We start from the raw sequence: 72,089 nt of genomic DNA, 5'->3' as shown, positions 1-72,089 counted from the left end.
GAATCAACAAACTAGGTAAGCAAGCAAGAACAACAGCGAAAAATGGCAGATGTAGCGATAATAACTGACATGATCCATGATAACATGATATTTTTAGTGATATTTGTAAATTGTCTTTCTAAGTGTTTCATTAGCATGTTGCTAATGTACTGTTAAATGTGGTTAAAGTTACCATCGTTTCTTACTGTATTCACGGAGACAAGAGCCGTCTCTATTTTCATTTTTAAACACTTGCAGTCTGTATAATTCATAAACACAACTTCATTCTTTATAAATCTCTCCAACAGTGTGTAATGTTAGCTTTAGCCACAGAGCATAGCCTCAAATTCATTCAGAATCAATGTAAACATCAAAATAAACACCATACTTACGCGATTAGACATGCTGCATGACGAACACTTTGTAAAGATCCATTTTGAGGGTTATATTAGCTGTGTGAACTTTGTTTATGCTGTTAAAGGCAAGCGCGAGCTCTTGGGGCGTGGAGCACGAGATTTAAAGGGCCACACACCCTGAATCGGCTCATTTCTAATTATGCCCCAAAATAGGCAGTTAAAAAAAAATGAATTAAAAAAAATCTATGGGGTATTTTGAGCTGAAACTTCACAGACACATTCAGGGGACACCTTAGACTTATATTACATCTTTAAAAAAAAAGTTCTAGGGCACCTTTAAGTACATTATAACATGTGGAACAGGACTGTAAAATAAAATGCTAACGAAAATGGAATAGGTTGAAATTATTAGTGAAGAGGTCAAAAGATGTTGGAGTCATAGGGAGAACTTAGTTTGATTTACTTGATCCTGTTAGATCTTCTCTCCTATTGCTTCTTGCCTACACACACACACAAACAAAATATAATTTATTTCCTGTTATGAATTTTCAGCATCATTACTCCAGTCTTCAGTGTCAAATGATCCTTCAGAAATCATATGATAATTTGCTGCTCAAGAAACATTTCTTATTATCATTGTTGAAAACAACATAACTTAATGTTTTTGAGTAAGGCGTGATATTTGTTTTTCAAGATTCTTTGATGAATTTTCAAAAGAACATTTATTTGAATAGAATTCTTTTGTAACTGTCATTTTAAACATGAAGAGGTGTTAGAATCAGATTTTAAACAGTTCTTTTTCCCACAGTTATTCTATAAGTGTCCGTCTTAGTGGTCAGCATTCCTGAGCGGGGCCCCAGGCACTGCACTCACATTCCTCCTGACCACACTTGGTTAAATCCTGCTGCTTCCCTTCAGCTCTGTGGAGAGCAATCCCAGAAGCCAACAGCTGACCGCAACAGAGTCTTTAAAATGTGTCCGGGTTATAATCAAACTAGTGCTTGGGGGGTCAAAGGGCAAATCCAAGTCTTAAAAATGACGCTGCAGAGGTGGGCGAAAACTTTCACATTCACACTATAGAGGAAGCAAAAGAGTATTATTTCACAGTTCCCCAAAATGAGTATAGGCTACTGTAAATTTCCTTTTGAGTTTAAATGATTTGAAAAGTTTGACTGAGCATTGATTAGGAGGCCTCAAAAACTTTTGACTTAACGCCTGACCACCCAGAATGCCCTAGCAACCACATAGCAACAAGCTAAAAACCACTCAGAACACTATATAGCAATGGCATAGCAATCACGCACAATTCTGATAATATCATGGGTGGAAACAACAAGTGTGCTTTATTTAATCTCCAAACTGTTTCCAGTATCAGCGTCACTTTCAGTTTTACTGGCCAGGAAATTCTGTTCTTATTTATAGTGCTTATGTAACTGCACATCATGTAAAATAATAAAGTATAATGTTACAAAAGATTTCTATTTCAAATTAATTCTTTTGAACTTTCTATTCATCAGAGGTTCCTTAAGAAAAAAATGTATCACTGTTTCCACAAAAATATGAAGCAGCACAACTGTTTTCAACATTGATAATATTAATAAATATTTTTTGAGCAGCAAATCAGCATATCAGAATAATTTCTGAAGGATCATGTGAGACTGAAGACTGGAGTAATGATGCTGAAAATTCAGCTTTGACATCACAGGAATAAATGACATTTAAAATGAATTACAATAGAAAACAGTTATTTTAAATGGTAATAATATTTCACAATATCACTGTTTTTACAGTATTTAATCAAATAAATGCAGCCTTGGTGAGCAGAAGAGACTTACCGACCTCAAACGTTTGGAAGTGTAAATAAACAGAAATAGAATAAATAAAAACACTGAGAGGAAAGAAATATGCCCTTGTTTCAACATTAGTGGTCCATGACATGGGTTTTTCAATATCTGATGATATAATGATATATAACACAATTTAATGATAACAAATGAGAAGATTTCTCAATTATGAAATACCTTTTACAATATTTACTAAACAGTGAACTACTTCACAAGTACATTGACTACTTCTGTTAATTGGTTAAGTGGGCATATATACCAGCTGATACAGATAACATCAAAACAACCAAAACCGTCTAACAAATCGGCCTTAGTCAGCATCGCCTGCCATCACAGAAGGCTTTGCGTGTGGTCTGAGGGTGGCAGCACCTTCTTTACTCAAGACTGTCAGAAATTTCAAATGTGTGATTCTCACAACAAAATCTTTCTCATCGACTTTTTCTCATCATGCCTGTTTCTGTGTAATTATAATGCCCTTTGGTTGTGTGTGCTGCTTCTTCACCACTGCTAATTAGCCAGCATAAATGATATCATGTGATACGATCACTATGTGAAACGCAGCACTCAAATTTCCCTTGTTCTTATAAGAAATGATTATTGAAAGGTTCTTCTTGGAACCCAAAATGGTTTCTCTATGGAATTTCTGTGAAACCCCCCTTTTGGAACTTTTATTTTTAGTAAGTCACAGTGTTTTAAAAATATAAACAGTGTTAAAGATGCACAAGGTCTGTGATGTCAAAATGGCAGGACGTGACGGGGAAATTCAAGAGTGCTCAGCTCATTTCCAGCAAAGCAGCTGTGTCAGATCCTGACGCTGCACACGCACTTGAGCATCCACTGTATAACTACGTGTTCCTCCACGCTGGCACTGTGCCCACCGAAAACACCCCTTAACCCCACGACTTCTGACCTTATGACCTCTCTACCACTCGCCTACAACCACAGCTGCTTCCCACAGATTGGATGAGATTGTATATTTGTGTAAATTGCAGATTTGTATGTTTCTTTTTTTTCCCCAGCCCTTCATGATTTGAATTACTCAGGATGCAGGGTGCACAAAACTGCAGAGAACAATGAAAAATAAAATCTTTCCTTATATTCAGAAGCAATTTCTAACTTACTGTAACACTATGACTTTATTTTATAATCATACATGCCTCCGTGCTAGCTTTGTAGTTTAATCGATTGTACAATTGGTTTGTCATGCTTAATATGTGTTCATAATCATTAAATACTATAAAATACTGTAAACAAAAAATAAACACATTAACAAGTGTACATTATTTCATGTATTTATTCTTTTTAATAAAGTTTTTTTAGTTTGTTATAAACTCTCACGCTCACAGGCGACCGTTATGAATTGAATACGCTACTGATGATTAACGACAGTCCTCTCCGCATTGGATTTTGGGAAATAGTGCTTCAGCGAGTGTACATCGAATTGTGAGAGAGAATTGTGGGTAAAAAGCAGTGAACGAATGTAGGGAATTAAGCGGAATTAAGTCACTCACTCAGAATTCGGACACCACTACAAAATGGCCGACACCCGATATAGTGGACTATATAGTGGATAGGGAGCGGTTTCGGACACAGCTTATATATATATATATATATATATATATATATATATATATATATATATATATGTATGCTCCTCTCCAGTGTTTTTTTTATATAGATAACTGAGGAACTGTGAACATTGGAAAACATTCCTGAGGTAAATGTGATGTTATATGACATATTGTTCATAAGCTGTTTTATTGACGTCTTTCCGCTGTTGAAACACAGATAAAGTGATTACATGAGACATTATACATTCTGGTAAGTTGTACTGTATCTTTCAACATACCTTTTGATGTTCATGCATGTTTTTCAAGATATAACTTGTATTAGTGTGGAAGAAAAGACTGCTGCTTGAATTAAAAGGCTCTACAGCGATATGTCACGTCACATTTAAGAGCTTCAAAATGCCATTTATTGTTTTAATGTCGTGATAATATGAACAGAATTTGATAGAGGAGACTTTATTTCTTATCAGAAGTAACAAAGCACAAAACTATTTGCGATTATTGGATAGGAGTCTATCGATATCGGTGGAGAAATTTAGTATCTACCCGATACCCGATACCGATAGCCGATTATTCAGAGTGATATCTGCTGATACCGATAACAATACCGATAGTTTGGGGGTTCTGCCCTTTATACCTTCTTTTAAATTAACAATAATTTCATTATAATTAATCATTATATTTTGAAAGAAATGCAAATAAAAACTTTATTCTCTCAGTTATAAACAAACACATTACTCAAATTAATATTAACACACATTTAATTAAATTCTGAAGATTAAATTAATATTTCTTAACTTTCAGAATTTTATTAATTCATATAATTACTCTTAATATTGAATATCAAACTGGTTTGTTAGCATTTTCTTTACACAAAGCCCAAATGCAATGCATTTTCCCTGCCCTCTTTTGATTGACAGAATATTCAATGTGAAAATTTGCTTTTAATGGTCAATTCTGATTATCGGCCACTATATATCAGTATATCACATACACACACACATATATATATATATATATATATATATATATATATATATATATATATATATATATATATATATATATATATAGCAAACACAAAATCAAGTCGCATCTCCTGCAGATACTTCAATTTAAAGTGAAAGTTCTTTGATTATTTGCAGACAGCTTCAGTCATGTTTTATTTTGCCTTGGGGCGGAGCCAGGACTGAATTAAAAAACAACTTGGTGCATGAAACCCCTACTTATACCAGCAGGAAACATCTATCTTTTTTCTCATCTGTAAGTGTGGGAACATAAAAAAAGGCTATGGTTGGTTTGTATTCAACTTTTCTTCAGGGACAATGTGATGATATGAGTATTTGATTACAAGCCATGATAAGATCCGGTGGAAGACGAAGGGTTTGGTTGAATGTGTTCAGATATTGAAAACCCAGCTATGGATATCTCTCTATGTTGTGACATGCCTGAGATTATTAATGATAGCCGCGTCCATGATTGTTGACAGGAGAGCTGTCCAGACAAGATTTTAGAGCATAATGCAACACAATAATATGACCTACATTATTATCCTAAAAGATAATATACCTGGATTAACAACGTTAAAGTCCCTGTAAAGTCATTTTAAAGTATGTGTTTTGAGTTTGTCACACCACAGAAAAATGTGTTATTAACCATCCTGCCAAATTTGAATGATTAAAAAAATCTGCAAGTAAATGAAATAAGTTATCAAAATCTCGAAAAAATAGGCAGCGCTCTCTGCTCTCAAACGCTGGGGGCGTGTCCGCTGTCGGCGCTGAAACCACACCCACTCGCGAGAGCTGCCGTCTCAACTTACTTGTCTAAACTTACTTGAGCCAAACATACTGATGCATATAAACAAAAGAATCACGTTAGAGGGTTGCACATTTTAGTAGAGTTACTGTGGACTACACTAATTGGGCACGTACTGCCGGACTGTTGTCGAGTCGACAAATGACGGTGCCGCGAGACGGGAGGATGAAGGCCGGGACGGGAGAGACTCTGTCCGGCCCCATATATCATTGGTTATCGTCGGGACGGTAAGAAGGCCGAGGCGGGAGGGGGGCCGAGGTCTGTTCAGTCACATTCACCAAAAACACAGCGGATTATCTGTGAATCCCAGCTGTCTGATGAAAGTTTTTAAATAAGGAGACCGAGCATATTGTATATTTTAACAACCATGTAATATGCATTTGCGTGACGAAGGCATTACTAGCTAAATGTGCAAAGGGGTGTATGACTGTAATGACACTCGAGAATGAGCGATTGAACCGCTGTAGAGTTAGAGGAGGTGCCACGCTCGGTGCGTCATCGACAGTTATATAGTGTTAGGGGAGGGGCTATGGTCGGGGGTCCAAGTGCGTCATCAGACCCCCGTTATAGCTCCGCCCAAAAAATCCTGAGCAGAGACTTGGTGAAAAACTGTTTAACGCTTCACAATTAAGCATTACACAATTCACAGACTTTGTAATGTGTTTCAGCAATACATTTGTAACATTTATAAAGTGTTTAGAAAGAATTCTCAGAATTGACTTTACAGGGACTTTAAGATGTTTCCCTCAATCTAATACTGACTGTAGGATTTCTCATTACCAATATTTGGCATTATTTACACTATACATTAATATTTGCTTCCTCTAAGTTAAGTAACAGGTAAGAATTGTTGGCTGTTGTTTCTTTTCTTTCTTTTTTTTCCAGAAATACTCACTACAATCAAAGATAACCAGACAGCTGCCTTCCACCTCAGATCAAAGGAAGTAAACTCAAGTCAAGAACAATCCATGTGACCGCCGGTATCCTGTGGCAGTACTGTCACACAGCAGTAGGGGAATTCACAGATAAAGACCAGATATGATGAATAAAGACTGGGAGACTGAGTTTAAAAAAAATGAATTGAAGAAAACTGTACTAAAGAATAGTTTGCAGTTTCATCCACAGAAGTCAGCTTCAATACTCACAAGGAGTTTGTAGGCCGCTCTGCATACATTCACATTTCCACAACAATATACTCTCTAACACTGTCCACTAACTACGTCATTACCTCAGGTTAAATGATTCTGATTGGCTAAAAACAGATAATGTCCACACATGGAGTGATAGAAATAAGCATGTCTCCATAGATTATACAGATGACGACAAAGCCCTGTTTTAGGCACGGAGTGACCTCAGAGGTCATAGAGCTGCTCTTTTATGCACCAATTTGTTGATGATGAAAAACCATCATCCAGAGTGCAAGTTGTTGGTTGTTAATTTCACCAATGCTGATCTGTAACAGGATATTAGCATACAGATACACAGCTACTTCAAGGCTGAAGTTGGTTGAGCAGGACATTTCCCCAAAACATACTGATAACATGTTCTCAACACTCAGAGTAAGAGGTACAGACACTCTAGTGTTTGAAGATGAAAAGTAAAATAAATGCTTTAACATACGTTGATGAAGTCATTCAAATTATTAAAAGGATAAATGTGGATTAATAACTTGATTATAAATCACTCAAAAGATATTATATACATATATTGAAGCGGCAGTGGATTCCAGAAGCCATCTCCCTTCACAGCTCATATCCAAAAACAAGAATTTCATCAGTCTGCAAACTCATCTTTTCCTCAGCACAATGCATTCTGGATTCTTTCTTTGTCAATTGAGGATAAGGAGCAATTTAGATAAGAGTATCTCAGGATCTGTGGAAACAAGCAAAGGCCTTTGAAAGTAGTAGTAGTAGTAGTAGTAGTTCAGGGGTATTCAATATTTACAATGTTATTTCGACTTAACAAAAGGATGAGGAAGTTCACAGTAAAATTCACAATGCTTTAAAGTGAGACTTTAAAGGTTTTCCATAAGATGAAAGTGAAAGGGGATTATTTGCTGTCAAGGTTAAAAAACGAAAACAAATAGAGTATTGTATCTCTTCTGAAGCTATAAAAGCAAGTGAACAGACCAAAATTTCATGTCATTTTTGAACATTTTTTTTATATAAAAACTTGGCCATGTAATCATATGGCTCCAGGGGGTTAATAAAGGCCTGAGGTGAAGTGATGCATTTTTGTAAGAAAAATACCCATATTTATAACTTTATAAGAATCACTGGCACACACACAAGTCGATTCCGGCAGAAGAGTAAACTTTGACTCCACGTATGGCGTATTGATGAACACGGAACACAAATTAGAAGTCTAAAACGAGAATTTTTAAAGAGAAATGTTGGAGGATCTTGAGTTTGTTGCCCAGCCCTATTTGTTTGAACTGCGAGAGGCATCTACTCTCAACTAAACTTACACTACTCTTACATCCTACGTCATAAGCCGGAACTCAACTCTCTCGTGAACGTGTGGACGGACATTACCGAAAGCTAGTGATTATAATCTATAAAGTTATAAATATGGATATTTTTCGAACAAAAATGCATCGCTTCGCTTCAAAAGGCCTTTATTAACCCCCTGAAGCCGTATACGGATTACTTTTATGATGGATTGATGCGCTTTTGGGCTTCAAAATCTCTGTTACTATTCACTCCCATTATAAAGCTTTGTGTTTGACTGAAAGAAGTCATAAGAAGCCATATACACCTGTAAAAAAATATTTTCATGATTTGTTATCACAAAATTTTTTCTTTTCTCAAATCAGATAATAAATGTGGTTCAGATAACAAAATATTTTGAGTTTCTGTTGATTAAACCAATCGCCTTCATTGTATTAACTCAAATTTTTAATTTCAATGAACTCAAAATTTTAAGGCAACCAGGAAACTTACTTTTTAAGTTAAACCAACAATTCTTTTTCTACAGTGTAGGATGGCTTGAGGGTTTTTTATTGGATAATTTTCCTTTTTGGGTGAACTAACCCTTTAAAGTTCATTCTTATTTTACAAAAAAAAAAAAAAAAAAAAAAACTACTTTTACAGCACTTTTTCTTGGTCACTAAAAATTGTATGTAAAAGAGCTCCATAAAAGGGAAAAATATTGAAATGCTGATAATAATTTTCCAATAGTGTGTTAGTGAAAATCTGTAGTAAAACATGAGGATATATACAGAATTTGAAAAGTAAAAAAGAAATGGCACAGTAGAAACAGTCTCTCTTGTTACGCCATTCAAGATCTCCTTCAGATTGTGGTTCTGGAAATAAACAAAGCAAGTACAGGAATGTATGTGATGTGGAGCGTCTGTTGTGTGTGTGTGTAATGGAATAAGCCATATTGGTAAGTAAAAATTTCCCTCGATAAAATAGCGACACAGACATCAAAGCAATAATATTTCTATACATATTTTCAAAAGAGCTTCCTGTTGTTCATCCAGGCTTCCATATGTTTCAGAGTCATCTCAAATATAAAGGAAACAGCAGGGATTGGTTTCTTAGAGACCATTAGACATCATGTAATGACAGGCCTCATTCTCCAACCCCCAAAACCAACAGAACAGACGCAAGGCCAAGAAAAAGGAGGAGAGCGCAAGAGGCCGAGAAAAGGGAGAACAAAAGAGGGGTGAGAGGGATGGGAAGGGTGGAGAGGTTTGGGAAATTGCCCCATTAAAGACAGATGAATCTCTGGTGGATCCCGGGGTCTACTAAATTACTGGCTACGTAGAGGTTAATGCCAGAATAACGCTGAGAAGAAATGAACTGATGTGTGGTTCTCACTGTAATTTCAACTTTTAGTGTTTAGTACAGCGAAAGCACCGACACCTTTCTCTAACACATCTGCAGTTCACAATGCATTCTGTATTTATAAATATCTCCATGTGTAGGCACATTAAAGAGCGTGCAAATTTACCAGCACTTCAAACGATGTCACAAAAGCGGCTGTAAAACATTACACATAGAATGCAAATCTATTCTATTATACTCGTATTGCCTACACTGAATGTGGGCTTACATGCATGACTGTTTCCAAAGCTGATTTCAATGATATGCAAATCCTTTTCTCTGGAGATTTTATCTCAGTACTGTGAGAAAAGGTTGGTTTTTGGCTTTGCTCATTTGAATGAAATCGAGTGCCATGTTTCAAATTTTTGAAAAACACCATGAATGATGCCAAAATGTGAGGAACATGAATGTTCGTAGAGCAGTGCATTCAAAAAAACATTTTTTTTAATGAACTAAAGAAAATGTGTGTGTTGCATGCCTGTGCAAAATCCAACATCATGATACTAGAGTGTTACGAGTGGTTGCTAGGGCATTGCTACACAGTTGCTAAGGTATTTTGAGTTTTCTAGAGTGTCTTTTCAGTTAATAGGCTTTGGGTGGTTGCTAGGGCATTGCTATGGGGCTATCTCAATGATTTTTAGCGTGTTGCTGTGAAGTTGATATAGTGTTTTGTGTGGTTGTTAGGGTGTTGCTATGCTGCTAAGGTGTTGTAAGTGATTTCTAGCGTGTTGCTATGCAGCTGATATAGTGTTTATGGTGGTTGTTAGGGTGTTGCTATGGAGCTGTTAATGTGTTCTAAGTGATTTCTAGCATGTTGCTATGCAGTTGATAATGTTTTGGGTGGTTGTTAGGGTGTTGCTATGCAGCTGCTAATGTGTTCTGAGTGCTTTCTAGCATGTTTCTATGCAATCAATATAGTGTTTAGCCTAAAACACAACATCACCTGCATAACAACATGCTAGAAATCACTGATAACACCTTAGCAACTGCATACCAATGCCCTAGCAACCATCTAAATTTTAACCTAAACACTATGTTGACTGCAAAGCTACATGCAAATGTGTTATGAGTGATTTCTAGCAACACCCTACCAACCACCTAAAAGCTTATGCTATGCAGTTGATATAGTGTTTTGGGTGGTTGCTAAGGCATTGCTATGATGTGCTACATGATTTCTAGCATGTTTGCCTAAAATCTTTTGGTCTTAGCAAACATCACAATTATTCAATATCCAAGCAAAACTGACTACTTTTAGTAGAAATTCCCTGGAACTACAGGACATTGAATAAGTCTTGAGGAAATAGCCTTGTATGTGCAAAAGCCTAGACAAGAGGTCAAAACATAATCAGCAAAAGATAAAAAAGGAAATACAACAAATCTGAGAAATAACAGGATGTTCTTGATTACAGACTCGATAACAGCGGTGTATGGAGATCCTCACTGTTAGCGCTATCAGCTCAGACACTGACAGCATCTGACCCCCTGTTTCCCAAATGCAGATTAGCACATTTTTAATACTGTCCAGTATTAAGGAGTAGTTTTCTACATCTTAGTGGTAGTATTTCACGTTACATTAAAACATAAAACAATGCTTATGCTTTTCATATCCAGAAGGGTCAGTGTTGCTACAGATAACATTATCAAAGTTCCTGAGAATAGTAACTTTACTACTATCTAAAATAGTTAGCCACAGAAAGGGTGCTGAAAGTCACAGATACTCCACCCTGAAAACCACAGTTTCAAGATGCATAGTTCAAGTGACTAGCAGAAGCATAATGCTGCAAACACAAATGTGAGAACTGTGCTCAGTAACAGGTTGCATTTAGTGGAACACAAGCGCATTGACACCTACAGAAGCTGTTAAACAACAGTGCACTTATTTCTGTCATTATTTCTCAGGAAATCTAAAAGGGGTAAAGAAAAGCTTTGGCCACACTCTTGGTGATAACTGCTATATAGCTACTGATGCTGTCTATTTAGATCATTCAAATCTTTTCATTCTTTTTAATACTAAAATCTGATGGGTCAATCACTGGTCGTTATTTTTACATTTAATATTTTCATTGATTTCATATATAGCTGTGCTTGTTTCATGTCTCTTGAATCAATATGTGGTCTTGTTCTGACAAAATAAAATAATGTAAAATCAAATCATGTCCATTTATTAGTTTATTTGGAAAGTAGCAGTATATAAGCAGAATAATGTAGTAGTTTGGTCATCATCACACACAAAGAATACCATGATCATTTAGCAGCCTATAAGCATAAGGCGCCTCATTATAAATGATTGCTTTTTATGAACAGGGCAAAATCACCATGGACAAAAACTGGTGTAGCTTTTGCAAAATGTATCTTTAACGAAATGAGGATTACCTGGATGGTCAGATGACACCATATGTGTTGGATGATGGACAATATGGTTTGTCAGTTCCTCAGCGTGAACTGCAGGTGAGAAAGAATTGCTTACAGCAGCTAACTTTCACATACGTGACAGATTTCACATCTAAGTTCACCTGTTACACCTGTGAATTGTGTTTCCACCTGGAGCTCATTGGTCACTGCCACAACTATTTGTATACAGACTATTAGTTGGTACGTCCATTGGCAACTAACCTGATGGAAGATGTTTGCACAATTTCACTTTATAACACCTGAGCTGAGAGAAGAAAGATCTTATTGTTTCTGATTTTTTTTAATGAGGTACCATCTGAAAAATGGCCAATCTTCACAGCCAAACTTCCATCTGAGAAAAAAAAGTGAGAAAAGACACCATAAGGTGAGAGATCAGTGTGTCTGTTTTTTTTTTTTTTAGGCAATTGACAGATTTGGTCAACAGATGCCACAAAGAAAAAAAAAAAAAATGGAAACAACAAACTCAGTGACCCTATTTCTCTCTGTTTCCTCAGGAAATCCTACAGGGTCACTTCTGTCTGCTCACTTTAAACATGTCTGACTGCCATTTAAATCCCCAAGGACAAAGCAGAGATGCTGGGAAAAGACTTGGGTATAATATAGAAAAATTGCATTTGCTTACATACTACAGCGAGGCATATACTGTATTGCACAGATTGGACTAGTATTAGTCAGTGAGTCCATTACTATTACTGCTCACTGAAGGTTTATCTTTGTCATAGTGATTATAACTGTGAGGAACAAATTGAGGATAAGGATGATCAACTGGTTTTGCTTCAGGACAACTACAATGGACATCAAGTGGCAACCCAAAACATAAAATTTGTTTATCGTACAACAGTAAAGAAAAATGTCTTTGGTCAAGCATTAAAATGTATCATGATTTTGAAGATTGTCACATGACCTACTCCAGTGTCTGGCTGGATGCGTGACATTTGACATCAACAACAAAAGATATGAAATATTATTATTATTATTGTATTTTCTCCTCCATTTTAAAGCCCGTTTATTTTTATTGTACTAACTATGCATGCTTATACTGTTCAATTATTTTTTTTTATTGTTTTTACTGTGCTGTCTGCAACCCCTTGAGAATAGACCTGTCACCCACCAGTTGAGAACCACTGATATGGAGATAGAGAGGGTTTGAGTGATGTGGTTCATATGAAAAAATAGGTCATCTATTTAGAGTCCCAGAAGAAGTTTGGAGGAAGATGAGAGAGAAAGACCAAAGTCTTGGGTTCACATTTTGGTATAAGGGCCCCCATCATCACTATTCACATGTGTATGTAAGCAAAGGCCAGCTGGTCAATTAACTTAACACAGTCCAGATCAGCTTAAAAACCACTGTTAGAAAGAAAAAGTTAGAAAGAAATTATAAACATGGCATGTGGCCAGAGGAAGTCTAATGCCAAGACAGCATTCAGAGACATTTTGATGGAAACTATACTGTATGTTTAAACTAAATTTCTGTATAGGCATATCTTCAAATCTAGGCAAAAAAAGCAACTGAATGTTTTCGCAACTACAGTCCATGATATTTAGTAGTGTTTTATTGGCTTTTTAATTTTTTTTTTTTTTTTTAACCAAGCACAATTCAAAAACACACATTTGTGTAATTGGACTTTTGACTCAAGAACTCAAAATAAAAGAGACATCATTTTCTAGCCCCAGTCTGTTATTCTACTGTATACCATGTCCAACTGGTTCTGTTGCTTACTCCTTTCATAGAATCGGTGATAAATAGGATCTATTGTGGGGTATGGAATTTATTCAAAGGAAATGTTAGCCTCTCAGCTAATGGAATTTGTTTATATTCCATCTTAAAGCATGTTTGACATAAAGACATTATGTGAATGACTTCAGCATTCCAGTCCTGTCTGCCAGCTGAGTACATTTCCTAATTCGCCTCTGTATGAATGTAAACACCCTGACAGCAGTCACAGAAAAGCACATCTGCTCCTAATGAATGATGAAATAATATCTTTATATATTCCTTTTGTCTTTACTGGGGACAATGAAACTGTAAGTAAAGTATATGTTATGAATCAAGCATGTTAATTTAGGGTGTAATTAAATTTGGTTATATATTATTTTGCATTTGGCAATGTATGCTAAGCTACTAGCATGTGTTAGCCCACTGTGGTTTCAAATACACACCGGCTAAAGCTTAGCTGACAGGGTGCGTTCTCAGAACTTTAGCTAATGTTCTGGCAAGGTTCTCTCAAAGTTATGAACAAACGATCTTCCAGTCAAGTTAATAGAACGAGCTATCTGGTCTGGTCTAGTTATCTGGTCGTTAGCTAAAGTTATTGTTCAGAGAACATTCAAAAGCATATTAAATAGCATATTATTTTATAATAACAGAATATTTTTGTTTGCTCGGAGACCACATTGTAACGTTTCCTTCCCATGACAAGTAAAGGATAAGCACTGTGTTATTTTTAAGTTACGCAATGCCACCACAATAAATCACTGCAACCAGCATAATCTTTGGATTTAGCAGATTAATCCTTGGGCTTGTCTTAAAAAGTTTGCATTGTATCACTTTTTAACATATAAAAACGTTTTTGAGATTTAGCTGGATCTAGTATAGGGCAGTATTCCAGTTTTAAAGCCAAAGAACTCCCGAAAAGGAGTTCAGAAAGAGTACACCTTTTGAGCATTTTACAAAAATTCCCCACATTATCCTCGCCTCAGAGTTTTGCCAAATAGTAACCCAGCCGAGTTATTTTTTTCTTTGTTAATGAACAGCTTCCCCAGACAACAAGCTTTAATGATTTCCAGAGGCACACTTGAGTCAGCCAATAACAACAATGCCACCAAAGGAAGAGCAATTCACTTCGTGTTGCTGCAGTGCCGTTGTGACCGGATACCGGTCCAGAGTCCACATGAGATTTCTTACACAGAGTTCATGTGTTCGTATAAGGGTAAAGGCTTGTTGTGCAGATCAGTGGGACACAAGCTGTGTATAAATACCACCCAAAATTAAAGGTGGAATTGGGTAATGGAAGGTGAGGTAAGGTTGGAATACATGAACACGGATCTTCCAAACTTTCATTTGGAATGGCAACTGTAATTAAAGGTGCCCAAGAATGTTTTTTCACAAGATGTAATATAAGTCTAAGGTGTCCCCTGAATGTGTCTGTGAAGTTTCAGCTCAAAATACCCCATAGATTTTTTTTAATTAATTTTTTTAACTGCCTATTTTGGGGCATCATTAACTATACACTGATTTTTTCAGTCGCCGCCCCTTTAAATCGCGTGCTCCCTGCCACACGAGCTCTCGACTATATTACAGTGCATTTACAAAGTTCACACAGCTAATAACCCTCAAATGGATCTTTACAAGATGTTCGTCATGCATACTGTGTGCATACATCGAATCATGTGAGTAAAGTGTTTATTTTGATGTTTACATTTGATTCTCTATGAGTTTGAGGCTGTGATCCGTGGCTAACGGCTAATGCTACACTGTTGGAGAGATTTATAAAGAATGAAGTTGTGTTTATGAATTATACAGACTGCAAGTGTTTAAAAATGAAAATAACGACGGCTCTTGTCTCCGTGAATACAGTAAGAAACGATGGTAACTTTAACCACATTTAACAGTACATTAGCAACATGCTAACGAAACATTTAGAAAGACAATTTACAAATATCACTAAAAATATCATGCTATCATGGATCATGTCAGTTATTATTGCTCCATCTGTCATTTTTCGCTGTTGTTCTTGCTTGCTTACCTTGTCTGTGCACAGATCCAGACTTTAATACTGCCTTTCCTTGTCTAATGCTCAAACATGGGCTGGCATATATGCAAATATTAAGGGCGTACATATTAATGATCCCGACTGTTACGTAACAGTCGGTGTTATGTTGAGATCCGCGTGTTTTCCGGAAGTCTTTTAAACAAATGAGATTTACATAAGAAAGAGGAAGCAATGGGGTTTGAGACTCACTGTATGTCTTTTCCATGTACTGAACTCTTGTTATTCAACTATGCCAAGATAAATTCAATTTTTCATTGGAGGGCACCTTTAAAGAAGAGTCTGTACTGCGTATTTAGGCCTTTGACTGCTTAGTTTTTAAAATATTTGTAAGGCTTAACTCAAAAATGTTATATTTTAGGACCCATCAGATGCGGAATGCGTTGGAAAAAAGTGTTTCAATCTGCGTTAATGTTTAGGAATATCAAGCCACAGTTTCTTTCATGAAACCCTATAAACCGTCCTTAAATGCTTTGAAGAGGTTCAGAGCAAATAATGAAACTCTCTTGTGTAATAACTTAAAGCTCATCTTGTAATACCATCCTTGCTTAGAGTAAAATGCATCTTTATTAACCATCTAGACACCTCAAAATGAGAAAGGAGCGACTAATTTAAGGATCATGCACTAGTCCATTCTTTAACCATTTAGCATTCCTGTGGACATTGTTAGTTTCTAGTGATGTAACGGAGTCAAATAATGGATGTTTATAGTAGTTTATATTGACTAATTCATGCAGTCATCCTAGAATTACCAGCACTGAGTGTTCTGAACCAACCACAACTTACCAACCACCTCATTTCTGCTCCACTCAAGAATATTTACAACCACTTTGAAGAGGTTTCCATCTTTTAACTGCCATCTTTCTAAAACAAAGCAGGATATTTAGATGAGAATAGTCTAAACATTGTATTTCATCTCCATCTATGGCCCTTAATGTTGTGTGAATTTATATTCACAGGGCTTAAAACTGCGAACGTTTTCTACGTCACTTTGGATCTTTGTTATGATTCATTTCTCGTTCCTCTGAGCAAATAAACTCTAGATTACAAAGTGTATATTCCATTCCTCTCAAGAATGTGTTTATATCTGATCTTTTTACTACACCAGACCCCCCCAGTTGTCTTCTTGAATTAAGCACAACTATTTTTGGTCATTGGAGCTGAAACAGCCTCAAGTGCCAAATCATTCGGCGTCTGGATGTGATTATGAGGAAATTACTCAAAAAAACGAGAAGGACCATGTGTGAACATGTGAACTTTCAAGCACTTCTGTGGGGGTGGATGGCATTAGTATCGTAAAAAAAACATTGCACACTGGATTTTTCCCATAGTTCGTGTCTTCTCTTATTCCGTAAGGAACATACATCACACCCCATGTAGAGAAATTTAGAGATTAGCAGGACTACAGACCACAAAAATGGTCGCAAAGGTGACAAAATCTAGTTGACAAACCTGCGCCGTTAAAGCCTAAAATACTTTTTTACGGGCACGTTAGCGTATGCATGCATACAGTCAAAAGCGTAGCTTTTCAAAGTAGACTATATTTCATTTAATAGCGTGAGCAAGCGCAGGAGGTGGACACATGCACTCTAGAAAGTTTCATCTTTGTCCAGTGTCTGCGCTATTTTTCTCCAGAAGTTATGACCGGAAAAATGTCTTATATTTTTTAAACTAAAGTTGCGGTTATCTCATAAACCCCTCACACAAGCGTTTGTCAATTCTGTTGTTGATGCAGTCTTCTGTATTTTGTTGTTGTTCCATCTCTTTATTTTAGTTTTCAACCATGAAACAGTGGCCCGGGCCAGTGTTGCCACCTTGTGGAACAACTGATTAGTGCAAAACAAATTCAATGCGTATGTGCGACGGTTACAAAAATCAGCCGGCGCATGTACAGTACATGCATACTATTCTGGTGACGTAATCGTGTACACTGTACGCGGAAGTATAGGCTTAAAGGGTTAGTTCACCCAAAAATGAAAATTCTGTCATTTATTACTCACCCTCATGTCGTTCCACACCCGTAAGACCTTTGTTCATCTTCAGAACACAAATTAAGATATTTTTGATAAAATCCGATGGTTCAGTGAGGCCTCCATTGACAGCAAGATAATTAACACTTTCAAATACCCAGAAAGCTACTAAAGACATATTTAAAACAGTTCATGTGACTACAGTGGTTCAACCTTAATGTTATGAAGCAACGAGAGTACTTTTTGTGCACCAAAAAAAAACAAAATAATGACTTTATTCAACAATATCTGGGCGATTTCAAAACACTGCTTCATGAAGCTTTACGAATCTTTTGTTTCGAATCAGTGGTTCGGAGCGTGTATCAAACTGTCAAAATCACGTGAACCATTGAAATTTCGAAACATTTCGAAACACTTATTATGTAACAAAGCTTTGTTTACTGAAATCACATGACTTTGGCAGTTTGATACATACTCCGAACAACTGATTTGAAACAAAAGATTCGTAAAGCTTCATGAAGCATTGTTTTGAAATCACCCATCACTAGAGATTGTTTCTTTCTGGGCTTTTGAAAGTGTTAATTACCTTGCTGTCAATGGAGACCTCACTGAGGCCTAAAAAATATCTTAATTTGTGTTCCAAAGATTAGCAAAGGTCTTACGGGTGTGGAACGACATGAGGGTGAGTAATTAATGACAGAGTTTTCATTTTTGGGTGAACTAACCCTTTAAGTAAGGCTTCATGTGCTTTTGTCAGATGTCATCTCTCTAGAGCATGTGCCACAGTTTCCTGTACGTGACAACAAACGCTGTGATGTCTGATTTGCAAACAAATGACTCTAATGAACTGGTTCTTTTTAATTAGTCAGTCAAAAAGATTCACAAAATGTACTCTTTTGCGATTTAGCTTTTTGAATCAGACTCACTCAGTGAATCGTTCAAGGCCACTACCTTTCAAAACGGACTCCCTGATTGAACCGTGAGTCATTTTTCAGTTATTCAAAATTAAAGGGTTAGTTCACCCAAAAATGAAAATTCTGTCATTTATTACTCACCCTCATGCCGTTCCACACCCATAAGACCTTCGTTCATCTTCAGAACACAAATTAAGATATTTTAGTTGAAATCCGATGGCTCCATGAGGCCTCCATAGGGAGCAATGACATTTCCTCTCTCAAGATCCATTAATGTACTAAAAACATATTTAAATCAGTTCAAGTGAGTACAGTGGCTCAATATTAATATTATAAAGCGGCGAGAATATTTTTGGTGTGCCAAAAAACCAAAATAACGACTTATTTAGTGATGGCCAATTTCAAAACACTGCTTCATGAAGCTTCGGAGCACAAATGAATCAGTGTATCGAATCATGATTCAGATCGCGTGTCAAACTGCCAAACGTCTGAAATCACGTGACTTTGGTGCTCCGAACAGCAGATTCGATACGCTGATTCATTGTGCTCCAAAGCTTCCTGAAGCAGTGTTTTGAAATCGGCCATCACTAAATAATTCGTTATTTTGTTTTTTTTGGCGCACCAAAAATATTCTCGTCGCTTTATAATATTAATATTGAACCACTGTACTCACATGAACTGATTTAAATATGTTTTTAGTACCTTTATGGATCTTGAGAGAGGAAATGTCACTGCTGGCTATGCAGGCCTCACGGAGCCATCGGATTTCAACTAAAATATCTTAATTTGTGTTCTGAAGATTAACGAAGGTCTTACAGGTGTGGAACGACATGAGGGTGAGTAATAAATGACAGAATTTTGATTTTTGGGTGAACTAACCCTTTAACCTGCAACCAGTGTTGCCAAGTTGGGCTTCTATAATTCTGCTACTTTTAAATTGTTGCCGTTGGTTGATTTTTTCCCCCACGGGTTAAAGGTTGCCCCCTCCCCCAACACCTCTGACTGTTTTTTCATAAAACAACATATAATTAAAGATGCAAATTCAACTACAACAGAATTTTGTTTTAAATGTCAAGATTAATCGACTGTAAGAAAAAGTTTGTGTGGGTATCATAGGCCTATTTGAACCATAACACAGACAAAAATGTTCGAAACAGACCAAAATCTTCATAAAAAACAGAAAGCTGTTATTTGACACAAATACAGTACGGTCACATCATCAACCTGAAACTAATGTATACTTAATACAGCTAAAAAACCACCACAAATTCATAAAATGCAACTTCAAGGGCAGGCATGACTTTTCAGAGGGGTTTATAGACTTCTTAAAGAGGGCTTTCATATGAGTCACAACCATCCCACTTCTGTAATCCCCCGCTTTGAATGTGGGAAAAGTGAAATTTCCCTCCATCTTTCGTTCATAGGACTGAATCCCAGACTAATGACTAAATACAAAAAACAGCCTCAGCCCCCAGATGTGTGTGAGGAGCTGTGGGGTTACTGGACTGCACAGTGTCATAAACCACTGCCTTACTGTCGTAGTTGAAGTTAACAAGTATGTAAATACAAAATAACAATGTGGTGGAGAAATACTGGTGAACGTGAAACTATTTTGTCAATGGAGATGGCGGCAATTGTATATGTATGGGAAAGGAATGACGCATTATCTCTAGTGACTTCCAGGGCTTATCAGAGAATGTGTCAGATAGAGAACAAAGCAGAAAAGAGGAGAAAGAGAAAGAATGGGGGAAGATGTTGAAGGAATAGTTCACCCAAAAATAAAAATCCTGTCATCATTTACTCACACTCTTTTCCAAATAATTAAAGGGAATTGGGGCCATCAAACTCCAAAATGGAAATGTGAGAACCATTGGAATCTGTACGCTATTTTTGTAATGCATACATAGTCCACTTCAGAGAGTAACAGTGAATACCGACAACACTGGGATGAGCAAATGATGACAGGATTTTTCCCCTATCTCTGTTGGGTCTAATACTGTATCTGACTGTATGTTTAAAACATTAATAAAAGAATGAAAGAGGAAACAGGAGGTTTATGTTGTTACAATTTAAATCTCGAGCGGGAAGAATCGGTCAAGAAGTTCATGCAGGAAATGACGAGGTTTGTAGCTCCATATAAAGTCTATAGTATACATGTGAGCTTTCAGTATAATCAAAATGGTCCCAAATGGCCGTTTCTTCCTGTGTTTATTTGTAGCAGAAATCCCTGCTGACCACAACAACATCCATTGCCGCAAAACGCTCTATTCTGTCTCCCTCTGTTTTGCATAAACGGAAATTCCGATTTGGCAATGAAAGCTGCACATTGGCATGCATTCAACTGTAATCTAAAATTTACAGCTTTGAGACTTGTCAATACAAGCCGTCTTTCTCTCGGATGCAGACTTCTTAAGAAAGTTTGCTTATTAAAGCAAGGCAATTCGAGCTATACTCCAGAAAGCTGCAAACACTAAAAATGACAGACTAAATCAATATATTCCCATACAGGGTTTGTTTTTGTGCATTTCTGTCTGTCAAACAAAAATCCCACCGCCACCAGACGATGGCTGAGTGTCACGATAGGGGGCAAATTCGAATAACAAAGGACCCATCATTCAAAGTTTGCTATGGCTGTGATAGGCTCGCTGTGTTTGACCAGCATTCTGGCCAAGGGCTGTTTACCAAATACAAAATGGTTGAGTCGCTTTGGAGACAGACAAAGTGGCCTCAAAATGAGTCCCCAAAGAGTGAAAGACAACAAGCAATAAAAGAGAAACCAATCCAAGATTTTCTTTTAAATAATAGCGTGACAATGTTAATCAAGAACTTAATAGATCAGGTCTGTCGTTATTTCTGGTATCTAAGGCTTTAGACAGTTGGGCAGGGTCAAATACACCCCCTCATAGGACACAGGAAGTCTCATGACCTCATAGGTCCAGCCTTTCCAACAAGCCGAGGACAAGAAGACACAAATATAAGGTCTATTCTGAACTGAACTCTCGACTGGGAAACCTAAGGAAACAATTCACCTATTTTTATTGACTCTATGATAAGCACTGATTACACATAGATGAGATCACAGTCTTCTGAATTGGTAGGGAGTATCAAATACATAAAATGCATCAAAGTTGGAAAAACATCCAGGATGGGTCAAATAAGGCCTACACAGCTTGAATTAATTGATTTAATGGTCATCTAAAAGCTTGTTGGTTTGACACAAGTTCAATAATTTCAGTGACCAATGAGTCTCTTTGTGCGACAACACTGAGTTTAATTACTGAAATTTACTGGTTTTTTTTCCCCACACCACCATAGCAGAATTTAATTAAGGGAGTTTCTTTCCATCACTCTCAACCACAAATAACAACAATAAAATGAATTGAAAAAGAAGGCTGAGCTGTTTAAATTTTTGTGTATTCAGCTAATGCGATTTTGCCAGAGAGAATGAAGTTAAAATTGATTGATTTGGCAAAAGCTTTGTGATCTCTGTAAGTGCTCGACAGTTAATTTGGATCATTTGGGTTAAAACTTGTGATTTCAAGCTTTTTAACACTTAACTGATGATTTGAACACTTAACTGATGAAATTTCAGTCAATTGAATAAGAGAGTCATCACAACAGTAAAGAACTGAATGGTCCATTGAAGTCCATGACAATGCATGAGTGATGAATAAAGACAAAAGAAAACACAACAAACAAACAAGATTATACATGTAGTTCAACTGTAGCATTGCAGTTTCACCAGTTTAACTTAGAGTGTTCATGCGTTCTTAAGTTTTATTAAATTTTTATTTAATTATATATATATATATATATAAATGATTAGTTTTAAAGAGGGATTGTTTTCATGTTGTTTTAATAAAAACAAAAACAAAAAAATAAATATGGTTTTAATTTTTTACTTGACACAAATGTTTTTGGAGTTGTTTCTGCCACTGAATAAAAAATTAAAAAAGATAAATACGACTTTTTTTTGCTGACTTCTTTTCTCAGAATTGTGAGATATAGACTTGCAATTGTGAGTTACAAAGTCAGAATTGTGAAATATAAACTCACAATTGTGAGAAATAAAGTCAGAATTGCGAATCATAAACTTGCAATTCAGACTTTATAATTCGCAATTCTGACTTTAAAGCTTGCAACTGTGAGTTTATGTCTCGCAATTCAGACTTTAAAACTCGCAAATGTGAGTTTATATCGCAATACTGACTATTTCACGCAATTGCGAGTTTATATCTCGAAATTCTGACTTTAGAATTGGCAATTCTGACATTAAAACTCGCAATTCTGACTATTTTCTTGCAATTCTGACTATTTCTCGCAATTGCGAGTTTATATCTCGCAATTCTGACTTTAGAATTGGCAATTCTGACATTAAAACTCGCAATTCTGACATTAAAACTCGCAATTCTGACTATTTTCTTGCAATTCTGACTATTTCTCGCAATTGCGAGTTTATATCTCGCAATTCTGACTTTATAATTGGCAATTCTGACATTAAAACTCGCAATTCTGACATTAAAACTCACAATTCTGACTATTTTCTTGCAATTCTGACTATTTCTCGCAATTGCGAGTTTATATCTCGAAATTCTGACTTTATAATTGGCAATTCTTGACTTTAAAACTCGCAATTCTGACTATTTTCTTGCAATTCTGACTATTTCTCGCAATTGCGAGTTTATATCTCGCAATTCTGACTTTATAATTGGCAATTCTGACTTTAAAACTCGCATTTCTGACTATTTTCTCACAATTCTGACTATTTTCTCGCAATTCTGACTATTTCTCGCAATTGCAAGTGTACGTCTCAATTTTGACTTTAAAACTCACAATTGTGAGTTTTTATCGTAATTCTGACTTTATTTCTCACAATTGCGAGTTTATATCTTGCAATTCGGACTTTATAATTGGCAATTCTGACTTTAAAACTCGCAATTGTGAGTTTATATCTTGCAATTCTGACTTATTTCTCGCAATTGCGAGTTTATATCTTGCAATTCTGACTTTATTTCTCGCAATGGTGGAGTGGTGGATCTAGCAATTCTGACTTTATTTCTTGTAATTGTGAGTTTATATCTCACAATTCGGACATTATAATTGGCAATTCTGACTTTAAAACTCGCAATTGTGAGTTTATATCTTGCAATTCTGACTATTGCTTGCAATTGGGAGTTTATATCACACAATTCTGACTTTATAACTCAATTGCGAGTTTATATCACAATTTTGAGAAAAAAGTCAGAATTGTGAGATGTAAACTTACCTTTTTTATTTTTTATTCAATGGAGGAAACAAGTATACAAGTATCCATAGTTGTGCATAATGTTTTGGTAGTCTCAACAGGGGAAAAGCAATTGCTGAAATGACCACTGTATGTATAAAAAAAAAAAAAAAAACCCACTGCATATCAACTTCCATTTAGAATTGCACCTACTTCTTCTCGGGAACCTTCACATCTGTATCACAGGAGCTCCAGACATTCAAATGTCTGAAACAGGAGCCAAGAATCAGGTTGAGCCAACAGTCTCTGTGGGGAGTATCAGAGCAGAGTGCTTGATTATCAGGCCTTTGTGTGTAAATGTAGGTAACATGCTGAGCCCAAGATATCCAGACACAGCAGGAGTGATGAGTCCGTCTGCTGGCTGGAGCTTCTCATGAGGAGGTGGAGTCCCTCTGATATCGCCATTAGTGGACCCTGAGGGCAAGAAGCAAAAATGACTGATAAAGCAACTCTCCATTCACTTCTGGCACTCTGGCCACCCACTTGAAAGCACCTGGAATGTGCAGAGCACTGAAAATGTGTGCCCTTGTTGCCCTGTGAACAGGTGAACAAGACAGACTTCTCCCATGTGCTTAACTTCTGCCAGGAAAAATGAAAGCATGCAATGCTTGGTACAACTTTTTCCAATTTCACATGTCATAAAACAAAGAATCCATCTCCCATATGTTTTCATCATCTCTCTGTAAAGTCATAGTTGCATAATGCATACTTCAAGTGATTGTGTTTGGAAAACTACAAGTCGTGGCTATACTATTCCATAGTTTGCACAGAGGGCACACAGTGTTCCTCTTGAGTGCTTTGTTCGGCACGGCCCAGTATGACCTCATAGGTGGTTCTCAAGGAAATCCCTCTCCCTTCGAGGTACAATGACAGAGTTTCCTGTTTAAGAAAGCAGGATCCGGCTTCTGACTTACTCACACTCTCCGCTGCCTTATGTAATTCCAATGCAATTCCAAGACCACTCATGTTTTACATACTTGTGCATCAGTTATAATGACTAGGGTTATTTACGTATTTAGTCACACAGCTTGTTTGTGTGCCTGTTTGCACGTCAGAATGAAGGAAGGGAATACTGTAGAGGACAATATAGCTGCATAACATCCTGCATTACAAGTTTTGTGACTGTTTTCAAATGATGAAGAATGGAAACAAATTTCACTTGCTAACGCAAGTTAAAAAATGCAAAAGAAAAAAAAAAAGAGAGCAAGGGTTCTTAAATTAAACCAAAACAAGAATTATTAATGTCAACTCTCTATTAGCAACAACTTATGGGTCAGTAACAAGGATGCCCCAGATAAAAAAAAAAAAAAAATACTTTTTTAAATAATTTTTTTTGTAGTCTACTGTAATCTTGAAAAACATGTAAATAAATGTCAAGTGGTCTAATCACGAAATAAAAATAATGTAGTCTTGATTCAAGTTTTTCTACATTAATTTTTTTACATAGCATTTTTTTTATTAAACCCCACAAAAACATGTACATGTTTCTAATTCACGAAAGTAAAAAATATTTATTGAATTGTGTATTTTTATATAGATCTGAAAAAAGCGGCACGCCATTGACCCACATTTAATATCAACCAAGTTAGCAGAGCAATTCGTTACCCATAAGTGCTGCATCAGCAGCCACAGACAAGAGGAGAAAAGCCGAATGCCAAGACCAGCCCACTGCAAGACAAGTCTTGATCCAGGCTTCAACTCTCACATCAGCTGCTGGCCGCCCCGGTTGTCAGTTGTGCGCAGGACACGGGGGAGAGAGAGAGAAGCAGAGGAGGATTTGTCATTTCCAGACACAGCTACGAACATAAAAGGTACGTTAATTTACTTTGGTTACTGAATATAGGTTAGCGCGTCTATTAAAGTCAGTTTAGGAGGAGTATGTAAACTCGCGTGGTTTTGCATGGACTTTTCGTGCATTCACAAACTGAGAAACTGCTGCTTGAAGTTTAGTCTGACCATATCGTAATTTGCAAAACTACCCATATAACAATATAGAGTAAAGCTTCTGTGTACGAATGCGTAAACGAAGGGCATTTTCGCGCTACGCGCAATAGTATTGCGATCATTTAACGAAATAATTACGTAGAAAACGTTTGATTGTCCGACTACGCTGTAAAAATTTTTATCATTTTAACGGTAGAAAAATGCTACTGTAAACCTGTTAATTCGTTAACTAGGTTTCCTTGCCATATAGACTAGCCTACTATAAAATATTAACATGTGCATGCACTGTAAAATATGGAGAAATCGTTTTTATAAGTTAAAAAAGGTATGAAATAACGTATGGAGGAAATGTACAGCCTATTTAACGCTACAAAATGTATATTTTTTTTATAGTAAAATATTAAAATTATGTTTTTATATGTGCAACATTTTACAAAAAAAAAAACAAAATTTAATAGCACAATCAGATTGGTAGGTTATATTAACATTTAACATTTATTGATATATACAGTCCGTATTTGCAGCAATATATATAAAGTTGCAACATTGTCACTGCATTAGTTTTATGGTAAAAGTTTGGCAGCTATAGCTGCTAGTTTTTTTTTTTTTTTTTTTGCAGTAGTTACTGATTTTTAGTCTACTAATTTTAATACTCCCATGATCACACATTCCTGTGATACTCACACAATTTACTTTTTATTATTACAGTTATTTCTGTTCTCTTCCTATTCTACAGTTCTAATAATTTCAGATTAAAATGTCTATTCATTTAGATAAAAATTGGTCTACTGTCTACACCAAAATAAAGCATTGGCCATGAAGGCATCGTCATAAATTTGAAACAATATGATAAATGCTAAATATCCTGTTTATCTGCATGGTTTTATCTGTGACTGTTTTGATTTTACTATTAAATTATGCTCACCATAATTATTTAACATTATTTTCTAATGCTTTATTTCAGTTCCCTCTGGTGGCCTTGGAGGATATAGCAAAGCTGTGATTTGAACACCAAGTGAATATTTCAGCACAAATGAGCCTGCAACACCTTAAGGATATATTATGTTAAATCCTCCTGAGAGTTGTTTTATGTGCTTTGGTGGAATATGGCAGTAATTACATGCTTAACAGAGATCCTTAAGGAAAGTTTTTATGGACAGCAATAAGAATGGAAGCTTCATACGCTGCTAGTGCTGCTGTTGCTCCAACTCTCCCACCGATGACTCCGTCTCCAGGTTACCTGCTCAGAATGTTCCGGGAGTACCAGAGCAATGACGTCATCATGGACCATTACAACTTCACCGGAAAGCTGAAAGAGAACAAATACCGGGATGGAATGAAACCTGAGGCCATTGTGTTTCTCATCATTTGTCTTCTCATTGTGGTGGAAAATGCCATCGTTCTGGTGGCAATATGGAAGAACAAAAAATTCCACATGCCCATGTACTACTTGCTGGGCAACTTGACGCTCTCTGACTTGCTAGCAGGCTTCACTTACATGGTGAACATCATAACTTCGGGGGCAAACACTCTCACAATGACTCCAGTACTGTGGTTTCTTAGAGAAGGCGGCGTGTTTATCACTCTTTCTGCGTCCGTCATCAGTCTCCTCGCTATAGCTATCGAGCGGCATGTCACGATGGTCCGGATGAAGCCGTATCAAGGGGCCAAGCGTGGCCGAATGTTCGGTTTGATCTGTGCAAGTTGGGTCTTGTCGGTGCTCCTCGGCATTCTCCCCATCATGGGTTGGAATTGCATAGGAAATCTGGAAGAATGCTCCACCGTCCTGCCTCTTTACGCCAAGAGCTTCATCCTCTTCTGCATTACTGTGTTTACCCTGGTGCTGCTGGCCATCGTGGTGCTCTACGTGCGCATCTTCCGCATAGTGAAGTCTAACACCCAACGGTTAGGCTGCGGTCCTCCACGTAAAGGTCTGGCGAAGAAGTCCCAGAAGTATCTGGCTCTGCTGAAGACGGTCACCATCGTTCTTGGGGTCTTCATCGCCTGTTGGCTGCCGCTCTTTGTGCTCCTTCTGCTGGACTTCTGCTGCCCTGCTAAAGGATGCGACGTGCTGTTCAAGGCGGACTACTTTCTGGGCATTGCCATGATCAACTCACTTCTAAACCCCATCATTTACACCCTAACTAGTAAAGACATGCGGAAAGCCATTCTGAGACTAGTCTGCAGCTACTGTCTGCTAACAAAAGACGGGCAAGTGAAGAAGTTCGGCATGCCTTTCCTGGACTGTAGCACCAGTAAGGCAGAGGTGCCGTCACACAGACTGGAGGGCCTGGAGACGACGGTCTCCTCTGGGAACTTCACACCATCCACTATAAAAGCTATCTACCCCAGGATATTAAAGAGCTGAGGAAGAAGAACGCAGTAAGTTCCAATGGACTCAGAACAATTTCTCCTGGTTCAGTTTGAAATGCACAAGTCTGAGGTGCTCAGAAATGAAAGCAGGATTAGTTGGAGAGATGGGACTCAGAAATGACTTGGTTTCCTCCACATGCATTAAAGCAAACCTTGAGGCTACCTGAGATCATGGTAGACCAGACAAGTGGAATTTTCTTACTGTGATGAACACCAGTGTTTAAAATGGATCAAGCCAAGAGCTACAGGCTCTTTTTAAAAATAAGATTTTAAACTGCAAATAACAAACGGTTATACAGCTGAACTGAACAAAGGCAATGAACTGTGCAAAAATGCTTTGAAAAGAACTCTTGTGATGTTATACGAGTCTTGCGTGTGCATTTCCAGACATAATGAGCTTGTGTAACAAGTCATTTTCACCTCCAAATAGCAGTTGAAATAGCAGACTTTGTGGTGAAAAGACGCAAAGAAAATGACGGGTTGATGTCTCCACACACAAGCATGTTAGTCCTCGGGAACTTTATACATATGCAGACAAATAAAAGCTACAAGGCAAGTGACTATTTTTAATTTGTAAGATGTTTCCTGTTACAATGGTATTTTTGGGAAATGGTTCTATATAAAACCTTAAAGGGTTCTTTCAGGCGCTTCATATTTAGGGGTTCTTATCATGGGACCATTTTAATTACTTTTGTAATTAAATTAATTTTAAATTTCAATTAAATTTTATAAATTAAACAGCTCAAACATACTTTATTAGTAGGAAAAGTGAAATAACCCTTTAAACATGAATGTTTAATGCAATCATTTTAGAACAGTTGTGGCATAAATGGTTCTTTAAAATTAAGTCAAGTTCCCCATTGTTCTATATTAAACCCCAATGAACCCTTTTCTTTTTTCTTTTTTTTCCAAAGTACTGTTTTCCTGTTAAAGCAAGTGTGCTATACTTATTTTATCCTATATAGTAAATCTGGTTTCAGCTGACATTATGTGGAACAAGCTATATAAATATTGAATGTTTTGTAAATATTATATCAAAGTTTTGTATGTTATTGTATGGAATGCTGTCATTTATGTGTAGCACTGACATTCAAGCAATATTGCATTTCTGTAAAAACATGTCTGTGTATTGAAAACAATGCATTAGTATGTTTAAAAGTATTTTTTCTTGATCCTAAATTATGAGCCTTAAAAATCTTTTATAAGTGCATTAATTAAAAACTAAGTTTTTTCTTGAATGTTTGCTATTTGTCTCGTTTTTGTTTAGTGACGAAACCCATATTCTTAGCAAGCGTGACTTATTTCGCGCTACATCATATTACATTGTTTCCCATGAAAAATAAAAATAGAGGGTGACACAATATAGATATGTAGGTGTATGTGAAAACAAGAATGCTGCTCAATTGCAATGAAAATGAAACAATTTTCTCAAAGTGAGTCGAGCTGATTTCCAGCTTCCTCAATCACACCCACACCACATGTTAACCAAGCATAAACTAAACTTTACTGTGGTTTTGTCTTTTCACAAGGCATGAGCCACACACAGAATTTCTCACTGCTCTGTCTTTGCAAAAAACCCCTACAGAAAAAAGGCCTTAAGCTCGTGCCAGTCCGGATGTTTACTGAAGCTGAAAAGGCTCGTCTCTGCACCTCAAGGGCAAAATCTGACTCATTTTTGAAGTAAGACAAATAAAGGTTAAAATGTTCATGCAAATAGAGTAGGATGACTAGACTTTTGAAAGAATACACATCCATATGCACTGACAGAAATATCCCAAAGTAGTGAAAATAAAAACAGTGAAAGTAGTGTAGTGAAAGTAAAGAAAGAAAAGATGAGGGAAAAAAATGACTAGCACAAAGCTCAGCGATACTTTATGTCCTACATCTTTACACATATTTAAAAATATCTATTAAAATATTTCAATTGACTTGAGGCTGGAGCTTTACAAAATTACTTATTAAATCACTTATTAATAAATCTGAACAAAATTGTTTCTTTAAACAAAAATCAGTATGTAGTGTGACCTCCTGGACTTTCTTTTTCTCAGAAATGTTTGCCACTTTAGCATATAAAAGCTGTTTTCTGATTTTTACATACAAATTTACTGTATTTTCTGATAAAGAGACTGAGAAATAATTATATATGGTCATTATATTATTACTAAAACAACATCTAATGGTGGCCTAAGATTTTTGCGCAATACTGAATATTATATATATATATATATATATATATATATATATATATATATATATATATTCTGCTCAAGAGTTGTTCATTTTAAGGGTTCAACGGTGATTGATTACCTTTTTTATTGGCACGTCAACACTATTACATGTACAAAAAATTGCCCAGAAAGCTACTAAAAACATATTTAAAACAGTTCATGTGACTACAGTGGTTCAACCTTAATATTATGAAGTGACAGGAATATTTTTTGTGCACCAAAAAACCCAAAATAATGACTTTTCAACAATATCTAGTGATGGGTGATTTCAAAACACTGCTTCATGAAGCTTCATACGAATCTTTTGTATCGAATCAGTGGTTCGGATGGCCAAAGTCACATGATCTATTGAAATTGCGAAACACTTATGATGTAACGAAGCCTCATTTACTGAAATTAAATGACTTTGGCGCTCTGAAACACTGATTCGAAACAAAAGATTCATAAAGCTTCAAAGCAGTGTTTTGAAGTCGGCCATCACTAGATATTGTTGAAAAGTCATTATTTTGTTTTTTATGCGCACGAAAAGTATTCTCGTCACTTTATAATATTTAGAACCACTGTAGTCACATGAACTGATTTAAATATTTTTAGTACCTTTTTGGACATCTAAAAGTGTTAATTAAATTGCTGGCTATGCAGGCCTCACTGAGCCATTGAATTTTATCAAAAATATCTTAATTAGTGTTCTGAAGATGGACGAAGGTCTTACGGGTGTGAAATGACATTAGGGTAAGTAATTAATGATATAATTTTAATTTTTGGGTCAACTAACCCTTTAAGCACCAAAAAGGCAGTACAAATTACAAACAAAATTCCTATTCACACCCAAAGAGACACTAAAAAGCACTCCCTGTCATGTTAATGCCAGATACAACCCATCCACCCCTGTTTTTAAATATGCTGCATGTCCTTGTCAATTATGTCAAAGAGTGTAAATTATTTTTTCTTTGTAATACTTTTCAGTGTAATGTTTCCACCAGTGCTGTGCAATGTCTGCAAAAAAGATTTTAAATTTCATAAGATCAAAATCTCTGCTCTATGGAATTAGCAGGAGATCCTTATAACAAGGGATGAATAAAAACAATCATAAAATGCTATTCAGGGCATGTAAAAAGTGTACTTCAATCTGTGGGGGGTAATTTTTGAATGCATAGTGACATCTTGTGGTTTGTGACGCAAAGGTAGCAATTAAGGCCAATTTATTAACAGATTTATATATACAAACACATACATAAAAACAAACAGTAAATTAGCGAACACCGTTCATGTGCACCAGGTCTACCATTCAGTATTGACCAGGTTCCACAGGTCATCGCTGACTTCGCAGGGAGAACGGGTGGATGTGTCTATGTTGATGGGGGTTGCCACATCCGCACCGTAGTGAACTGCCAAGAAACAAAGGGGATTTCATACAGTCTAGAACATAAAGCTACTATGCTGATCATCTGCATATACAGTAAATGTGTCAGGATTACCTCCCCTCAGTATGTGCGGCTCTGTGTCCACCTCCAGCTTTATCTTGGTAACTTTATAATAGAGCTGAGCAACATATCTAAATCAAATGGACAGCAGGAAAAGAAAAATTTACTGGACATGATTTCATTAATGTACACTGTGTAAAAATGTCTAAGACTTCTGCACTCTGAAATCACAAATTTTAAATTCCCTGATATTTTCAGGTTTTCCATGACCATGTGAACCTATCATAATGAGGTCAGTATAATTTTTTTTTTTTTTGGCAAAAAAATGAATACTCTTTTCAGCAAGGTGAATGCATTACATTGATCAAAAGTGACAGTGAAGACATTTATAATGTTACAAAAGATTTCTATTTCAAATAAATGCGGTTCTATGCATCAAAAAATCCACAAAAAAAAAAAAAAAAAGTCACCGTTTCCACAAAAATATTGAAGTCTGCATGAAACGGAAGTTGCGCTAATCTATTCTAAACGGCTTTTGGAAAAAGAAAAACATGTAGGGCGGGACTTGATTTTGTCCACGGGGAATTTATATGGATGGTTGTGATTTGCTATTGGCCGATCTCATGTGAGGCGAAGTTATTCTGATTAAAGATTACGAGGGAACATTAATTAAAAATATAATGATGTGCATGGTTAAATCATTTATAATGAATACTGCAATATTTCATTAAAAAACAGAAATTTTCAATTTTGATTCCCTGGTGACTTTAAGAAGCACAACCGTTTTCAATATTTATAATAATACAAATATTTTTTCTTGAGTAAATCATCATATTAGAAAGATTTCTGAGAGATCATGAGACATTGAAGACTAGAGTAATGACATCACAGAAATATTATTATTATTTTTAAATAAGTATTATTATTATTAATATTATTTTAAAACTGAAAACTGTTATTTTAATTTGTAATAATATTTCAGAATATTACTGTTTTTACTGTATTTTTGGTCAAATAAATGCAGCCTTGATGAACAAAAAAAAAAAAAAAAAAAATCTAACTGACCCCAAACTTTTGAAGGGTAGAAAACTGGACAATTTCAGCAGGTAAATCTTGTATTATCTAGTTCTTTGTCATTATAAACACACATCTTTAAGACAATTACACTTTTTGTCCCAACTATACCAAGATCTTAAGAGATTCACTCTTATAAGGTAAACTAAAGCCAGTCCAGTACTTACATGGCTGAAGGAATGACCTCAGTTGTGTCCTCATCCACTTCCTGTTGCAGGGTTTGAATTTCTAGCTCAGCATCTCTGAGTTTTTCCAACTCTTTCTGTAAGAATCTGACCCACCAGTTAAGGCGGAAAACCACAGTGAACAACCAAACAAACAACAATGTGCATGATCAAAAAGTAACTGAAACAACACTCATGCTTTGGTAAAAGAAAACAGATCTTATCTGTGTAACATTCAGCGACTGAAAAATCTGTGTGCATCAAATTTACAATGCATCTCGGTCACCTGACATCTACAGTAATGTAAATAAATATGACCTCTCAGTGGTTCTACTGAGAGCAGGTTCTGGTTCAGGCCTCGGGAAGGATACTCCTGCTCTGAGTCTAGAATATGGCTTTTGGACAGACTCCGCTGCACTTCCTGCTCCATCATCTCGATCTCCTGCAATATCTGGCTCTTCTGCCGCTCTAAATCCAGAAGCTTGTGGCCGACCACTTCTTCTGCATGAACAAGATCTTTAAAGAGAGGAAAACACAGTAAGAAACGTCTCAAGTTTAACATTTTTTAATATGCAAATGTTTTATGTGCATGAAATAAAACAATGAACACCTACATTTGCCAACACGTTCAGTATTGTACTGGGATTGTGCAATACAGTATCGCACAATGCATCGTGCTTGACTTAACCTTCCTTTTCCAGTGAGGTGTAATATTAGCATGACTTTTATCATCTTCCTTGATTTATTATTTATTTTGACCAAAAGTTGCATTTTTTTTGCAGTTAAAGTCGGCATGAAACAGAAGATGCGGCACTCTCTTCTTCCCTTTTGTGACATATATCTGTATAAAACGGCTTCTGGAACAAGAAAAATTGTAGGGCAGGTCTTGATTTTGTCCATGGGGAATTGATTGGATGGTTGTGGTTTGCTATTGGTCGATATCATGTGAGCAGAGGTCGTGTTAAACAAATATTTTCCGTCATTGACTGATTTTTTTTTTTTTTTTTTTCTTTTTTTTGGCAGTGACCTTAAAATCTGAGGGCCATCCATCATTTTGACAGGTCACACTAAGGAGCCAAGACACAAGACACCATTTTCAGCTAAAAAATTGGCCGTTCATTTACACGTCAATGGCATTTTGGGGGCCTGAAAATGCAAACTTTTGAAAACAGTTTTCAGCGTACAATTTTTTGAAAACAATACTGTTATCATCTATTGTCATGTAAACTACAAAAACACGAATTTATGAAAACTGTGACGACATGTGCATGCGTATTACATGTTCAGTCTATAGGCGCGTATTGTTTCTTTACAAAGTGACATCGCCAACTACTGGCCTGGCATGAATAATACAGCATTTTTAGTTGTTTTCGTGGACGTTTTGTTCATATTATAATCTAATTGTATTTTGTAATATTGTGTTGTTCATATTTGTCTGTTCAGGCACAAAGGTGATGTTTTAGTGACCTATGCTGTCACTGCGAGGGAAGAAACAAACATTCATCTACTCCGCGTGGTGTTGAACAAACAGTCGTTGTTCTCTTCTTAAATAAATGCTTAATATAGCCTATATGCCCGTCCTGTAAGTTCATGATTAAAACTGAAAATGTGAACAAAAACAAAAGCTATTAAAAGTCTTATTATCATTAAAATATGAAAATTAAAATGAGGGGTATTAATAGATTATGACAGAATTTTTTTGACTGTCCATCAAAGTGACAGACAATGAGAAAGTCTAACGCGACCTCTGCATGTGAGTGACAGGTTGTCTCGCCCTAATGCCAGTAAACCCGTCATCAGAGAAGAGATGTCACCGCAAGAGGGAGGGGAATATATTTTGATTAAAGGGCCATGCATTTAATAACAATATAATGATGTGCACGGATAAATCATTTATAACAAATACCCAATCCATAAGAATGGTCAATTCTGATTTCATGGTGACTTTAAAAACACATAAAAAAATCATATTTATTTCTGATAAAAGGATGTCACTTGTAGAATTAAATATGTGACATGATTGGGACATATGTGACAAACATAGTCGTGTCACTACAATATAGTCATTAATTGCTTTTTTAATGTTTATTGTATTCAGTTGATACTGATTAGCAAGTTGAAAGTTAATATTAGTACTAAAGTAATACCATTTAAGAGCTCGGTTGTGGTCTTCTTGGTCTTGATGTGGTGATCAAAGAACTCCTGCAGTTTTTCTCTGGCTCCTCGAAGAGCGCTCTCTGCCTTACTGCTCTTGATGAACTCGATCAATGCTTCCCCAGATTTCTCAAGGTCGTCATCATGCATCGTTTCGTTCTGTGACATGTCTGCATTGATTATATTTCTGCAAAAGAAAAATGAAAAGGTGAAGCTATAAGATGCTATGACAGAACATTTATTCATTTAGCAGACAAAGCAGCTTACAAATGAGGAACAAAACAAGTATGTCATAGAGTCAACTATATTCATAGTATACAGTCAATACTATGTTTAGAAAAAAAGAGATCAGTAAACAGGCTAGAGCAGAGGTGAAATACAGAAAAGATCTCTGTTATACTAAGAATAATAAATTACTAATTTGAGTTATAGTAAATGCATTTTAACCAAACAAAATTAATTTTTGTTTCCCCAGAAAAAAAAAAAAAAATTAAATGCCAAATGTTATTAATAAAATCTGCAATAATATGTTGGAAATTCTACAGCTATAATTTAACTGTATAAATGACACACATTTTCAACATAAGAGTATGTTACTCTTATAAGTGTTTTGATGAATTTGTAAAAAAATGACATATAATTTTTTACAAATTCATCAAAACCCTTACCTATGTTAGCCTGCTAGATTATATTGGTAATAAGTAGATCTTGCAAAATCAATGTAGTATAACGTTACAACACACAAACCAAACATTTAAGTTTGTAAGGCATAAAAATGGATGTACATCAGTGAATGGTTATATAAATAAAATACAGCAAATCATTAGTTAGAAGCTCTGTTGGCTGTTAAAATATATTTTAGTAGGACAGTTATTAATGTTAAAATGAAATCACATAATGTTATTGAGCAAACATAAACAACTCAAAACTATACAACCACACAATAACGCATCGCAAACACATGTTTTCTTTATTCAGTCAGCCTAGCGTTTTGAAACACTGATCCAAATAACGAATAACAATGAAAATGTACAATATAATTTGTACTGGAGTGTATTTCAGAGCAAATAATCTCACCCAGTGCTCGCGCTGTTTATCCGGATTTCAAACTGGCGGCTGTTTGGCGCGCTTCCCCGCGTCGCGCCTGAATAAAAAACAGCCTCAATGCTTCAAGCATTTTGTTTTCACCATATAAGATCATTGTTTTAATATAGTAGATCCTATATAAAAATCATTATGTGCCTATCTAAACTAGTTGAGTTTGTTTTACATAGCGACTCTAGAATTTCTGTCAGGCCACTATGAGACACCTAAATATCGCATGTCAAATCCGGCCAAATCCACACAAGCAAGCCGCTTTCTTTTTCTCGTCGTCTGTCTGTCAAAGCGATGTAGTTGCAGCGGCCTTTTGTTTTCCCTAATCAAAACTTTTTTTATTTCTCATTATGACTTCAAAAAGCTGTTTTGAAATTTAAATAATATTCATCTCTTACAAATCTCTTTACGTCGTCAATAAAGTGTTGATCTATTTCTAATTTTAATATCCGAATTATTCCCTAAGATGGTTCTGTGAGGGAAAAGTTGTGGTTGTAAAGCAGTTTCCAGGCTAACAAAGCTTGATGAAATCTGGCCAGTTTAACAGGTAATTTACCAGTGGAGTAATAGGGATAAAAAAACCCACATAGAATCTGACCCAAGCAAACCAATTAATTTTAAATGTATTGTTAGTATCATTTGTGATGTAGCTGATATATGCACCTTCTGTAAAAAAGAAAGTGAAGATATTTGTCATTTATTTTTCTCAAAATAAAATGTTTCATCACTTTTCTGTAAAGATTTGAGTTCCTATTGTTTTTCTGAACTGTAATTTACACATTAAGGATGTTGTTTGCTTTTTTGAAAACCAAAAACAAATCTTTTGAGTCTACCGTTAACTTTCTTATCCTTGTGGAAAAAATCTATTTTCACAAACAAAGGTTTCTTAAGAAAATGCCTACTTTTATAGATTTCTTATTTGTGAAGTAGAACATTTAATCAAATCACTAAGAGTAATTAATAACAAAAAATGTATTTCTTTTTTGAAGACGTGATGAGATCTTTCATGTACCGTGATTAATACTTGTTTTGGTGTTTGTTTTAAATCCTCTTTTCTTTTTTGTTGTTCCTGCCTTTCTTTATGTTCTTAAAGTTGTATTTCATTAATGTTATCTTTGAATTCTTTACAATTGCAATAAAAAATAAAGTGTTGATCTTTGTATTTTGTATATTTTAAAAGGGCCTGGAGTAGCTCAGAACTGATAAACTTAGGATAAAGACTAAAATGCAATATTTTTCCATTTGCAAAAGTAAAGTGAAGAAATATGAAGAAAATGAATGAGAAAAAAGAGTGTCTTTATTTATAACAACTGCTTTTTTAATTTTTTAATAACAGATAAAACATTCAGGTAACATTTTTAAAATGAAAGCAATGTGTTAAAATTAAAAAAATGTTTTCTGGTCCCCCTTATTAACAATTTTTCAATATGCCAAACTCATACTCAAAATGCCATTTATTTTCAGCATCACTGTTTGCTCTTTTTCTCCTGCTTTTCCTGCTTTTTTTCTTGTTCTTTTTGTTTCTGTCTGTACAGCTCTCTGAAGTGGAGTCTCTTTGGATTCAGCCCGTAGGCTTGGAGTCTCTGTCTGCTGAACTCTCGGCCAGCCACCTTCACCGTCATGGATCTGGACAGCAGGCGTCCACCTGGCCGCCTCATTTTCTTTTTAGGCCGTTTATGCTTTTCAGTCTTTTTACTGGCCACCTCCTCTTTTGGGGTTACTGCAGTCTCTTCCTGCTTCATCTTTTTCTTAGGAACCAGGAACTCCTCGTCATCCTCCCCTTCATCCTTTGCAGCGACTTCTTTAAGGTCCTGGATGTCTGCTTGCTCTATGCTGTCTGCTGGAAGTCTTTCAGATGTCTCTTCTGTCAGATCTGTCGTCTCTTTCTTGACCTCGGCCCACTTTAGACGATCCCTCCTCTTCTTACCCACCTTCCCCTTAGACTCCATCAGCTCCTCCTGACCGGCGTTCCTGGGTAAAAAATAAGCACAAATACACTAAAACACAAGTGCTCATATGATGGGGAGTGGAAATTGATCTCAGAAAAGCATTTTCAAATGTAAACTGGTGCAAAGCTTAGTATCATTTGTATGAGGTTCATTTTCATTTACTATGATGTTTAAAGCGACACTCACTCATTATACAAAGACACAAACACTTGCTGTTTCTTCCTGGTATTCCGTGCTTTGATCTGGAAGTTCTTCACGTCACTGAGTTCATCATTCTCTGACCTAAACAAGGAAAAATGAAGCAAAATGCATCAAAATTTATTCCAGGACAGAGGAATAATCAAGAAAATAATTGGAAAATGCACTCAAAATATTCATGAGCTATTTTCCCTACATAATATCACTATACAGGTGCTGGTCATATAATTAGAATATCATCAAAAAGTTGATTTATTTCACTAATTCCATTCAAAAAGTGAAACGTGTATATTATATTCATTCATTACACACAGACTGATATATTTCAAATGTTTATTTCTTTTAATTTTGATGATTATAACTGACAACTAAGGAAAATCCCAAATTCAGTATCTCAGAAAATTAGAATATTGTGAAAAGGTTCAATATTGAAGACACCTGGTGCCACACTCTAATCAGCTAATTAACTCAAAACACCTGCAAAGGCCTTTAAATGGTCTCTCAGTCTAGTTCTGTAGGCTACACAATCATGGGGAAGACTGCTGACTTGACAGTTGTCCAAAAGACAACCATTGACACCTTGCACAAGGAGGGCAAGACACAAAAGGTCATTGCAAAAGAGACTGGCTGTTCACAGAGCTCTGTGTCCAAGCACATTAATAGAGAGGCGAAGGGAAGGAAAAGATGTGGTAGAAAAAAAGTGTACAAGCAATAGAGATAACCGCACCCTGGAGAGGATTGTGAAACAAAACCCATTCAAAAATGTGGGGGAGATTCACAAAGAGAGGACTGCAGCTGGAGTCAGTGCTTCAAGAACCACTACGCACAGACGTATGCAAGACATGGGTTTCAGCTGTCGCATTCCTTGTGTCAAGCCACTCTTGAACAACAGACAGCGTCAGAAGCGTCTAAAGACAAAAAGGACTGGACTGCTGCTGAGTGGTCCAAAGTTTTGTTCTCTGATGAAACTAAATTTTTAATTTCCTTTGGAAATCAGGGTCCCAGAGTCTGGAGGAAGAGAGGAGAGGCACACAATCCACATTGTTTGAGGTCCAGTGTAAAGTTTCCACAGTCAGTGATGGTTTGGGATGCCATGTCATCTGCTGGTGTTGGTCCACTGTGTTTTCTGCGGTCCAAGGTCAACGCAGCCGTATACCAGGAAGTTTTAGAGCACTTCATGCTTCCTGCTGCTGACCAACTTTACGGAGATGCAGATTTCATTTTCCAACAGGACTTGGCACCTGCACACAGTGCCAAAGCTACCAGTACCTGGTTTAAGGACCATGGTGTCCCTGTTCTTAATTGGCCAGCAAACTCGCCTGACCTTAACCCCACAGAAAATCTATGGGGTATTGTGAAGAGGAAGATGTGATATGCCAGACCCAACAATGCTGAAGAGCTGAAGGCCACTATCAGAGCAACCTGGGCTCTCATAACACCTGAGCAGTGCCACAGATTGATCGACTCCATGCCACGCCGCATTGCTGCAGTAATTCAGGCAAAAGGAGCCCCAACTAAGTATTGAGTGCTGTACATGCTCATACTTTTCATGTTCATACTTTTCAGTTGGCCAAGATTTTTAAAAATCCTTTCTTTGTATTGGTCTTAAGTAATATTCTAATTTTCTGAGATACTGAATTTGGGATTTTCCTTAGTTGTCAGTTATAATCATCAAAAGAAATAAACATTTGAAATATATCAGTCTGTGTGTAATGAATGAATATAATATACAAGTTTCACTTTTTGAATGGAATTAGTGAAATAAATCAACTTTTTGATGATATTCTAATTATATGACCAGCACCTGTATATTCCAAAACTTAACAACAGTTGTGGCTATTTATAGCAAAGGCAATTTATACGAATCACAAAAACTACTGTACGCTACCTGTACATGCAGGTCTTCCTCAGTGAGCACCAGCGGTTCAACTCCTTTTCTTCTGCTTTCAGGATCTATGGAAAGAGGTTCAGGTGAGAATAACATGAAAATATTAGCCAGATGACTTCAAAAGTGTTTTACACCTTAAGAAGATACTAGTAAATAAGTCACAGAGAATAGTTTATGAAAAATTATCTATATTAAATCATACACACAAAAACAAAATCCATTAATACTACTGTTCAAATGTTTTGAAAGTCTCTTTATGCTCACCAAGACTGCGTTTATTTAACCAAAAATGTTATAAATGGTTATAAATGGAATATTTAAAATATCTTCTCTACTTTTACATTTATAATTTATTATAAATCAGTAATTCCATTTGCTTTGAATATCTCACTATTTTTTACTACATATAATTTATTATAAATGTAGTAAAAAATTGTGAGATATTGTTAAAATAACTGCTTTAATATAGTTTATAATGTAATTTATTCCTGTGATCAAAGCTGAATTTTCAGCATCATTACTCCAGTCCTCAGTGTCACATGATCCTTCAGAAATCATTCTGATATGAGGATTTGATGCTCATGGACCACAGAGTGGCTCTAAGATTTGCTTTGAATGTCTGATCTAAATGTGAGACAAACGCTAGTCTACACTGGTGGTCTTTAATGCAGATCTGCTCAGAGAGAAGATTACAGTCCTCAGACCCTGGTCAGAGTTATTCCCGGAGGAACAGCAATACCAGGTCAGACACAATCACAGCTCATCAGCACAGAACTCAGAGTCAATCATCATCCAGGCATTACTGTTGCTCGTGAGCTCCTCACCTCATCAGTGGACAGGCCGAAGTCATTCGGTACAACTTCTCTGTAGCGAAATCTGCATGGCAAGTCATCAATGATGTCCTCATAATCCAGTTTATAGTACTCATCCAAGTACTGCTCAAAGGTCTTCTCCTCTGGAAACACAACCAGGACAGAGAAGATTTTAGGATTACACCTTAGTGAACACAAAAGTGTGAATTTTGGGCGGGATTTTCCTTTTGCTCTGTTTGAAAAAAAAAATGACATACTTCAGTTTTAAACATCCAACACTCACTTGGATCAAAGACAGGCTTGTTTTTGGTGATGATCTCAGCAAAGAGAGACTTCTTCCTCTTCTTTCCCATGAGAGGGGCGTCCTCTTTGGTCTTCTTTTTCTTCTCCCCTTTCTCTTTCTTTCTCTTCTTTTTAGAAATGGGCTGTTGACTTGGATCATAGTCAGCATCCATCTATCCAAAAGATTTCAAATGTGATTAGAATATTGCAGTTCGCTGTTGCATTTGTGCCTCAATAACGAGAGAAGATCTTACTATAAAGTCAGGATCTTCACAGTTGGGCTGATTTTCTTCCTCCATAGTATAATCTTCCTCTTCCCAATCCTCTTCCTCATTCGCCTCGTTTCCCACCCATGTATCCCAGTTCCAGTTTTCTAACAAATCACAATATATTCACATCATCAAAAAAATTAAACAGTTATATATATGAAATATTTATTTAAAATAACTGTTCTATTTGAATATATTTTAAAGTGTAATTTATTCCTGTGATCAAAGCTGAATTTTCAGCATCATTACTCCAGTCTTCAGTGTCACATGATCCTTCAGAAATCATTCTGATATGATGATTTGATGCTCAAGAAACATTATTATGATAAATGTTGAAAACACCATTTTACAATTTTCACGATTTAATAAATAGAAAGTTCCAAAGAGCAACATTTATTTGAAATAAAAATCTTTTGTAATGTTATGTATGTCTTTACTGTCACTTTAGATCAATTTAATGTGTCCTTTCTGAATAAAGGCATTCATTTCTTTCTTTTATGTTTGGTGGGGTATGTGAACACATCCATCCAAGAGACACAATGTTACCTTCTAAATCATCGTCACCATCAAACTGTGGTTTCTCTTCCTCTTCCCCTCCATAGTATTCATCCCCAAAGAACTTCTGCAGATGAGAATGAAGAATGTGAGTAGTCAAATCCATGAAAGTACATGCAGCTCAATGTAAATATCAAATAGCTAAATACAAATTTCATTATAAGCTGTGACTCTGAATGACACTTTTGTATGCAGTTTTGTTCTATTTTTAACAGGTAATTTCTGCCCCACCTGCATAAGTTGGTCATGTTGCTGGGGGTCAAAGTCTCCCTCCAGGTCGACATCATTGAAGGCCAGCTGCTCATTTCCTGTCAATTCCTGAAGTTTCTTCAGTTTGTCCATGATTTCTGCTCGCTTCAGGTTCTTCAGTTCCTTCAGCTGTTGCTGCTTCTGTTCTTTCTCCTACAGGATGTTAAGAATGGGAATTGTAAGGAAGTAAACAAATCTGGCTCTGAATCCACTTAAATGAATAGTTCACCCAGAAATTAAAATGTACTGGTGATATTTTATCATGTGACATGTGAAAACCAATGAGGTTTGAGAGTTTTCATTTGAATTACTGGTCCTAACCACAATATCATTCAAAAGTTTGGGGTCAGTTTTTTTTTTAAAAACAATTTTACAATTTTTTTAAACAAATTAATAGTTTTATTCAGCAAAGATGTATTAAATTGATCAAAAGTTACTTTTGAACTTTATATTCATCAATGAATTTAAGAAAAAATGTATCACGGTTTCCACAAAAATATGAAGCAGCACAACTGTTTTCAACATTGATAATAATAAGAAATATTTCATGAGCATCAAATCATCATATCAGAATGATTTCTGAAGGATCATGTGACACTGAAAACTGGAGTAATGATACTGAAAATTCAGCTTTGATCACAGGAATAAATTACATTTTACAATATATTCAAATAGAAAACAGTCATTTTAAATTATAATAATAATATTTATTTAATTATAGTAATATTTCAAAATATTCAAAATATTACTGTTTTTACTGTATTTATGAGACTTTTTTTATTTAAAGATTAAAAAATATAACCGACCCCAAAGTTTTAAACAGTAGTGTGTATACGCAACATTTTCAAAATGTTAGTTTACCTTTTTCTTCCTCTCTTTCACCTCCTCCCTCTTCCTCTTTCTTCTGTCGTCTTTGCTTCGGACAGATGTGGCAATGTTGCGTGGATAAGTTTTGATCTGTGGAGGAAGAGAGGGTTGATGGGTAATAATCATAAGAAAGAAAACATAAACCTATAACAGAACCTGAAGACAAATCATGCTGATGTTGACATCCTTCTACCTTTCCAGCATCAGGCTCCTCAAAGCGGAAGTTGTAATGCCTCTCAAAGTCTTCCTGTTTATGCAGGAATGATTCTCCTTCATCCTCTGAGTCATCCACATCATCCTGCATCAGCTCATTATAGGAGGGGATCCTAAATCCAATCACAGAAAGAGATACTTACACTACCGTTCAAATGCTTGGGAACAGTACGATTTTATTCAAAAGAAATTAATACTTTTATTCAGAAAAGATGCATTAAATTGATTAAAATTGGCAGAAAAGACGTTTAATGTTAAAAAAGATTTTCATTTAAAAAAATGCTGTTCTTTTGAACTTTTAATTCATTAAATAATATTAAGCAGCACAACTGTTTTCAACACTGATAATAATCAGAAATGTTTCTTGATCATCAAATCATCATATCAGAATGATTTCTGAAGGATCATGTGACACTGAAGACTGGAGCAATGATGCTGAAAATTCAGCTTTGATTACAGCAATCATTTTTTAAAATATAATACAAATTAGTTATTTTAAATCATAAAATACTGCTTTTACTGTATTTAAGACCAAATAATTGCAGCCTAAGTAAGCATAGGAGACTTCTTCGAAAAACATTTTTTTTTAAAAAATCATACCGACCCCAAACTTTTGAATGGTAGTGTACATTTACATCTCACAATTGATAGGCTTTTTGTTCTCCGTCATCACTTACTGACTCAATTCTGTAACACCACAAACAAAACCCACCTCTCTTCTTCATCCTCCTCCTCCAGGTATCTCTTGTTAAGCACGTAGTCTCGCAGGAAAGACTCTTTCTCATCCAGCTGGGGGTCGTTCCAGTAGTCTCTCAGGTATTTCTGGATTTATATCAACATTAGATATCCAATCCAAAAAGAGCAAGAGTGAGTAAAGCCTGTAGTTATCTATTATTACATCCTAAAATATATTAAATCCAGAGCAAAGCACTGACCATGTCCTGAACTTCCTCCTGCCCCTCCAGCTCTGCCTGACCCTTCAGCCATTCCACGTAGTCAGCTTCCTCTTTGTCCTTAAGAGAGCAGGAAAAAAACAAGCACAAAGAAAATTTTAGGACTGAACACTGTTTTATATTACACGATTATCCAACATACTACTTTAACATCCAGAAATTAAGCTACTGTAGGAGAAACTCAATTTCAGCACCTTCTCCTCTTGTGTTTTGGTTCTTCGCATCAACAGCTGTCCGTCACCATCACTGTCCTCTTCATCACTGTCTTGCACAAACTTTCGCAAACTGCCAAATGAAAATACAGACTCAAGTAAAACACACTGTAATGCTATCAAATGTTGAATGGGAATATACTTCAGAGATTTTTTTACTCATAAGAACTTTTAGGGGTGCTAATAATTGTGGCCAACATGTATTGGAGAAAAATATTTATATCATAATGTGAGTTCCCCCCACTTTCAATTGTTTTACTTCAATGAAATGAGGAATGAATGAAAAATCTGTCATCAATTACTAACTCTCATGTAGTTTCAATCAATATGTCTTTCTTTTCTCAATTTCCATATGGGAATGAATTCATACAGGTTTGTAACGACATGAGGGTAAGTAATGTGTTGGAAAGTTACTTTCAAATTAAAATTTCCTGATAATTTACTCACCCCCATGTCATCCAAGATGTTCATGTCTTTCTTTCTTCAGTCGAAAAGAAATTAAGGTTTTTGATGAAAAAATTCCAGGATTATTCTCCATATAGTGGACTTCAATGGACTCCAAACGGTTGAAGGTCAAAATTGCAGTTTTAATGCAGCTTCAAAGGGCTCTACATGATCCCAGTTGAGGAATAAGGGTCTTATCTAGAGAAACCATCGCTCATTTTCTAAAAAATTTTTAATTTTATACATTTTACCATAAATGCTCATCTTGAACTAGCTATCTTCTTCTTCTCTATTTGAATTCCAGCGGTGTAGACACTGCTAAGTGTATTACTGCCCTTCTCAGGTCAAAGTTTGAACTAATTGTTATATAGTTGCACTAGCATATTGTATATGACAATTTAGTTCAAACTTTGACCTGAGGAGGGCAGTAATACACTTAGCAGTGTCTACAATCCTGCAATTCTAATAGAGAAGAAGAGGGCTAGTTCAAGATGGGCATTTATGGTTGAAATTTATAACATTTAAAAAATTTTTTAGAAAATAAGTGATGGTTTCTCTAGATAAGACCCTTATTCCTCGTCTGGTATCGTTTAAAGCCCTTTGAAGCTGCACTGAAACTGTCATTTTGACTTTCAACCATTTGGAGGCCATTGAAGTCCACTATAAGGAGAAAAATCCTGGAATGATTTCATCAAAAACCTACATTTCTTTTCAACTGAAGAAAGAAAGACATGAACATCTTGGATGACATGATGGTGAGTAAATTATCAGGAAATTTTAATTTGAAAGTGAACTAATCCTTTAATATTAATATTTCATTGTAAATTTAAAAGTAATGCGTAACATTAATAGTTACTTAAAAAAGTAATCTGATTATGTAACTTATATGTACGTTATATGTAGCGCATTACACTGATAAACACTGATGATGACAGAATTTTCATTTCGCCTGAACTACCCCTCTTTCTGAAAACGGATAAATGACACACAAGCTGCTTTCCCACCGAAATTTCCTGGAACTATTTGTCCCAGGAACTTTTTTCCCCCAGACCCATTGTTGTCTGCATTTCCATTGCAGTCTAAAGTACTATGAAAATTAGGCAAGTGAAGTAGGACTGTGTGCGACGTTCCAGTTCCCGCTGGATTTTGTCCTCCGCATATAAGCTTATAAAGCTTGAACCTTGTCGTTGGTTCATCGGTTGTATTTTTTTTAACTCCATTGTCGATTGAAATAGCAAGCAACTCTTTTAAAAATGGTGGTTGAAATAAAATGCTGAGTGGAGTCAACCAATCAAAATTGCTGCATGAACTCAACCAATCAGCATGTTCAGCGCCCAAGTCCCACCCCCGAAAGTTCCTGTACTTTGAAAAAGTACTACCTCGAGAGCAGGGACTTTCTGAGGGGAAAATTTTTAACCGGAACTTCATTTAGACCCTGGTTCCTGCGGTCGAAACACACCGAGTACCACCCCAAAGTCCCTATAGTTCCTGGGGAAATTTCCTGCGGTGGAAACGCGGCTTTTGACAGCAAAGTTATTGCATATGGTATACATTAAGTAACTTGATCCAAACAGATAATGGTGCAAAGACAATCTCCAATCTACCTTTCCTGCAGCTCCTTCTGTTCTTGAATATAGGTGGGAGATGCAGCTCTCTGTAATAGAAATGCAAACACATTCATGATTAATGTATTAGATGTTAGTCATGACGCAGTTTCAGGTACTGAAGAAGCCACTTTAATGAGTGGAAAAAAACATCTTAAAAACCAAGTCCAAAACCATATGAATTAATTTATCATTCTACAAGACAAGAAAAAAAAAACTTAAAATCTTCACAGACCCTTTGATACAAACTATCAACATGAAACTGCGTTCAAAACCCATTTTGCTTTGCAAAATTAAACAATTTTAAAATAAAACATTATTCAACCAGTCATCATAATAATCATACTTTATCATATTGTATGTAATCAAATTTAAGTTTTTTTATTATTATTTGGAATAATGTGCATAGATTAATTGTGCTCAATAAGACAGGAACATTTACATTTTAAAAAGTAAACAGGGTCAATTTTCATTCTGTTGTGGCTTTTAACATTATACATCTTAAGTATAATTACCTCCTGCATCTGTCTGGAGACTTCTTCATCAGCACTCTCATCCTCGTCATCATCATATTTCCTAAAATGAATTATTGTCAATCATTTTATTATATACACCCAATCAGAACACATTAGAAAGACTCAGTTATCAAAATACTCTAGTTGATTGTCATAATGCTTCCACCATTTGAGCTTTCTAAAGATATATAAATACATCCACAGCTTTCATCATTTATAAACACAAGATTTCTTACCCTCCTCTCTCCAGGATGACTTTCCTCTCATAGTCCTTCAAGAACATGGGTTTCTCTGCCTTTTTCGAAGTGGACGGCTGCTCATCGCTGCCTGATCCAGATGCTGGTTATTAGATAAATCACAGTGTGCTGGAATCAGTACGGTCTGCTTTAACCAGAGTAGAAATCATAAAATGAAGCTACTTTACATACCGTCCTCTGTGTAGAACTTGGCATCTTTCTGATAGATCTTTGGATCTTTCTTCTTCAGAAGCGAGAGCGTTCTGTAAAAATCCCTGTCCAACTTTGGGTCCAGCTCCTACTTATTCATTTATCAGAGTATTAGACATGGAAATCTCGGTATGATGTTGGCAAAAGGGTTTCAAACAAGAAAGTGAGAGAATATTTTACCACTTCACTCTCATCAGAGTCGGAGGAATCAGATGAATTCTCCTCATCCTGGTCTCCGTAACGGTCCTTCACTGGAACATTCAATATAAAGAGGTAACATTTATTTGAATTAACAGATCTAAAGGCACAGTTCACTCCAAAGTTAAATGTATGACTGCCTGTATGACACAATTGTAGCAAAATGTCCAAGTAGTGGGAAATGTTTTGTCTCATGTCTCAAGAATCAGTGTCTGTGAAAATATTACCTATGCTATGTTCATTGTTTCTGTAAACTGATGATTATATAAATAAATATTCAACATATAGAACAAGCTTTTAAAATATCTGCTTTCTAGTTTATTAATATTCGTGGGTATTATGTACCACAGTTTTACTGTAGTAAACTAACGTTATAGCAATTATGGTTACCATTGTGAATATTCATATTTGAAGAGTAAAATAATTGCCTAATTAGACTATCTTTATGAATATAACCAAACATTAATCGTCATAAACATAAGCCTCTCGACAACAAAAATAAATTATAGCACATTTAACGTTTAAGATCGATATAAGGAGCATTCACCATATTCAACACATAAAATATACATATAATAAAATGCAGATTATTAATATTTGAAAGTGTAAACAGCCCGTGCTTGCGTTTCAAGCAGTTACTTACGTCTCTGCAATTCTTCTTTCTGACGATATTTCTCATATTTTTCTGCAAACTTCTTATTAATCTTGAGTCCCGACATGGTCGTTTACAACTGCAGTGTATCTTATGATTTGAGATTAGATTAATATCTCAATAAATCGAATAATTCTCACGTTAAACATGTTACTCTGCTGAACAGCATGGGCACGTGACCTATGACCCTCCTACGTCATAGAGTTCAGGGTTTAAATATCTCCTCCGAATGTTTTTTAGCTACATTTTTTTTCTTCGTAGAAATTAAACAGTCTAATTTGTCACAGATTTAGACCGTATATTTTGGATTTTGGCTGAAAACGTGCGTCTTTGTTCTTCCACGTGGCTTGGTAGCGGAAAAGCAGGGTCATGTTCAGTCAGACCTCTAGAGGGCAGTATATCACCTCACGATGGGAGAAATGAATCTTTTCAAAGCTTCGAATCAATTGAACCAATTGCTTCGCAAAATGATTCACTGCTTCGAAACCTGCTGGTCAAAACAGTGCAAATGCAACGAACTCAGGCCAAACATGCATATAAACAGCTTTTTACAAACCCATAGCAACTATTTAATTGAAAGTATAATCATTTAACTAATCATTACCATTAAATATTTATAATATGTGTTCTTTTATCAGTTTTCAGGGCTTTTTTTTGTTGTTGAATGGCTCAGCTAAACAGGCCAGTAAGAAACTATTAACTACTATTATTCCTTTTAATTATAGAAATGTCTCATTAAAACGTCTACGAATTTATAAAACTGATCAGAGATCAGGTAAAAAAACAAAACAAAAACAAAACAAAGTTCAATGGTTCGCCGCTGGGGGGCGATTCATGCGTTCACCGAAATCACAACGAAGCCCCGTTTACTGAAACACGTGACTCGAACCACTGATTCAAAACAAAAGAATCGTAAATGTTTCGAAGCTTCTGGAAGGAGTGTTTCCACAGCGTCCATCATACATCTTTGTTTTGATCTCGTTAAAGTTTCATTTTATAAATCCCTCTAATCCTGTTTGGTCTTAATCTGATTTTGTGTTATCTGCACAACCCAGGTTTACTAGCAAATGAATTTGTTTTAGTATTTATTGTACAGAACAGAAGACACTGATACTGTTAGACACTTGAATTGTTTGTCTGATGAAACATACCCTTAGGTCTACAAGCCACTGTCTCAGAGAAAGTGTCTTTAGTAACAATATTAACAGTATTATTAGCCTGATAATAATATTAATGTACCAATGTAAAAATGAGCATAATTATATTAGTAATATTAATACACAAACATCTATCATATCCTCTTGGAGGCCCCTGCTCTGGCCTCTGTATCTGACTCAATGTCTCATTGACTGCGATTACGGAGAAAGGAAAACAATTCCCTTTACTACATATAGATATGGCAGGAGGCCAAGGTACATAAAACATAAGATGAAGTTCAGAGTTCAGTTTTTACCTACTATTCACTGCTTTGATGTTCTTCGTCAGCGTTCATTGTTGATTAGGCTCTGACCTTCTTTCTTTAAACTTGCAGCTATGGCTGAGAGGAAGAAGAAAGTTGTAAAATGAATTGAATTGTTTATTTATTTGATAGGGACAATGCATGTTAAGGAACATTTGTAGTAATACAAAATGTAAACAAGCCGGATTGTAGTAACATTGCTAATTTACATCCACAAATGTAGAGTAAAGAGTATATTGCATAATTATTGATCAAAGCTGATGTTTAAGAGGCCAGAGAAAGTGATTTAATATTTGCGGGGAAGTATCTGCTCACATGTACATGGTTGTATGTATATATATATATATATATATATATATATATATATATATATATATATATATATATATATATATATATGTAACACTAGATGGGCAACAACGAGACGACCCCCAAAACAGGAATGGTTTTACAGGTGGAGGCCACTGATATTTTTGTCCCTACTCATCTCTTTTTCACTAGTTTTGCATTTGGCTAGGGTCAGTGTCACTACTGGTAGCATGAGGTGATACCTGGACCCTACAGAGGATGCACAGGCAGTCCAAATCCTCCAGGATGGCACATCAATACCAATGCCATTGCCAGAAGGTTTGCTGCATCTCCCAGCACAATCTCAAGAGCATGGAGGAGATTCCAGGAGACCCTAGGAGAACTGGACAGGGCCGTAGAAGGTCCTTAACCCATCAGCAGAACCGGTGTCTGCCCCTTTGTGCAAGGAGGAACAGGATGAGCACTGCCAGAGCCCTACAAAATGACCTCCAGCAGGCCACTGGTGTGAATGTCTCTGACCAAACAATCAGAAATAGACTTCATGAGGGTCGCCAACGTCCACTAGTGGGCCCTGTGCTCACTGCCCGGCACTGTGGAGCTCGATTGGCATTTGCCATTGAACACCAGAATGGGCAGGTCCACCACTGGTGCTTTTCACAGAGCAGGTTCACCCTGAGCACATGTGACAGACGTGAAAGGGTCTGGAGAAGCTGTGGCCAACGTCATGACAGGTTTGGTGGTTGGGTCAGTGATGGTCTGGGGAGGCATATCCATGAAGGGACGCACAGACCTCTACAGGCTAGACAATGGCACCCAGACTACCATTAGGTATCGGGATGAAATCCTTGGAATTCATTCATGAAATAACCCAGGACATCATCCATCGTCTCATTTGGAGCTTTCCCCGACGTTGTCAGGCGTGCATACAAGCACGTGAGGGCCATACAAACTACTGAGTACCATTTTGAGTTGCTGCAATGAAATTTCAGCAAAACGGACTAGCCTGCTGCATCATTTTTTTTTTTTTTCACTTTGATTTTTGGGGTCTCTTTGAATTCAGTTCTCTGTAGGTTGATAATTTTCATTTCCATCAAACGATGTGGCATGCTTTCTTTCCTAACATATTACCCAGTCCATATCAGAATCAGAATCAGAATGTGCTTTATTCGCCAAGTGTGCACAAACACACAAGGAATTTGTTGTGGTTTTCTACAGAAGCTCTTGGTACACACATGCATATGACATGAGAACAGAAACATTTAAATAAGTAAACTAAGAAAAAAAAAAAATAATAATAATAATAAAAAATATGTAAAATAAAATAAATAATACTAAAGTGGTATACATCTGGATCAGAAGACATACAGATTTGTATTGTATATACAGCAGGATGAATAGAATATATATATATATATACATATTTACGCCAACTAATTTTTCTCTCTCTCAAGTACTAAAAGTGAATACTAAAACAGGGGTAATTGCTATGTTAGCTGTTTAGGCTGGAGATAGCGTTGGGGAAAAAACTGTTCTTATGCCAAGACGTTCTAGTGCACAGAGATCTGTAACATCTGCCTGAGGGCAGAAGTGCAAACAGGTTGTGTCCAGGGTGAGAGGGGTCTGTGATGATGTTACCTGCCCGTTTCTTCACTCTGGTGTTGTACAAGTCGTGAAGGTTGGGCAGGTGCATATCAGTATAGATATCCAGCATGATATTTTTCCCATTGAGATCTGATGTGTTTTCAAAGTGTTCCTTTAATTTTTCGAGCAGTGTATAGATAGATAGATAGATAGATAGATAGATTGATCAGCTGTGTAAATATTTTCTATGTCTCATCATACACTGAGTAGGAGATCAGCTGTGTAAATTAGAAAGCTGAGTGTATTTAACTGCCAAAACCAGCAAAGATGTTAAGTGAACATCCACTGAATTTTGAACCCTTAAAAAAAAATCTAAATTAATCAATCACTGAACTTTTTTGCGAAATTCTTGACTTTGACTCTGGAAGATTTTACCACATAGATGTAAAAGAGAAGTTAAAATGATTAAATATAACAAGCATTTTTTTTTTTTTTGCCAAAGCAGTCACAGAACAAATATGCCACACAAACATTGTGAGTAACAGAGTGTCCAGGTGATGTACGGCTAATCATTAGTGATTTCAGAACATGGTTTTTCAGGGAGTTGCTTGACATTTACAGGCCGTTCTGGACACACTGTGATGTACGGCTTCATGGCTGCCGAATCTCGAAAAAAAAAAAAGTCACGGTTTCCTCAAAAATGAATTAAGCAGCACAACTATTTTCAACATTGATAATAATAATAAATGTTTCTTGAGCAGAAAATCAGCATGTTAGAATGATTTCTGAAGAATCAATATCACTGTTTTTACTGTATTTTTGATCAAATAAAAACAGCCTTGGTGAGCATAAGAAACTTTTTTTTAAAAATCTCACCAGCACCAATCTTTTGAAAGGTGGTGTAAATAGAAAGATTAGATAGATACATTACAGCAAATGATTGTGTTTTTATCTAATGTAACTATCCATAATACAAACCTTGAACTTTGCTTGTAAAATAAAGCTCCCATACACTCACATGAAATCCCACCCACCTCATTTCATGCCTCGTTTTCTGGTCGCCCCACACAGTACTCAAAGGAGTGCCAGAAACGTGAGCGATAACAAAACATTTTGGAGGTAGAGCTGTTTGCCCAATTGCCTTAAGTCAAAAACATGTATAGGTCACAGAGGTCCCTCCTACCCACCGGCCCCAACTAATCCGTGGCCTACTTTTCCCAGGATGTCAGTAAATCATGGTGCCATTCCATGTGGCAAGTGTGTTTTGAAAACTGAGACGAGGGGCTGTGTGAGGCCTTTCCTAGAAGTAATTTTCCTAGAAATCACTTCCTTTCCTAGAATACCAGGAGTCATGGCTTTATTATCGTTCCTTTGTGGTTTTGAAGGTCACTCTACATGCAGCCAGCAGAAAAGTGGTCTTATTTATAAGCAGTCAGTTGTAAAAAAGAAAAAGAAAGGCCTTTAGGTTCACATAGCTGCCTTTGTGATGTGGGTATTTTGCATAAGTAATTTTAGTCTGGGCCTCATGCGCTCCACATGAAGGGTTACATTCGGCAGATCTCAAGGATTTGCTGAAACTGATCCTCATAGGCTGGCCGTTTTCATTCTAACTTCACTTTACTGAAGCTATTAAGTGTTTGATCATTTGCAGCTCTAAATTGTACTGGAATATTGGGTTTAATATTAAGCAGCCCTGGAAAATGTTTGTTTCACAGCAAAATTACTGCATAAAAAAAAAAAACTGTCAAGTAAAATCTTCAAAATGTTTATTTCAAGTTATTATTCACTAGAATAATCAATCAAAATGTACAGAAGCATTATATAAATGTATATTTTACAAATAAACAACTGACATGTAGTACACAGCAAAGCCAATTATCAACCAAAGATTTAGATTCAAAATAAATAAAACACTTCTTTATATACAATACTGTATACTTAAAAATACAAATGCAAAATATATGAAACATATTTACACAAATACATTATTTACACATTCGCATTGAGAATGTAAATGTAATAAATGTAGTAAGGAATCATTGGCTGAGATAAAGAGGAACTTAACTATAATCGTGATTAAGAAAAGTAACCCCAATATCAGTACTGCATATGAGAAGGTCTTTTTTTTTTATGATCTAGCAGTTTCATATGTAACATTGACCATTTTGGCACAAAAATAACATGATGACTGCAAATGGTGTAAACAAATGGCATAAAACATTAGGAAAACAAACTTTGCACAGCTTATGACAGTAAGTGGTCTACTTTTGCATAAAAATATTCAAATGTACCATATCGTTAATTAATTAATTAACATATAATATGAACCAAATTATACAAAAGTTTTGGAAAAAGTTAACGGTATGCAATGTTTTTTGATCCCTGCAAAAACAAACAAAAAACTCTACAAAATATAGTAATACATACCATATTTACAATAACTTATCATGAACGTCTCATGAGAATAAAACCTTGATTTGTAAGTGCTGTTAAAATCTATATTTATATCTCTACATATATTTTTTATATTTTTACTTATATATAGCGAAGTGCTCAGCTGAGGTTGATGTTGTCTGAGGTTTCTTTGTTTTCATTTTTTCTTAGATAAGTCTGTCCTGAACCATCAGCCCTGGATTGTTTTTGCAGTGAAAGCCTCGTGTGGAAAGGCGGTTTGTATCTCCATTGTTCCCCAAATGAAGAACTGACTCCAAGTAGGTAAGACATTAAATATGGCTCTAGTCTTGAAATGTTGTCAGTTTCAGCATGGGCCTCAATGTCATCATCATATTTCATCATCAAGATTCACAATCTGTCTCTGTGAAAGCCAAATAATACCATCATTATTAGACACATCATTTACCTTATATAGCAGACAGTCATCCAAATAAGCTTATAAGTAAACGTAGACACGCTAAGACATTATCTAAAGCTAATATACTATAATCAATATTGTGTTCAGTAGATATCTTTTCTTATAAAGTATTGAAAATATCTTACCTGCGGGTAAAAATAGCCATCAGAACTACGGTTTCTGCATAAGTGCACCTGGTCCTCAGTGGTTTTTTGATAAACCGGGTTGTCAAAGTGGATGCTGTTGGTATTTTTCTGACGCCACTTTCTCCAGAACAGCACAGCGCCACCCACAACCAAACACAGGATTGCTTTGAGAAGATAATAAGACATTCAAATTAGAATAGGAGTTTTGAAGTGATATAATAGATAAGAGAATAGAACAGATACATTTTGAAGAGTATCGCGGTATTACAAAACCAAGAGAGTTGCTTTACTGTCCAGGTAACCATCATGAAACCTCATCAGACTTATTATATGTGCATAACTTAATGTTATGCACATATATGGCAGCAACACTGTACACTATACAAACAGCTTTCCTTGCATTACTCACAACTGATTTCAATGGAGTTTGCCGATAGCATGTCGCTAAACTAATACACAAATATGCATTTAAAAAGTCAATCCTTGTCAGTACTGAATAAAAAATGTTCATGATGAACAGTTCTCTCGCTATGTCCACCATCTTGAATTCATTTTTCTTCTGAATTCATTTCAATGCTTTATAGAATTGTCTTCGCTGTTAAATAATAATAACATAAAATGGAAATTCATCCTCAATTTTCTAAATGCATGTTCTTGATCTTTTTGTGAATGATTTGTGTATATTATGTATATGTGAGACTTCTCTCTGGTGATGTATGCCGGACTCCTCCAATCATTTCATTTCCATAAACCCCACGCCTTTCTTTCAATCTTTCGTTAAGATTTGCCTCCATCCAATCAACAACAGATGAATAGAACCTAGTCCCCACCCTACATTTTTTCTTTTAGATAATCTGGTTCACCCTGGTGTACATCACAATAGAGAAGAAAATGTCTGTTGATACCTCTGTTACATCGTGACTTTAAGTCGCCTACTTTTTGGAACAGCCTCTGTGTCCAGAGCGCATCTACATAATGCCATAAAATGTGTAGGTAACTCAGTAGTTTTCACTCACCAAGAGGAACCACAATGTACAAGGCCCACGGTGTGGAAGATGATGGTTTGGAGACAGCTTTAACATTACTGTAGTGGTCATCTAAAGAGAAGATAATAACAATTGTAACAGTTTTCACAAATTTCAATGAAATATCATGTTGAGGAATCTCTGGGGTCTTGAGATTATGGTTGGGTTTGTCTGAATTTGCTATGAAAAGGAGAAGACAGGGACAAATGATAATGTCTGGGTGGATAAAGCAAGACATACCTGTCTGGGTGGATAAAGCAAGACATACCTGTCTGGGTGGATAAAGGAAGTTTAGTCGTGGTTTGGGAAGGCTTGAAAGGGGCAGCTTGAGTGGGTCGGTTAGGGGTCACAGGAGCAGGAGTAGGTGAAGGTTGTGCATTGGTTGTGGAAGGGCCAACAGATTTTGGTGTCACCTTTGAAGGTACTTGAGGTTGACTAGTTGTAACTATTTTGGGTCTGACAGGAGTTGCTGGTGTGACTACAGCTGTTCAAAATAAAAACACAAGTGTTGGATGAAGGAATCAGCAGGAATTACATTAATAACCTAATCCCAGTCCTGACAACAAGAACCAAATCTGACTTGCCTGGAATACATTTTCGCATGTCTTTGGCCAACATCATATTGTCTGGGCAGGCACATGTGTACTTGGGTGAGGATTTATTGATTTGAGGGGCAGCAAGGCACAGGAACTCACAGTGACCGTTGTTGGCCCCACACCAGTTGGTTCCTGGGAGGACATTCAGAATTCAGGAGAGTTTAGTTATGGATGGAAAATAGCTCACTGGAAGGTTCTATAAAAATTCAAATTGATGGCTATATACCGGCCAACATACCTTTGGGCTGTTTGAGGTTGTGGTACAGGACAATGTCCTCTGGGGATGAGAGGTGTTCGGCCACTTTTGTGATGTCTCCTCCAGTCACACGATTTGCACTTAGAATTGCGTTATTGCTCACATCCGTCCAAAACACTTTCTCCTAAAGATGAAGAATTCTTGAGTGAGCATTGAAGTAACCTCCTAAAAAGGTCAACAAGTTCAAAAGGAGTCTGAAAGTATTACCTCAAAAACAGTGAGACCCAGAGGGTGGGCAAGTTTGCCTTGGTCAATGATTAGAGTTCGCCGACCACCTCCCTGTACGCTGATGCTGGAGAGAGTATGTAGTTTGGAGTCAACCCAGTACAGACGCTGGTTCAAAAGGTCTAATTATGAGAAAGGACGAGAAAGTGGATTAGACCAAAGTTACCAAATGTTGAAAAGTTGAAAAGTTATGCAAGTGGACAAGTTCATACCAAGGGTTATTCCGTTGGGCCATTCAATGTTATCTGTAACCAGGGCACTGCGGTCCCCTCCATTAAGACCACCTCTCTCGATCTTGGCTGGTGTGCCCCAGTCAGTCCAGAACATGAAGCTACAACATAACGGAGAAGATTTAACATAATAAATCACTTGCCCACATAGTTTGCCCCTACATTTGAGAGTTTCTGGGACTTGACGTACTTCTTAATAGGGTCGACCACTATAGCACGAGGCTTGGCCAGGTTCTCTTTGAAGAGAGTCTTGCGTCTGCTTCCATCCGCTGTTGCCACAGATATGGCACCTTTGATACTGTCCGTCCAGTAGATGTTTCCGTGGATCCAGTCCACAGCGATACCTTCAGGTGCATCTAAGCCACTGCCAATCACAACGTTGTGTTGAGAGGAGTCATCTGCAGTGTCCATTGGTGCGCTGGGAAAGAAATGCAAAATATGATACTTGGTAACAAGCAGATGATCCTCAGAGACCCAAAACTGACCACGAGTCCAAAGATCAGCTCTTTACCTGTATATCTTTTTGAGGGATAAATCCGACCAGTAGATCTCCCTGGAAGCAACATTCATATCCAGCGCCACAACGTTCTTCAGGCGGGGAATGACACGTGCATACTCGCTACGATCCAGAGTCATCTTCCTTACCTCATGGCGATTAGTGAAAAATAAGTAGGCGATGGTTCCTGTAAAACCATGTTTGTGATGAGTATGCGTTTATCGGTATGTGACCATGGAAAAGGACCATTTGCAAGTTAAACTCTGTACCAATAGCTTTGCAGGCCTTGCTGGCTGGGTCCACCTGGTAGCCATCTTCGCACTCACACTTGTAACTACCTATCTGGTTGACACAGATTTGGCTGCAGGTGTCTGGGTTGGCGCACTCATCGATGTCTGAAGAAATCAAACAAAAATGCGGGCTTGAAGTCATTCTGCTGCATCATCATGGACTTACTGAACAAACTCTAACCTTATTTCAAGCTCAGAAAAAGCAAATAAGTTTGAAGTTCAAATTAAATCATTCTTTGAACTGGATCTGCACCAAGGTCTGTTATCAGAGGTGAAACAAACTATGACCAGATTTTCAGTATGGGAACTAATTTCAGATTCTTACCTGTGCAGTCTCTCTTGTTCACCAGTTGGAAGCCAGTGGGACACAGACACTCATAACCAATCTTCAGGTCATTACAGATATGAGAGCAACCACCGTTGTTGTAAAGGCACTCGTTAGAATCTGTGAATTTAAAAATCATAAACTGTAACACAGACTGGCTTTTGCTCGAAAACCATTACAAGAAGATCCGGGTCTACAAAGTCAATGTGCCTCCTTTAATGCTGTGATACTTACCACATTCTCTTAATGGCTCATCGGACCAATCTCTACAATCCCGCTGCTTGTTGCAAACTTTTTCCATGCCGATGCATTCACCACTGCGGCATTTAAACTTGTGTGGTGGATCACAATGGGTTGCTGAAAATCAGAGAGGAGAAATATAAGTGATGCATCTGAATAACGCCTAAAGCATATTTTTTGCTTATCATTAATGTAAAGGGTGTAATTTCTATGGTTTACCATTAACACAGCCCAGCTCATCACTCATATCTTTGCAGTCATATACGTGGTTGCACTGCCGGCTGCCGTGGATGCAAGATCCGTCACCACATTGGAACTCATCCGGTCGGCATGTGGGCAAAGCTGTTCATATGGAAAAATCAAAATAGTTCATTATGTCTTGAGGAAAAATGGCTACATGCTGATTACAAAAAGTGCCTGATGCTTTTAAAGGATTAAAATTACCCCAAGCTTTACTCTCCCTCAAGCCATCTTAGGTGTATATGACTTTATTCTTTCTGATAGACACAATCGGAGATATATTAATAAATATCCTGACGCATCCAAGCTTTATAATGTGCATCCATCCATCATAAACATACTCCACACGGCTCCGGGGGTTAATAAAGGCCTTCCGAAGCGAAGCTTCACTTCAGAAGGACTTTATTAACCCCCCGGAGCCATGTGGAGTATGTTTATGATGGATGGATGCACTTTCTTGTGCTTGATACTTATTGGTCCTGTTCACTGCCATTATAAAGCTTGGATGCGTCAGGATATTTATCAATATAACTCCAATTGTGCTCATCAGAAAGAAGAAAGTCATATACACCTAGGATGGTTTGAGGGTCAGTAAAGCTTGGGGTGATTTCCATTTTAAAGAGAACTAATCCTTTAAGGTTATAGTGTAATAAAAGTGTGAAATGATAAAAGTAATCTTCCCTGACCAAGAAAAGCATCTAGACATTTTATCAATGGCTTGGTTCCTATTTCTGCTCTGTAGCCCCACCCACTGTGAAATCTCATTGGTCCACAATCCTGCTCCCACTAAACATCAAATATCTTCTGAATGACTTTGGTTTTTGCATTCATTGTGGACAGGCAAAGATTATCACTGGAAACAAAATCTGCATTTACAGTGGAATTCTATGGGGAAGACATTACTGAGGGCTTAAAAGCAGAAATGTGCATTTTGTTTTTTTGTTAAGAATACAGTTACTGTTCGATACAACGTGTGCACTGTGAAGTTGTCATTATCATCCTTTTAGTAGTAGGACTACTGTTCTAGGTTGAATGAGACACTGGTTAAGCATTATTATTCAATGTAATTCTTGTGGGCGTTTTCTCTATGCAAACAGATTCTTCCTGGTATCTTTGTGTGTGCCATGCAAAGATCATCTACATGTCAGTTTGACAGAGCCTAACTTGTATTGAACCTGAAACATTCTTTTAAGAATAGCAGGATCAATTGACAAATGTAATATTAACAAGTCTTATTTCTTACAGCAGTTTTTCTCATCTGAGCGATCCAAGCAGTCTTCTCCCCCATCGCATTTCCAACTACTATGTATGCATTCCCCACTGCCACAATGGAATTCCATAGAGGAGCATGGATTTTTGGTAGGTTTAGGTGTCCCTGGGGTGCATTTCTGAGGCAATTCATCAGAGCCGTCAGCACAGTCGACATCTCCATCGCAGACCCACAGTTGAGGCACACACTGTGCATTGTTGCACCTGAAGGAGCCGGAGCCACACGTGGTGGGCGGGCAGGAGACTTCATCACTGCTGTCTTCACAGTCTGTTTCGCCATCACACACAAATGCAGTCGACACACACTGGCCATTGTTGCACCGGAATTCGCCATCCAGACACCGTCGAGGAGCTGTAAGTGGTGATGGAGGTTTTCAACACACATGACAACTGGCGGCATCATGAAGAGATACATTTCAAGATGTCACTTACCACAGCCTTCCTCATCCGCACCATTCTCACAGTCTGCTCTGCCGTCACACTTCCAGGTCTTAGGCACACACTGGTTTAGTCGCCCACCACAACTGAATTCACTGGGTCTGCAGGTCTTCATCACTGAAAGAGAGAGAGAGAGAAACAAGATTTTAAGCTTTTCCTTAGAAAGTGGTGCTAGCTAGGGGTGTACAATATAACCATACCAGTTTGCAGCCAATGTTAGCAATAGATGCTATTTAGACTAAGTGCAAATAGCAATAGATGCTATTTACACTAAGTGACAATAGCAGCATTTTCTTAGCGATATGCTATTTACACTAAGTGACAATAGGAGCATTTTCTTAGCGATATGCTATTTACACTAAGTGACAATAGCTCATTTTCTTAGCGATATGCTATTTACACTAAGTAACAATAGCTCATTTTCTTAGCGATATGCTATTGACAATAGGAGCATTTTCTTAACGATATGCTATTTACACTAAGTGACAATAGCTCATTTTCTTAACGATATGCTATTTACACTAAGTGACAATAGCAGCATTTTCTTAGCGATATGCTATTTACACTAAGTGACAATAGCTCATTTTCTTAGCGATATGCTATTTACACTAAGTGACAATAGCTCATTTTCTTAGCGATATACTATTTACACTAAGTGACAATAGCAGCATTTTCTTAGCGATATGCTATTTACACTAAGTGACAATAGCTCATTTTCTTAGCGATATGCTATTTACACTAAGTGACAATAGCTCATTTTCTTAGCGATATACTATTTACACTAAGTGACAATAGCAGCATTTTCTTAGCGATATGCTATTTACACTAAGTGACAATAGCTCATTTTCTTAGCGATATGCTATTTACACTAAGTGACAATAGGTCATTTTCTTAGCGATATGCTATTGACAATAGGAGCGTTTTCTTAGCGATATGCTATTTACACTAAGTGACAATAGCTCATTTTCTTAGCGATATGCTATTTACACTAAGTGACAATAGCTCATTTTCATAGCGATATGCTATTTACACTAAGTGACAATAGGAGCATTTTCTTAGCGATATGCTATTTACACTAAGTGACAATAGCTCATTTTCTTAGCGATATGCTATTTACACTAAGTGACAATAGGTCATTTTCTTAGCAATATGCTATTGACAATAGGAGCATTTTCTTAGCGATATGCTATTTACACTAAGTGACAATAGCTCATTTTCTTAATGATATGCTATTTACACTAAGTGACAATAGCTCATTTTCTCAGCGATATGCTATTTACACTAAGTGACAATAGGAGCATTTTCTTAGCGATATGCTATTTACACTAAGTGACAATAGCTCATTTTCTTAGCGATATGCTATTGACAATAGGAGCATTTTCTTAGCGATATGCTATTGACAATAGGAGCATTTTCTTAGCGATATGCTATTTACACTAAGTGAAAATTTACACTAAGTGAAAATAGCGATAGATTCTATTTACACCATGTAAAAGTATCAGTTCTTTGCAATAAGAGTAAATAGTAATTAGATGCTATCTATACGTCAATTGTGTTAAAAACCAGGTCTGCAAGCCTTATTTGCTACTGTTGCGCCACTGAAGTCATTGAATTCCACGCATCTTGGTGGGCGGAGCTAATGTAAATAGCATTTGCCAACAAGGGATACTATTTGCACTTAGTGTAAATAGACACATTTTTGGCCTGCTGGTTGATACTGGATATTTAATTGTGCACACTCTACTGTTACAATGCCAAAATTCACATTTAAAAATATTAATTTTACTAAGCTTGTTTTAACAAAATCGTACAGAATTTTAAGTATCAAAATAATTATCAGCTTATATGCATGGGCCAGAATCAGAGATACTGTAGCCCTTTCAAAACTCACTGCTACCTTACTTAAGCAAAATGTAGTTTGAAGAAATAGATTTCTTTCAGCAACCAATCTATAGATTATCACAGTTAACCACATTGAAATATATTTACAATTTTTCCCCACACAATCAGTGTGGGAAAATTTAAAGGGAAGCTTGAAAATTCCATTTGCGCCTACTGTCATTAATGTTACACCAACATATTTCCTCTTCAGGACAACTGACTTATCTTAGGAGGAACACTTACAGCAGGCAGCAGGAAGTTCATCAGTGCCGTCTCCACAGTCATCAGTTTCATCACATACCCATCTCGATGTGATGCACTTTCCATTGCCACACTGATACTGCGATGGATCACAAGTCAAGACACCTGTCAGATGGAGACATAAGTGACACATTATCTCCCATTTTAGTAATTTGTGGTCACATTAAAGATAAGCTAAAATACTAGAGGGCTAGGACTGAATGAATCACTTTTGCACCTTACAATCATCTAAGACATCTTCCTTAGCCCTGCTATCATATCACAATACACAATATAATGCTAAGACTGGGAGGGAACTACATTACATATGTCCTCCTAGGTATGATTTACTGATTTCAACAAGTATGGGCAAAGATGGTGACAAGTTTTTCCTGCTTTGTACTCCAAAAAAGGGTGTCAATGCCAGTAGTGACAGGATGTGTGCACTATTGAAACATGATGCTAACAATCTTAAATTCTTAAACTAACAAAATCGCTGTACGCACAACCTTAAATTCAATAAACAATGCATTTATTAATACAATTGATATTTTTAGATAAACATATTTAGTTTTAAAATTAATAATCACAAAAAACAGCTATTATGTCTTCAGTACAGTTCATTAGCCTTAGGCTGTATATGGTTGCCAAGCAATGTAGCAACTTCACACGTTAACATAGAAAATATTAACTTTATATCGACCATTTTACAACACCTTCAACCTGAGATCATCCAATCAGGATTCAGGGTCTATTTAATAATGCAAATGTGAACATAAACTGATTAATGATTACACATTTAACATTTAGACAGGTCTTATCAGTATAGAAAGACAGAGCTTCCGTTGATATAAAATTTAGTTTATGATCTTGGTTTGACATCATACATCATCTCTCCAAAGCATAATGCATTGTTCATTGTTTACAGACACAGCTGAAGTCGGTGGCCACAGAATGCAACGTGGCTGTTTGCTTTTTTCATGGACATCTCTACACTCTTTCAGAGTGTCTAATTATCTAAACAGACTACTATCTATCAAGATATCTTCATGGTGGATCAAAACACATGACAGACAATCCAATGGTGTTATGAATCTACTTTATCACATAAATTGCCTTGGAAACTTCAATGCATCATAACTGACAAGTCCAAATGTCTATAAGAAGCATATAACAGAAGCATATCTTTCATCTTTCTCATATGTGAATGAGGTTAATGGTGTTAAAAACCATCAGTGCAGTTGTCTACCTATAAAATGATCTGTCAGATCATAACAGATGGGCCAGCATACACAGATCAGTCATAACATTATGACCGATTGGATGCTCGATTGGATTGAGATCTGGGGAATTTGGAGGTCAAGTCAACACTTCAAACTCGTTGTTGTGCTCCTCAAATGATTCCTGAAGCATTTTTGCTTTGTGGCAGGGTGCATTATCCTGCTGAAAGAGGCCACAGCCACCAGAATACCGTTTCCATGAAAGAGTGTACATGGTCTACAACAATGCTTAGGTAGGTGGTACTGATGTAAAAGAAAACGTGATTCATCAGACCAGGCCACCTTCTTCCATTGCTCTGTGTCCAGTTCTGATGCTCACGTGCCCACTGTTAGCGCTTTCGGCAGTGGACGGGGTCAGCATGGACACCCTGACCTGTCTGTGGCTATGCAGCTCCATACGCAACAAACTGTGATGCACTGTGTATTCTGACACCTTTCTATCAGAACCAGCATTAACTTCTTGAGCAATTTGAGCTACAGTAGTTCGTCTGTTGGATCGGACCACACGGGCCAGCCTTCGCTCCCCACGTGCATTAATGAACCTTGGTCGCCGGTTCACCACTGTTCCTTCCTTGGACCACTTTTGATAGATACTGACCACTGCAGACCGGGAACACCCCACAAGAGCTGCAGTTTTGGAGATGCTCTGACCCAGTCATCTAGCCATCACAATTTGGCCCTCGTCAAACTCGCTCAAATCCTTACACTTGCCTATTTTTCCTGCTTCTAACACATCAACTTTCAGGACAAAATAGTCACTTGCTGCCTAATATATCCCACCCACTAACAGGTGCCGTGATGAAGAGATAATCAGTGTTATTTATTTCACCTGTCAGTGCTCATAATGTTATGCCTGATTGGTGTATGTGTAGTCCACATGGGTGAAGTTTGCATATATAGCTAGAGATAAGATATCTATGCCTTCTTTTCTTCAATTACACCCGAACATACTGTAGCTACTGTTTAGGAAGCTAATAAAGAGTTCTATGTATGTTTTTATTCTTTTATTGATTTTATGTTTGTTTGTTGTTTTGCTAAAATAGAGAACGCCAAAAGTGACATCTCCACAAAAGCATTCAAACAATAGCAATGCTATTCAAGTATATCGCTCTACAAAAAAATCTTGTCCAGTCCATCTCCACCGGTACCCGAAAGACCTGCCAAACCAACACTGTGAGACCAAACAACTTAAGCATAGCCTTATGTCTCCTTTAAACCTTGCTTTGTCTTATCTGACAAAATGAGTAATGCATCTTTTTGGTAGAATATAAGTTTGAAGCCAGTTCCTACAGGTTTCTGGTTCATGCCATGGATCTCTGCTACTACTGTCCTTGTGTGACATCATCCACTGCAAATGATTTAGAACTTCTGGGAAAAGCGTGTGTGCGAAATTACTATGGAATGAGGCCCCTATAGCAGAGCCATGGACAGTATGTATATACACATGTGGTTACTGTAAGGCAACACTACGTTTTGCCCTATTTTAGTGAGGTTGGAGACTTCATGTTGAGCAAAACAGTGAATGAGGCAATGGTTAGTAGAAAGCAATGAATAGTTTAGTATCATTAAACATACAATTCTAACACATAATAATATCATAAGAATATATTTCTTTAAATATTTTAGGAGCCAATAAGTAGGAAATAATTATGTAAACATCATCAATGCAGAAAGGGAAATATTGTTGTAGTTATTAATGCATAATAAATACATTGCAAATTGTGGAAAGACAAAATAGTAAAACTTTTTAGTTAATCCATCCTTAAGGACCAGATTGTCCACCTCATCATGTATGTAGAATACTGAAAACAATTTCTTCTATGCAGGTTAAACACATTTATAAACTAAGAAAAAATAAGAAAATGTAATTCATGATCATTAAAAACATTTACTCACCTGTTTGAACAGCACAGAAGAAAGTAACTGCCAGTAAAAACATTAAAGAGATCCCCATAGTCTCTCAATGAGCTGTGTCTCTTTTTATTGCTTTGGTTTGTATTGTGGATGCTTGTAATATATAAATGGTTCTGATAAAGCAGATGAAATCCTGTTCGTTTGATGCTGAGGGGAAATGGCTACTTTAGACGCGGTGAACTCAACGCAGGTAATTGTGTTATTATGATGGTTGAACTTGAACCATTCGAATTTGAACGGGGTTCGTAGCGTGGGCGGGGCTTCGTGACGCGGAGTCGGTGGTGAATTAGGTGGTGTGATTTAAGAGTTTCACAATAGAGGGCGTGGCCAAGCGGAGACCACGCCCATCCCAAACAGTTCCACTCCACACTTTTCCTGGTAGAGGAGGGATGAGAAATCTTCAGCTTATCATTTATGACGGGAACAAAATAATAATGCGAAAAACGTGATGACTAATCTGATAAGCATAATGCTAATATATCTGGACGAGACTGCAGCTGTATAAACTATTGTAAACATGTTGTAAAACTAAATAATATATCATAAATCTAAATCACATCCGTATTTTTGTTACCTTGACATATTTGATAACCTACATGAATGGTCATATGCATAGAAACAGAGTAAAAGGAAACCTCAGTCATAAACACATTGTGGGCTGTTTGCTTGTCGGTAGATTTTTTTCTCAGTTATCTTTGTTAGAGAGATAAAAAAACAACAACTAAAAGGAGTTTATGATTATTATACAGATGTATAGATTATGTAGGATAGAAAACAAACAAATAACACTGACACACCTTTTATTTACAATCCATTTTGAAACCATGGGCTATAGAAAAGTACTCAACATTTTTTTTATTAAAGAATAATGTAAGGCTGTTATATATTTATTGTATGGTTTGGGACACATTATCAAATGTTTAACTAGACAAATCAGCAGCTGGGTAAAAAACACTGTGGAAAAAGGACTCAATGTCTAACCTTGAACTTGTGGTCTGAACGTCATCAGAACAGAGTCTTCTTAAATCTGCACTGGGACATTTATCAAAACAATACAATGTTGTCCTGTTATCTAGATTTTTGAGGATTTCATGATGTTTTAGCTTAATATTTAGATCTATTTTATTTTTAAAAAGATTTTCTCTATAGCAGACATGCATGTTTGGTCCTGGCATGCCAGAAATGTTAAGTTACTGATAGCACATCATAAACAGACGTTCCCTAACCTTGCTGTAGGAGGAAAAACATGTGCGAGTTGGAGCTGGAGGCCCCTTGAACCAGTTCTGCTAAATTCTGTGTTTGACATCCATGGGAATAACACAGTGATCCTTCAGATCAATGGAATACAAACAAAGTAGTAGCTTCACAGAGGCATCCGGGCGTCCGGAAACCATTGTGGCCATAAAAATGTAGTTGTATGAAGTCAGAATGAGTGTATGAGTAGTCAAAAAAAGCAACAGCTGATGTGGGAATCATCAAGGCTGCATTTATATAATCTAAAATATTATTGCAATTTATAATAACTGTTTTCTATTTGAATATATTTAAAGATGTAATTTATTCCTATGATCGAAGCTGAATTACTCCAGTCTTCAGTGTCACATGATCCTTCAGAAATCATACTAATATGATTTTACTGCTCAAGAAACATTTCTTATTATAATCAATGTTTTTTAAAAAAAAAAAAAGTTCTAGGATTCTTTGATGAATGGAAAATTCATTTTGTGATATTATAAAAGTCTTTAGTCACTTTTTATCAATTTAAAGCATTTTTAAATAAAAGGTATTGTAGTTTTAGTTTATAATTGTGTAATTTTGGGTAGGCCTAAGTATAAGGAAAGCTTATTGAAAAATTACTATTTTCTGGCAGAACGGTTAGTGCGCAAACACCTATAGGGAAATAACAAGTGTGTGCGCAAATAAAAAAGTCCAATGTTTGTGTGGAGGGCAAGTAAGGTTAACACGCTTATCTGTTCTCTTTTTCACCTGAAAAACTGCGTCTCACCGCGATCGGAAACCGGATCCGTCACTCTGCCACCCACCACTCACCTCAACAGCAGCTATACCAGGAAGCTTCCCAACTTGTCAAAACAGAAAAACAGACATTCTAGTTCTATAGGTTTTTGAACAAAACAAGCCAATTTATACTTGGGTGTAAAAGTACGTTTCTTTAATGTTTTATGTTGCAAGTAGATTCCAAAAGCTGAAAATTCAATGTGAAAGCAAGAAAAAATGAGGGGGAAACAACTTAGCATCAGAAGCAAGATCCTATATCAACAATTAAACTCTGCAAATAGAAAGTAAGAGAAAAGAGTTGTGTTTTTTACGCTTGTTTGAGAATTTAATGTGTCCTTCATGCTTTTTTGACTATACACATCCTGAATAGTTTACATTAGTTTGTTTGTAGTAACAGCATTGTCTTCAGAAGACATTGAGAGCGTTATTCTCTGTTTTACCTGCAAACACAATGAATATGAAGTGACTAAAAAAACTGAGTATGTAACTTAATATCCCATCAAAAAAGTCATTTTGAAAATATAAAAAGCACGTGGAGCTCCTACATTTATAACCCTCAAAAATGAATTTGGCTGGTATAACTTAATGTACACAGCAAAATCCCAAGTTTTTATGTTTCCCTTTTCTTCAGTGATTCTGCTTGTTAACAGCAGGTGTTCATCACTAATGCTCAATCATCACTTCATTAATCTCTTAATTATCTCATTAACTTTAACTCTGCTTCAGTGTTACTTTAACACTATTTAGAGAGGGAGCATATGTACTCTGAGCAGAGTTGATTTAACTCTGGGGATTTTGCTGTGTAGTCAGTTTGAGTCAGTCATACGAAATAAAAAGCCTGAGTTGAGCAAAAACAGACAGACTAGATCTGGCCACATGATAAAACCTTTAAAAATGACTCAACATGCAGAACCCAATTGTAGATTTTCTTGGAATAAACCCAAAGTGAGCAGGTTTGACAGGCAGGTCTTTGATAACCGAACAAACATATTTATGACCCTGGACCACAAAACCAGTCAATTTTTTTTAAATGAATAAATTAGCTTTCCGTTGATGAATAGTTTATTAGGATAGGACAATATTTGGCCGAGATACAACTATTTGAAATCTGAGGGTGCAAAAAAAACAAAATATTGAGAAAATCGCCTTTAAAGTTGTCCAAATGAAGTCTTAGCAATGCATATCCACTCACAAAAATACATTTTTGTCATATTTACAGTAGGATATTTACAAAATATCTTCATGGAACATAATCTTTACATATCCTAATGGTTTTTGACATAAAAGAAAAATCTATCATTTTGATCCATACAATGTATTGTTGGATATTGCTACAAATATACCCGTGCGACTTATGACTGGTTTTGTGGTCCAGGGTCATATTTTATAAGCAAACTCCCACAGAACCCTGGTCAAAATCTCTTGTCCTGACTGCTGATTATGACACCCCATCAAAGGGGTAAGAGGTAAACATTAAGGTCTCTGGGTTCTTATGGTCCCAGTGGCCTAGTTAAAGTCCTCCCCAGCACCTGACAGGATACAGAATCAGTACATTTGAATGCAGTCATGACGAATACAGAAGACCACCAAACCCTGACTAGAATGATGTCAGCACAGACTGTCAAAGCAAAAACCCAAAAGATTTAGTTTGGTCTCTTTGCAGAGAGTCTCTCAAAACCTGTCATGAACATGTCATGCGGGTCATATGCAATTGCAAAATCAAGAAAGAAATAAAAATGATACTTCTGCATAAAGACAATTAGTACTTTTTTTTTAAATACTGTTTTTTCATTCAAAATAGTATTATTTCTTTCTTCCAATTTAGGGATGAAATGTGACCTGGTCATGTTTTTGTGTCACAGGTATTGAGGGGGAAGTGTTGAACTGATAAGTTCATTTGCCACACCTTACTATCACCAGATCTTGCGTTGCGAGTAACAGATGGTCTTTGAGCAAATCAGGCTATTTAGTTAGCATGTGCAAACATACACTTTGACCTCGATCAGTCACATGTACAGTACAAATACAATGTATTCGCCTCCTTTTAGCTTTAGCACATTCTATTGTTACAACATGAAATCATGAAGTATTTGATTGAGAACCATTTACATTCCTGAACACAAAGCAATCTATAATGACAAAGAATAAAAAACAGATATTACGAAATCAATTACAATTAAAAATGAGTGTATAACTGAACACATAATGTGCCTTTTGTTGTCTGTTTCACCAAAACGGGAAAATCCAGCTACTAAAATTCTTCCCACTGTCATTTCATAAATGACTGAAGATAGATAGATAGATAGATAGATAGATAGATAGATAGATAGATAGATAGATAGATAGATAGATAGACGGATAGATAGATAGATAGATAGATAGATAGATAGATAGATAGATAGATAGATAGATAGATAGATAGACAGCTACTGTAACTCCTTCAGGGTTTCCATAGGCCTCTCGACTGTTTCCATTATGGATCATGAGTTCAGCCAGTTTTGGGTAGAGTTACTGTGTGTGTGTTTTTTCTCATATTTTCTAATTCTGTGAAACTTGGTCTTCACTTTGCTCCAAGCCATATTTTGCTTTGCTCTTGTCCTTACTGGTATTTTTCAAGTGCCATACCACAGATTTATGTGGAATGTTTTTTGCTCTTCACAGTGTACGATAGTGTATCGTTGGAGATGTGCTAAGAGGTTCACAATGTATCTGATATCTTCATTATACACATGAACAGGCCAATCAAGTAATCATTTGACTCAAAGAGAGTTCGTTACTTCGGGAGAGGTTAAGGTGTGTTAAAGCATAAAGACAGTTAAAAGGTGTGCACGATGTTGTAAGATTGCTTCTTAAAACATATGGGAAAAAATTGTCACTAATACAATTTTAACCTGATAAAAGTGAAATTATGAAGTTTTAGCCACAGGAAAGATCTGTGGTAACTTATACATTCAATCAGGGAAGGAAAAGCTGGAATTTCACCTTGTTAAAAAAGATGTTATTGAGCCTCCATCTAACTGTTTCACTAGACACTGAAACATTATCAGAAGACTGTAAACATTTAGGTTTCCAGCAATGCAGTGTGTTCCTGATGAAGTCAGACTTCTTTAGTTTTGACTAACAGCACCACCTTGTGTTCAAAACGAAACCACACACACACACACACACACACACACACACACACACACACACACACACACACACACACACACACACACACACACACACACACACAACACACAACACACACACACACTAAACACCCATTTTGATCAGAGTAAGATTTCAACCCTGTTGTAATCTTTATAATCAAGTGGAGGGCAGTTCTGCTCTTTGGCATAAAATGTTCATTTTAAATGATAATTCAAATTATTCATTTATCTAAACACTTTGTTAGAAGTATTTTACTCTATAGTTTGTTATAACATTTTGAAGACTTGATTACTTTAAGTGACTTCAAATATGTGGCTATTTACTGTTTTTAGAGGGCACTTCAAATATATATTTCGAACATTTCCTATGAAAACAATCAATAAATCTGAAGGACTTGTATTTTAAACCTGAGAATTTAGGAAAACAAATGTTGTGAATGGATGAGAAATGTTTGACAGTATCAAACTGCATGTTTACCAGTTTACTTTGATGAGAAAAAGTCTAAACAAAAAAGAAAACATTTTATTGACAGCTTTAATGTTTTAGTGACACCCAGAGGTCAAAAATTATGACAGGGCTATTTTAGGATGATAAATTTGCAACCAATATGTTCCTTTTTGGCTATACAACTGACCATGAAAAGCAGAAAAACTGAACTTTTTTGTGTAATTACTGTAAAGGTATATTTTAATGTAGATTAGCATTACTCTCTGCAGATGCTTTACAGTAACGCACTGAAACTAACAAACAATGTAATGCTCATGTGGGGTAAAACTAGGCCCGATGTTCCCTGATATTATACATGTAGAAACAAGCATTCACATTTATGAACTGTTTTGCTAATCTTATTTTGAGAATCAGAATTAGGTTATGAATGTGTGAACTGCTGTTTGCAAATACATAAACAATGTGAATTAGTTCACACATTTATAATCAAGCATTAAGCCCCAAGAAGCCATGATTTACTGTGAATTTAGAGCAGCTAAGGGGTTTACAATTCAGCTGTTCTAGCTGTTTTAGCCATAGATATGTATACGTAGATGCCTTATTCCACCGTTATTCCATCTAGTCACGGTCAGGGTGTCGTCACTCACAATAAGAATCAATGATGGCACAACATTGTGC

The 72,089-nt window shown here is 36.4% G+C and overlaps 4 protein-coding genes, 1 long non-coding RNA gene and 1 other non-coding gene across 6 annotated transcripts; 2 read left to right on the top strand and 4 right to left on the bottom strand.

Moving 5' to 3' along the window:
• The first annotated feature begins 5,429 nt into the window (after positions 1-5,429).
• LOC125249304 lies at positions 5,430-8,404 on the top strand. The gene is made up of 2 exons (XR_007180532.1): positions 5,430-5,789; positions 6,448-8,404. It is a non-coding gene; the product is annotated as an uncharacterized LOC125249304 (long non-coding RNA).
• A 16,997-nt stretch (positions 8,405-25,401) lies between these two features.
• On the top strand, positions 25,402-29,297 carry s1pr5a (sphingosine-1-phosphate receptor 5a). Its single transcript, XM_048159307.1, has 2 exons — positions 25,402-25,553; positions 26,651-29,297. Exon 2 carries the CDS (start codon positions 26,855-26,857, stop codon positions 28,052-28,054), a length of 1,200 nt encoding a protein of 399 aa, XP_048015264.1. The 5' UTR covers positions 25,402-25,553; positions 26,651-26,854; the 3' UTR covers positions 28,055-29,297.
• A 2,175-nt stretch (positions 29,298-31,472) lies between these two features.
• Positions 31,473-36,330, bottom strand: spc24 (SPC24 component of NDC80 kinetochore complex). The gene is made up of 6 exons (XM_048159195.1): positions 36,181-36,330; positions 35,097-35,290; positions 33,321-33,465; positions 32,953-33,057; positions 31,766-31,842; positions 31,473-31,675 (listed from the first exon to the last, which is right to left on the bottom strand). The coding sequence occupies exons 2-6, from the start codon at positions 35,269-35,271 to the stop codon at positions 31,569-31,571; spliced, it is 609 nt and encodes a 202-aa protein (XP_048015152.1). The 5' UTR covers positions 35,272-35,290; positions 36,181-36,330; the 3' UTR covers positions 31,473-31,568.
• Positions 36,331-37,473: 1,143 nt separating this feature from the next.
• On the bottom strand, positions 37,474-48,836 carry kri1 (KRI1 homolog). Its single transcript, XM_048159089.1, has 19 exons — positions 48,496-48,836; positions 47,835-47,905; positions 47,637-47,742; positions 47,445-47,547; positions 47,209-47,269; positions 46,694-46,743; positions 44,628-44,718; positions 44,416-44,493; positions 44,193-44,302; positions 43,461-43,593; positions 43,262-43,357; positions 42,383-42,553; positions 42,143-42,218; positions 41,582-41,700; positions 41,329-41,500; positions 41,058-41,188; positions 40,234-40,298; positions 38,334-38,429; positions 37,474-38,169 (listed from the first exon to the last, which is right to left on the bottom strand). Exons 1-19 carry the CDS (start codon positions 48,569-48,571, stop codon positions 37,665-37,667), a joined length of 2,310 nt encoding a protein of 769 aa, XP_048015046.1. The 5' UTR covers positions 48,572-48,836; the 3' UTR covers positions 37,474-37,664.
• LOC125250670 lies at positions 40,907-41,005 on the bottom strand. Its single transcript, XR_007180835.1, has one exon. It is a non-coding gene; the product is annotated as a Z30 small nucleolar RNA (small nucleolar RNA).
• Positions 48,837-53,602: 4,766 nt separating the features above from the next.
• On the bottom strand, positions 53,603-65,999 carry ldlra (low density lipoprotein receptor a). Its single transcript, XM_048158987.1, has 18 exons — positions 65,778-65,999; positions 62,605-62,727; positions 60,475-60,597; positions 60,017-60,394; positions 58,753-58,875; positions 58,528-58,650; positions 58,294-58,413; positions 57,948-58,073; positions 57,694-57,865; positions 57,373-57,600; positions 57,165-57,283; positions 56,935-57,074; positions 56,710-56,851; positions 56,460-56,603; positions 56,144-56,359; positions 55,867-55,947; positions 54,851-55,014; positions 53,603-54,668 (listed from the first exon to the last, which is right to left on the bottom strand). The coding sequence occupies exons 1-18, from the start codon at positions 65,833-65,835 to the stop codon at positions 54,636-54,638; spliced, it is 2,613 nt and encodes an 870-aa protein (XP_048014944.1). The 5' UTR covers positions 65,836-65,999; the 3' UTR covers positions 53,603-54,635.
• Between the last annotated feature and the right edge of the window lie 6,090 nt (positions 66,000-72,089).

Source organism: Megalobrama amblycephala, linkage group LG1 (assembly GCF_018812025.1).
Source record: "Megalobrama amblycephala isolate DHTTF-2021 linkage group LG1, ASM1881202v1, whole genome shotgun sequence".
Lineage (NCBI taxonomy): Eukaryota > Metazoa > Chordata > Actinopteri > Cypriniformes > Xenocyprididae > Megalobrama > Megalobrama amblycephala.
The sequence above is the reverse complement of the archived record's forward strand: the minus strand, read 5'-3'. Positions and strand labels throughout refer to the sequence as shown.

Bases quoted from the DNA above. Each gene is read 5' to 3' on its own strand.
- s1pr5a (XM_048159307.1), top strand. From the start codon at position 26,855: ATGGAAGCTTCATACGCTGCTAGTGCTGCTGTTGCTCCAACTCTCCCA.
- spc24 (XM_048159195.1), bottom strand. From the start codon at position 35,271: ATGTCACAGAACGAAACGATGCATGATGACGACCTTGAGAAATCTGGG. The intron at 33,466-35,096 runs GTATTACTTTAG...CTCTCTTTAAAG, and splicing joins CACAACCGAGCTCTTAAATG to ATCTTGTTCATGCAGAAGAA. The intron at 31,676-31,765 runs GTAATCCTGACA...GTTTCTTGGCAG, and splicing joins GCCGCACATACTGAGGGGAG to TTCACTACGGTGCGGATGTG.
- kri1 (XM_048159089.1), bottom strand. From the start codon at position 48,571: ATGTCGGGACTCAAGATTAATAAGAAGTTTGCAGAAAAATATGAGAAA. The intron at 47,906-48,495 runs GTAAGTAACTGC...TGAATGTTCCAG, and splicing joins GAAAGAAGAATTGCAGAGAC to TGAAGGACCGTTACGGAGAC. The intron at 44,719-46,693 runs GTAGATTGGAGA...TTCATTTGGCAG, and splicing joins CAGAAGGAGCTGCAGGAAAG to TTTGCGAAAGTTTGTGCAAG.
- ldlra (XM_048158987.1), bottom strand. From the start codon at position 65,835: ATGGGGATCTCTTTAATGTTTTTACTGGCAGTTACTTTCTTCTGTGCT. The intron at 60,598-62,604 runs GTAAGTGTTCCT...TCTCTCTTTCAG, and splicing joins TGAACTTCCTGCTGCCTGCT to TGATGAAGACCTGCAGACCC. The intron at 56,852-56,934 runs GTAATACTTTCA...CTTCATCTTTAG, and splicing joins TGGGTCTCACTGTTTTTGAG to GAGAAAGTGTTTTGGACGGA.